General features: G+C 34.3%; 6 protein-coding genes and 2 pseudogenes across 6 annotated transcripts; 1 reads left to right on the forward strand and 7 right to left on the reverse strand.

Annotated features, from left to right (window-relative positions):
- Nucleotides 1-2,099: 2,099 nt before the first annotated feature.
- On the reverse strand, nucleotides 2,100-3,839 carry LOC131867201 (xyloglucan endotransglucosylase protein 1-like). Its single transcript, XM_059215504.1, has 4 exons — nucleotides 3,622-3,839; nucleotides 3,411-3,511; nucleotides 3,087-3,280; nucleotides 2,100-2,971 (listed from the first exon to the last, which is right to left on the reverse strand). Exons 1-4 carry the CDS (start codon nucleotides 3,782-3,784, stop codon nucleotides 2,593-2,595), a joined length of 837 nt encoding a protein of 278 aa, XP_059071487.1. The 5' UTR covers nucleotides 3,785-3,839; the 3' UTR covers nucleotides 2,100-2,592.
- Nucleotides 3,840-13,635: 9,796 nt separating this feature from the next.
- LOC131867214 (xyloglucan endotransglucosylase protein 1-like) lies at nucleotides 13,636-15,036 on the reverse strand. Its single transcript, XM_059215507.1, has 4 exons — nucleotides 14,803-15,036; nucleotides 14,603-14,703; nucleotides 14,294-14,487; nucleotides 13,636-14,171 (listed from the first exon to the last, which is right to left on the reverse strand). The coding sequence occupies exons 1-4, from the start codon at nucleotides 14,963-14,965 to the stop codon at nucleotides 13,805-13,807; spliced, it is 825 nt and encodes a 274-aa protein (XP_059071490.1). The 5' UTR covers nucleotides 14,966-15,036; the 3' UTR covers nucleotides 13,636-13,804.
- A 10,820-nt stretch (nucleotides 15,037-25,856) lies between these two features.
- Nucleotides 25,857-27,306, reverse strand: LOC131867209 (xyloglucan endotransglucosylase protein 1-like; annotated as a pseudogene).
- A 6,062-nt stretch (nucleotides 27,307-33,368) lies between these two features.
- LOC131867193 (xyloglucan endotransglucosylase/hydrolase 2-like) lies at nucleotides 33,369-34,417 on the reverse strand (the record flags this gene model as incomplete). Its single annotated transcript, XM_059215498.1, has 4 exons — nucleotides 33,369-33,716; nucleotides 33,833-34,026; nucleotides 34,139-34,239; nucleotides 34,336-34,417. Coding segments are annotated over 4 exons (558 nt in total), but the record flags the coding sequence as incomplete, so codon positions are not given.
- A 3,637-nt stretch (nucleotides 34,418-38,054) lies between these two features.
- LOC131867194 (xyloglucan endotransglucosylase protein 1-like) lies at nucleotides 38,055-38,546 on the reverse strand. Its single transcript, XM_059215499.1, has one exon. It carries the CDS (start codon nucleotides 38,544-38,546, stop codon nucleotides 38,055-38,057), a length of 492 nt encoding a protein of 163 aa, XP_059071482.1.
- Nucleotides 38,547-42,417: 3,871 nt separating this feature from the next.
- Nucleotides 42,418-43,799, forward strand: LOC131867208 (xyloglucan endotransglucosylase protein 1-like; annotated as a pseudogene).
- An 11,037-nt stretch (nucleotides 43,800-54,836) lies between these two features.
- On the reverse strand, nucleotides 54,837-56,576 carry LOC131867210 (xyloglucan endotransglucosylase protein 1-like). Its single transcript, XM_059215505.1, has 4 exons — nucleotides 56,359-56,576; nucleotides 56,148-56,248; nucleotides 55,824-56,017; nucleotides 54,837-55,708 (listed from the first exon to the last, which is right to left on the reverse strand). The coding sequence occupies exons 1-4, from the start codon at nucleotides 56,519-56,521 to the stop codon at nucleotides 55,330-55,332; spliced, it is 837 nt and encodes a 278-aa protein (XP_059071488.1). The 5' UTR covers nucleotides 56,522-56,576; the 3' UTR covers nucleotides 54,837-55,329.
- Nucleotides 56,577-66,329: 9,753 nt separating this feature from the next.
- LOC131867185 (xyloglucan endotransglucosylase protein 1-like) lies at nucleotides 66,330-67,731 on the reverse strand. The gene is made up of 4 exons (XM_059215488.1): nucleotides 67,497-67,731; nucleotides 67,297-67,397; nucleotides 66,988-67,181; nucleotides 66,330-66,865 (listed from the first exon to the last, which is right to left on the reverse strand). Exons 1-4 carry the CDS (start codon nucleotides 67,657-67,659, stop codon nucleotides 66,499-66,501), a joined length of 825 nt encoding a protein of 274 aa, XP_059071471.1. The 5' UTR covers nucleotides 67,660-67,731; the 3' UTR covers nucleotides 66,330-66,498.
- Nucleotides 67,732-72,089: the final 4,358 nt, after the last annotated feature.

The raw sequence follows: 72,089 nt of genomic DNA on the forward strand, positions 1-72,089 counted from the left end.
TGGTCTTCCTCACATTTTGTTTTTCGACAAACATCATTCTGATAACAATGATACTACTGGGCAGATATGCTATTGTAAATTCTTCGACTGGAGTAAATATATATGCTGCTAGCTTTCTAATCCCACTTTGTGTCATTGTTTACACACTTGCAGGAGGACTGAAGGCTAATTTCTTAGCTAGCTATATACATTCAGTTATTGGTATGCACTTCAAAATTTCAAATAGTTTGATTAAGCATTTTTAGCCATTATTTTTCATGTCTCACTTTACTCTTTTCTAAAATCCTTCTATCTCTAAGCAATTATTCTTTTTAAAAGAAATTTATTACTTACTAATCTACAAAATGCTAGGTGGGTATTGAGTGACCAAACTTGTTCATTTTTCTTCACTCCTCTTCTACAACATAAAGTGAGCTATCTTTCCCCTATCTTTCCCCTTAAAACGATATGAGGAAAAACAACAAATTCACCTTCAAGAGTAATGTGGCATTTCTTCCCACTAATATTAACACATCAATAAACCCTTAGTCCAACATCGAACATGTAAATGAATAATTGCAATAAAAATAATCATTACAATCAATAAATATAATTTCAATAACTTGTCTAATTTAGTATTTTAAAAACCCTGAGATCAGATTCAGATGACTAGATATGGATATATGACAAAAAAATCGAGGACTCAGTTTTATTTTTCATATCAAGTAATAATTCAAATAATTGGTTCATAAACACACCTTCCTTAATATTATTATGTAGAAAGCTTATAGACCTCTAATAATGTTGGTGTAAATTTAAAATAAGACCTATCCAAGAGAGACAAAACCAAAAAATAAAATAAATTTGTTACAATAGTTGAAAACTACACAACACTTGACCATCTCAAGATATGGATCCTAGGACATTTTCATTAGTATACTTTCTAGCAATGCATCTATTGTAACACAATTTCCAAGTTTAATAAATATTAAGGTAGATGATACAATATTCATAACAATTACGATTCAATTTGCAAGAGTTAAATTGAAGACAAAATGGAACACACTTTAGTTTTAAGTGGGCCACATACAAATGCATGGCTCAGGCATACTTGTTGACTCACCTTTCAATCAACTAAAGAAATATGGGTTTCTAGCGATATATTAACCATTAGAATAATCTCCTTTGTCGACAATGTTCTTTTGGTTCTATAAGTTAAGATGCCATGTTTATAATGGAATGGAGGCCTTGCACTTGTGTAAGCTGCTTAGGTACATTACAAGATGCCCTTATTTTGAGTCATATTGCATTGAGAAAATAGAGCAAAACAATAGTGCTCTATTTTATGCATTAATACAGTGTCACGTGATTTATTGATTCAAGTAGATGCCATAATCTTGTCCAGGATTTGATATATTTTCTTTAAAATGAATGAATTTTTTTCCTCAATAATATATATCCTAGGGCCTAGCCAATAGAGTACTTTCACCAGAAATTTTGTTGTGCAACTTATATTCTGTCTAGCTTCTCACCCTTGTCTCATAGACGTATATGTACTCTCAAAGAACCATACTCATTAGATTTGGACATTCTTATTGTTTTCACTTTCAATAAACACCTTGATATATTTGGTTACAAGTCTCCACCAAAAGATGTGTTTGAATATCTTTACATTCCTTAACTATGAAACCTATAAAAGATTTTGGGATTTGGTTTTTTATCATTTCTTCTCAAGCTATTCTGTTTAGAAACTTTTAATTTCTAGCCATATGCTTTTCTTTGAATTACCACAGTGTGGTTGTTAATTATATTAAGAGTATTCTAATAAAGAAAGCCAATGCTATTGCTATTTTTTCTTTAAAATATATAAAGACAATATTACAAGCTTGCATTCAAACAAAAACGCTTCCTTAAGAAAAAAGAAACTGCAGAGTATTAATTATTTTCCATGAAACCAATAATTCTACAATTCTACTAAAGGTAAGAAGCTCAAGAAAGTGACCACATGAATTGAATAAAAAGGATTTAGCTTTGATATTTGTAGGCCCCTTGGTTCTGACTCAAAATGACCCTTACAATTTATCTTTATTTTCTAAACTCAAACATTAATCTAGCTGAAATACAAAAACTTTGACTTTGAGGATTCTTTACAAAGTATGGCAGAAGGTAAGGTATTGGAATTAGCGTTGACTTCCAAATCCATCAATACCCTAGTTAGGAGAGATCTATCTTAACAACATAGACTTGATATAAACTCCTATCGGCCGTACACATTGCACCTTACCCAGGTGCAACCGCTAGTTATATTGAAGCAAATTGTGTGTATTAAGAGATTGGTCTTGTCTAGCATAATTTTTGCATCCCATTTAATTTTGCTAGTTTGATTATTGAATTATTATGTATTAATTTTGGTATTAGAGAATTTCACAGGAGGCGGTCCTCAGTCGGAAGAAATTGAAGCTCCTTAAATGCTAACAGTTGGATGTAATGTCTTTCTAAAATATATAATTAATTGGGTGGGATCGCAATCGTTTAAAGTATAGCCTCTTGGGCTTGTAAATCGGTACAAAAAATGGAGGAATAAAAGAATTTATGTAGGTTGCTTCTTTGAAATCAGTTGGATGCCTGGCGAGTGCCTTCAGCAGGAAAGCCCTGTGGAAACCTTTTACTGTCCGAACAGTAATCATAAATCATGTAGTTCTTCCGCACCCATTCAAGTTTCTCCTGCTCGCTCGCCTCCAACGCCTCTGCAGCGTACCATGAATTCACAGAGCAATCAGAAGAGGCGGAGCATGACTCTGCTTTGAAATTTCCATAGGAGGCAACAAAAGGGGATTTGGTCCAGTCGATCTTCACTGCACCGCCTCTGGTTGCCCAATCATCTGCGTTCCACAGGCTTGAATATATTCTCATCGCTTGATTCTTCGGATATGCAACGCCCAAATCCTCGCTGTTCTTGAACACTCTCACCGGAGTTCCATCCACAGAAAACCAGCAGGGAATCAGAAATACACATTAAACTACAATAATGATGTTAAAACTGGAGGGCAAGGCAAAAGAGGACATTCAGTAGCTGATTTGAAGTTGCAGGGACAACATTAACTTACATAATTTGTTGGGGATTCCAGAGCAGGGAGTAAGTGTGGAAGTCTGCCGTGGGGTCGAACCAGAGGTAGAATTGCTGCTCACGGTTGCCTTTGCCTTGTGAGAAAACATTGGTGTGCATAACATAGGGATCTCTAGATAGATTTCCCAGGAAATCGAAGTCTATTTCGTCGTGTTTATCCCCTTGTGAGGACAGCTGCACCAGACCATGAACATTTTATGACACCGTACTCATAGACAATAAATACTCAATTCCCTGCTGCTGCCCACTACTGATTTGGGGACTACAATAGAAATATGTATGGAAGAGTAAGAGAGAAACTCACATAGTAAGCAGTGACAGTGCCGGCCGAGTTACCAGCCACCAACTTGATTTGCATATCGATTTTTCCAAAGAGATATTCATTCTTAGATTGGAAACCTGAGCCTGTTTTAGTACAGCAGAGGAGGGGTTCAGGAATCGGCATACTGTTAAAATCATATATATGGAGTAAGAAAAAGAGATGAATATCTTAGCAAGCAAATGAGATGATATACCTGAGGACTGATCGAGAGTGAGCTGCAAGCGTTGGCCATTGTCGAGTATCTTAGCACGATCATTTCCCCATGTGATGTCAAAGTCGTTATAAAAATTTGCAGAAACAAGGTGGGAGGAGGAGAGTACAAGGCTTACCAGGAGGAAACATGGTAACAGATCCATTGGAATATCAGGACAAGAGTAGAAAACGTAGTAGTTGTAATAGTGATGGAGGTATGGAAATGTTGAATGGTGATAAGGAAATTCAAATGAGATTTATATATAGACAGGGTCAGGTAACAATGGAAAGTAGCGAGAAATTTCACAGAGAGTTGTTGAAGTGGATGATTTGGAGCGCGCTTTGTATTTATATTTTATGGTACTCGAGTTTCGCTCCACGCGGAATTCTAGCAAGAAGAAGAGCGTGTTTCTCGCATTGCATACGGCTGGCTTAGCTGTGTGCAATATAAAATAGGTGTATTTCATAATTTGGAAAGCCTAGTCAAAATGATTGTCTTGGATGTTGCCCTCCTGATGTAATGAGATGTTCGTGTGGGCAATGTTTATCCAGTTCCTACGATGCACCGACATCTTATGCATACAATACATGTTACACATCTTATGTATACAATACATGTTGAATATACATATAACTGCTTGCCGTGCATCATAGGATCCTATGCATACAATACATGTTACACATCCTATGCATATAATACATTTTACATAGACATATAATTGCATGCAGGTGCATAGTAGGGGTTGGGTAGACAGTACCATTTCCACGTCGGGTCCCTCCGTAGTAATCCAGGCCAAATTTATTTCTTCAGCTAAAAGTGAGGAAAAACAGGTAACATAACGTCAATTTCTTCCCTTATTGCCTCGCGATGATGATCAATGGAACTGTTACATGCCAAGAATAATCACCTAAGCTCTAAGGGTCTGAAACATAAAATTCATTATGACGATAAAGGTTCCAAGATCACGTTCACTACTATTCTCACATTGCTAAATAAATTAGCGAGGTAGTCATTAATTCTAGAAAATTTCTGTTCAATTTATCTTTTTTCAAAAAGACTTTTGATAAATGATGTCAGATTTTAGATTTTTATATGTTTAGTGTAATTATGAAATTAGGTTTTTTTTTATTGAAATTATAAAATTATTGTCACAATAAATAACTATTTTCATATTTTGTTCTTGCCTTAAATATGTCGGTACTCTCTTAAGTCACATTACTTGACATATATTGCTAGTATAGTTATTATGTATTTCACTTGTCTTGACAATAGTGACACAATTGATTGTTTTTTTAAACACCAAGAAATTGCACCTAATCAAGCCAAATTAAATGCACAACCTAGTGTTTGCTTCCTACAATCAAAGAATTAACCAACACAATGACATTTAGTTAGGTCTACTAGTTTATAAGATCCTTGTGATATCCTTTCTTGTCTAAAATTTCATTTGCATGTATGTTTATGAGTAGTAATTTCTTTGACATGCATGTGATCATTCTAGAATTCACACATGCCTTAAAGTAGGAGGAAAATGCAATTGTGAAATTTACATAACCCTACCATTTAGATTTACTTTTATCTCCATTTTGAGATAATGCCTTAATAGATTTACATATTGACAAACAATGTAATCTTATGTGAATTTGGGTTTCTTACATTTTGATTTTACCCATCTATTTGCACAAATTCCTTTTAACTTATCTCCCACCTTATCCACATAAACACATAAATCCTAAAATATTTGTCTAGACTCTACATTATGAATCTATTATGCCTATACATACAAATTTCCCTATCATTCTATTATCCATTTGATTTGACTATATCTATGTCCTAATACATTTCCCAAAAGATGAAGTTGACCCATCAATCATGGATATGACCCATAATTTTTTTAAATTCAATTTCAAAATTTGGCTGAATGTTGCCTATCTTTTCCCCACTATAACTTGAGTAAACAATTATGTACTTGTATTTAAACATATTTAATTGCGCTTATTTTATAAATCATCAAATAACATTGAATACCATTTACATGTATAAAAGAGACATGTTATAAACATTTTGATTAAAGTACCTAAACAGGCCTAGTTTTGCATCACATCACTCTAGAGCATGTACATGGCCAGGGTATATTATTTTTATCTTCTACTTAATCTTTCTCCAAATTGAACTAAGATAATATGTCTCTTAGAAATGCATTGTTATCCCTCCAAAGTTATTTTAGATACCAAGCCGATATTTCGAGTTAAATGGTATAGCACAAAAAGGTAAACCAATTCAAAGAGAAAATCTTCAAATTTAAAAAGATCAAACCCATAGAGAAAAATAAGTGGATATATAGAAGTCCCAAACCCACTGTTTCAACTTAATGTAGAGTGTAAATCTTGCATAGAGTTAAGGAGTTACATGTATAGGTAAAAGATAGGGGAATGAGCCCAATAATAAATAACATTGTGTCATCTATTAATATATACATGTATTAATATAGTCTACCATTTGAAATAGACACAAAAGTAAAGCAAAATCTCATAGGTGTCTAAACCACATTATTGTCTTTTACCTCCACTCTTATGTGCATGTGAATTCTTGAATGACCATGTATCTTAAAGTATATAGAACACAAACATGTGGGTAACCTATAGATAATAAAAAATCAAAGGATATCATAGGAATCCATATCAACTAATGGACCTTACTAATTCTTTATTATCTAGGTTCATCATTTGACATGCACTTTCCATAGCAAAATACAAAATAAAGGAAAATTATATGTTATGGGGAGCTCATACAAAATAATATGTGTGTGTGTGTGTGTGTGTGTGTGTGTGTGTGTGTGTGTGTGTGAGAGAGAGAGAGAGAGAGAGAGAGAGAGAGAGAGAGAGAGAGAGAGAGAGAGAGAGAGAGAGAGAGAGATCATGAAGAGCAATTATATGGAACATGAAAAAGAGAAAGCCTTGAAATAAGATAATGAATGCATCTTTTGAGGACATATTTTTTGTGATGGCACTAGAACAAAGTTTTGATGCAAGAGCATCCCTAGTTCTTGGCAATCTTGCATCAGCCAAAACCATTTTTTTTCAGTTTGTTTCCTGTTTTGCAGTTTCAACATTTCTTTTTGCATTTTCTTGTATTTGCTCACTAGATCTTGCGGAGCTGGTTTTTTCTTCTAGACATGATTATCTCCCTTACCCCACGTCTGTAGGACATTTGGATTTTTTTCCGACAAGTTATCGCTTTCGGATTTTGAGACAGTTTTTAAGCTTAGAACATCAGAACTGTTTGGACCTATTATGCTATTAGCGAATCTTGCAAATCCTTTCCGTAGCTTGTAGAGCTTTACTTCATTGTACCAACGTTCCTTGGCATGTGATTGACCTTGCCTTTGGTTTGCACTTCATTCTTTGGATTCTTCAAAGGATTTTCTTTGGTGGAGGTTGACCTGGTGGTTTTACACATTTCATTTTGTTCATTGGCATTTGATTCTTCTTGGGCCAACATGGATCCCTCTAGATCATATAAATCAATGTAATATAGCTTGTAGAATCAAGTCTTTAGAAATAGAAGATCTATCTTGAGATTAAGAGGTCCAGAGTTGGCCAATACTGTAATTGGAATATGCATGTGTTCAGGCTAGGGATCCAAATCTTGTAACCCACATGTCACCGATAAATTGTAATTGGTTTTCATGATACAATTCAAATAGTTATGCAGTGCGTCTATCATCTTATCTTGTTTCCATTGTGTTTTACTTCTGTTGCACAGTCCAGATTGATATCTTTGAGGTCCCTCCTAACCATGACTGCACCAAGTTTATATTAACAAAATTTTGGTGTCCTAATTTAATTAGATATTCTAATAAATATACACACAAATGTTATATTTGGTATAGAATTAGTAATCCAACTATAAAGGATGAAATACAATTTCAACTAATATTGAGTGTGTCCCCATTTGAAAAATGGGCCATTAATTTCATAGGAACAATTAATCCTCCTACTCAAAATACCTATACAATTTTCACTATAGCTGATATTTAATATATATTACCTAGTGGTTAAAAGTAGAATTGACAAATAATTGCACCATTTAATATTTATAACATTTATTAAATATGCAACCATCATTTCATGGTATAGATGTGTCACGAACCCTATTTTTCCATAATTATTTAATTAGGAAAATAATGTTTATTTTTCGCTAGAGAGAACACAAAGTAGAGGGTGCCAAGGGAGCAAACCATCATGGCTAGCGTGGCATATTGAGATGACTATGTTTTCAATTTGGCTAGCAAAATTCTTGATAAGGATTTGTATTTTTGACAATGGATGAACTACTGAAGGAATACTACCAATTGAACTAGAAGGACCTTGACCTCATGTAGGATAACTTTACTAGAGAGGACACAAAATAGAGTCAGCCATGGGAGCAAGCCATCGTGGCTAGGGTTTCAACCCTTAAATTTCAAACCGTTGAAGAACCCCACTATGGCCTTCATGAAATCCAATAAATTAAAACAAATTATGATTGCTCATGAGGGCAGCCTTCTTGTTTGATAGTGCCCTCTATCATCTGGTTTTTAAACAACCAGAGTGAAAGTAAGGCACCAATTCTTGCATAACAAAACCAATAATAGCTGTACCAGTACCTGTGTCCCTGCCCCCAGCTAGGCAAAAGTTGACTAAGGAAATCCTACCCCAAGAACTGACATGGAAAGTGTACTGTGTCTTTACTTTTAAGGTCAAAATGGAACAAGAAATGTGAATCTCTCCTTGTGGGCCTTTGAAGCAAGAAGCCTTTTATTGATCTTTAAACAGAAATCCTCTCAGGCAAATACAGATGAGCAAGAGGTGGTACTGGCAAAGGTAAAGACTATTGAAGAAGAGGTTGTCGAGGCAAAGCATACTTAATCAGCACAATGATGTACAAGAAGATATGGTGGTGGATTAACAGACGATGGACATTGAGGATGATGTGGCAACAGGGCCCAGCACAAACTTGGGCTGAAATCACCAGGATGACCTCAATGAAAACAAATGGTTGGCTTAAGGACCCACCTCATCATGGACTCCTCTTGTTTTGTTTTGTTTTGTTTTTAGTGCATAAGAAGTTTCTTTGTCTGTGCTTGGATTCGCTTTTGTATAATCTTGTTGTAAAAGTATATCTACCATTTTAAGTTCAGCTATCAAATAGTATAATATTTGACAGTTTGATTCCGGCATTGCAGCTCAAACACATGTCAAGGCTTTTAAAGCCATAGGTACACTTAAAGGTGAGGATCCCTGAAAAAGATCTTCAATTATCTATCCAAAAAAAAAAATTGAGTACAATAACCTAACAGAATAGTAACCTTCACTACGGGCCAAATGTTGAATTATGGATGTTGGAAGCCATAAAAGCAAAAAACTTTTATCAAAAAATTAAGTGACTCACCCAATACTGGGGTACAGTACTATTATTAACTATTTAGGTGTAAATTTTTATTTCCAAGTAAACCGGTTCAAGTACTAAGGGCAATTGGTATGGCATTTAAGCTTTAAGATTAAGAACGATTACCTAAAAACCCTAAAAACTGATTGAATGTTAAAGCATGAACTGTGGGTGCCTTAAAACCTTTAATCAAAAAAGTGTGAGTACCTAACCAAACACCATGGTTGGTATTTGATGTAAATCTAAATTTACAAAACAAAATCGAGTACCAAGGAAAATTGATATGACATTTGAGCTTTAAGATTAAGGACAATAAACAGTGGTGTCCATATACATGATATTATGCCTGACTGAGAAAATCTAAAATATATAATTAAGGACAAAAACTTTATAACCTTAACGTACTTATCAAATGTCATATCACAAACTATGGGAGCTTTAAAAAGTGCATCATCCAGCACTACAGTAATGGCATTTGGTGTAAACTTACAATTGCAATTAAACCAATTTGAGTCCTGAGGACAATTGATATGGCATCTAAACTTTAAGATTAAGGAGAATAACCTAATGACCTTAAATACTGACAAGATGTTACGTTATGGACCTTGGAAGCCACAAAAATCTTGATTCATAATATTCTAAGTGCCTCGCCCAATATTCTGGTGTAAATTTGCATTCTAAACCGATTGGAGTACTGGGCAACTGATATGTGACTTCAGCTTTAGGATTAAGAAAGATAACCTAATAGCCCTCAATTATAGACTTGGACAGCAAAAACTTATTCTTAAAATTGTAAGTGCCTCATGCAACTGTTGTATGCATTTTAGACTAAATCTTAAAATTGCAATCAAACTGACTTGATTACTAACAGCAACTGATATGACATTGGAGCATTCAGATAAGGGACAATAACCTAATAACCTTAGAATACTAACCAAATGGTAAATGATGGACTGTGGAAACCTTGAAATTCGTAATAAATAAAAAAATTGCAAGTGCTTCACCCCAACATGGTGTATGGTGTTTTAGTGTATGTTAAATTTACAAGCAGTTGCTATTTTGGTGTAAATTTCCATTTACAACTAACCCAAGTCTAGAACAGAGAACAAATGACGAGAAATTTGAACTCTAAGCTTAAGGACAATGACCTAAAACCCTTATATACCGATGAAATGTTGAATTATGGACTGTGGAAGCACTCTTAATCAAAGAACTCGTTAAATGTCTCACCCAAACATTGAACGGTATTTTGGTGTAAATTTCAATTTACAAGAAAACCGGTTCTAGAACCGACGACATTTGATACTTTGGTGTAGGTAAACAGATTCGAGTATCAAGGAAAACTGAAACAACATTTAAACTTTAAGATTGAGCTTGATAACCTAATAGCATTAAATACTAATCCAATGTGCCTGATGCACATGCGGGCTGAAATGGTAAAAACGAAACGATAAGAAAAACTTACTCCATGGAAAAGCAGGTCCATGAGGGGAGAATCATAAACCGACTGAATCTGTGGCCTTGTCCAGTCATATCTTGGGCCATTTGTGACGGCTTTCTCTGCCTCAATGCTAGCTGCAGATGAAAAATTTAACAATGGAGAAAAAGAAGAAGAAGTATTATTATTAGCGCATGCAATTGTTGATGTCTGAAGTCGTGGACTGGAACTTCAGAATTGCCTTTATCAGAGCCATTATCTTTTATTTTCTGCTGCAACTGCCGGCAGCCCCGAGGATCGATCCGTTGACCTGCAGAAAAAAAAGAGTAAAAGAGAAAACGAAGAGCTCCTGTTTTCCGGAGCTCCCGAAGTAGTGTAATGAGAGGCTAAATGTCATTAAATCCCTGTTCGGAGAGTTTGTAATTTGTTTGTACTGAGAGAAATCTGCATTTGTTGTTATTTGATTGTACCTTTTGTTTGTACTGAGAGAAATCTGCATTTGTTGTTATTTGATTGTACCTAGTGTTGTCGTGTTTTGTTTAGCTGCGAATTGTGTGGGGGTGGTAGATGAGCTTTCCCAATGACCATGAATTCAATTCCTTAATTTGTTGAGGGGTCGATGGAAAGGATGTGTCTGCATGGAGGTAGATTGACATTACATTATGGAATGTAAGATATATGAGAATATTCGGTATAATTATATAAATATGTTATAAGTTAGCTTTTTAATGATTTAGTTTGAATAGGAGAAAAGATGGAAAAACTTGATAAAGTTATGTGACAAAATTTACAATAGAAGAAGTAAAATCAACAAAAAGTTAGAAATCAACAAGAAATCAATGGTGGGGTTGTCATGTGTTTTGGATGGTTTCAATTTCAATCTTTGATTTCTATAGATTGGTTGGTTTCATGAATGTCAATAAAAACTTTCATGTCAATGTCTTTAAAGACGACAAATCTAATTGAGATCTATATCATGTCAATGTCCTTCAAGACAACAAAGGGAAAATAAATAACACTTTAGATTAATTAAATTAATTAATTTAGATATATTAAAATGAATATATGAAAATAAATAAGTGTATTTATTTGAAAATTTAATGTAGGTATGTTGTGATGGATGTTTAGAGGTGATTCGTTCATGTGAAGAAAAATTAAGCTTAATCAAATGAATGCCTTAGAATCTAGAGGATTATTATAAGTTTGTTTAGTTCACTTCTACAATTGTAGAAACAATCTTTGTGATTGTGCATTTTAACTTAGCCCACAACTTTCAACTTTAATATATAGATTTCAACTCTACCAACTTCTTATATATGTTTTTAAAGTTTGTTTTGGTGTTTGTGATTTGTGTATGTGTATGTGTATGTGTATGTGTATGTGTATGTGTATGTGTATGTGTATGTGTATGTGTATGTGTATGTGTATGTGTATGTGTGTGCGCATGTGTGTTCATGTGTGTTCATCATCATCATCATCATCATCATCATCATCATCATCATCATCATCATCATCATCATTGACTAAATTAGGGATTAGGGTTTTTGTCTTTAGCATGTTAAAATGAAGAACAATGATGCTCACAATGACAAGGCTAATGAGGTGAAGAGAGAGATTGAGGATTGGGGCTAATGCATTTGACATATCAAAACGATGAACACCAAATATTAAAAAAGAAACAAACAACAAGATTAAGAAAACAAAAACCAAAAAGGACCAAGACAAGAACAAACAAGAAAGGGGAATAAAAAATATGGGGAGTGGGGAACTCCCCCCCCCATCCCTCCACCCCACTTTGTCAAGGAAAGAACAAAATAATGTTTGGATGCAAGATACAACAATTATATTCTTCTCACATCACCATCCTCTAGCTTGGCTGAACACTTCTCTCTACACGTGTTTTTAAACATCCAATAATAACCTTACAAGGTGTTATAGAAGGAGACCTCACTTTTTATTTCCCTCTTTTGGGATCTTCCACTGACATTCCAATATAAGTGCTATTGAATAGAAACTATTCCCCAACACATATGCATTAAAAATATGTATTTTAAATCTACGTTTTCCTCCAATAAATGGCATTACAAATCCTCACAATGTCGTATCTTATTCACACTTGAATCTAGCATTAAAAACTTCTCTTCTAATAGCATTCTTTATTCTTTTAAAAACTTTATGTTTTCACGATTATTTTGGATTGGCAACACTATCTTATGTGATATTTCACCAAATTAGTTGACACTCATCTATTCCCCGCTTTCTTTTAATAACTGAAACTTTTATTTGATTTTTTTGAAATAGAATTTGATAATTAACAATAACAATTAAAAGGTTGGAGATTAAATACAAATTCTTCAATTACCCAACCAAGAAATTAAACAATCAAATTAGAGCTTGATTATGCGAAACTAAACGTCAAAAAGATTTTAAATTGCCTTCTATCATAGCTTTTGATCGAACGAACATCTTCTCATGAAAACTAATCACATTATATGAAAATTTTGTTATTTTTTTCAATTTTGACTTAATTGAAATCTATGAACACATACACACATACATATGCACATATACTTGTTGACATATATGTATATGTGCACATAACATATATTGTACACATATATGTAAAATGACATTTCATTAACTCTTGTCCAATATGAATGTTATTGAACTATTACCTAACACATATCGCATTAAAAAATTCTATTTTAAATTGACAATTTTCCTCTAATAAATGAGATTAGAAATCTTTATATATCATATCTTATTTACACTAAAAATCTTAACATTAAAAATTAAAAACTTCTAATGAATTATGAATTGTGTGTTCTTTTTAAGTAGGTAATAGTAGAAGAGAGAATCCAAATAGTTTTGGATCCTTTGTGCATCTCAATCTCCTAAGCTATCTCCTAATTAGCTTATTGAATGTTCACCGAAATTTTATCGTAAACAAGAGTATGAGTATCAAAGATGTAGATATAATAGTTACACTTTGCTGAACTGTCCAAAAGCACACTTAAAAAAGAACCGTTCAAAACTTAGGGTGATTGTTCTTTTGATGACTTAAAATTAAAGTTAAAAGGAAAAGATCATTACTAACTACAGGTATAAAAAAGCACGGTTGAAAGAAATTTGAAACTCTTTGGAAATGCTAAAAAATGAATATTGAGATACATATTCAATTGACCGGGATCTAATAGTTACAAGTATAGCCTCTTGGGCTTGAAAATCGCTACAAAAAATGAATGAATAAAAGAATTGAATTAATGGATTTGGTGAAACTAGTTGTATCTCAATCCTTCGAACTCAGTCGAATGCCTAGCGAGTGCATTCAGCAGGGAAGCCCTGTGGAAACCTTTTACTGTCCGAACAGTAATTGTAAATCATGTAGTTTTCGCGCACCCATTCAAGTTTCTGCTGCTCACTCGACTCCAACGCCTCTGCACCATACCATGAATTCACAGAGCAATCAGAGGAGGCAGAGCATGTCTCTGCTTTGAAATTTCCATAAGATGCCACAAATGGAGATTTGCTCCAGTCGATCTTCACTGCACCGCCTCTGGTTGCCCAATTGTCTGCGTTCCACAGGCTTGAGTATATTCTCATCGCTTGATTCTTCGGATATGCAACGCCCAAATCTTCGCTGTTCTTGAACACTCTCACTGGAGTTCCATCCACAGAAAACCTGCACAATATCAGAAATACACATTATCAACTACAAAAATGATCTTAAAAGTAGAGGGCCAGGCCCGAGAGGACATTCAATAGCTGATTTGAAGTTGCAGGGATTATATTAACGTTACTTACATAATTTGTTGGGGATTCCAGAGCAGGGAGTAAGTGTGGAAGTCTGCTGTTGGGTCGAACCAAAGGTAGAATTGCTGCTCCCGACCGCCTTTTCCTTGTGAGAAAACATTGGTGTGCATAATATAGGGATCTCCAGACAGATTTCCCAGGAACTCGAAGTCTATTTCATTGTGTTTATCCCCTTGTGACGAGAGCTGCAGCAGATCATCACCATTTTATTAGACCATACTCAACTTCCCACAACAATACTACTAGTACTACCCACTACTCATTTCAGGAGTGCAGAGTGAATCGAAGGGGCAAACTTCCATAGTATGCAGTAACAGTACCGGCGGAGTTACCAGGCACCAGCTTGATTTGCATATCAATCTTGCCAAATAGATATTCATTCTTGGATTGGAACCCTGAACCTGTTTTCATACAGCAGAGGCAGAGGAGATAAGGATCCATTCAACATACCGTAAAAATCATATATATATATATATGCAGTAAACATATGAGATAAATACCTGAGGACTGATCGAGAGTAAGCTGCAAGCGTTGGCCATTGTCAAGTATCTTAGCCTGATCATTTCCCCATGTGATATCGAAGTCATTGTAAAAATTTGCAGAGACAAGGTGGGAGAATGCAAGTGCAAGGCTTAAGAGGAGAGCACATAGAATGAGGTCCATTGAAACTGAAGACAAGAATGCAAACCGTATGAGTATTGATAGAGGTAAAGATGATGTGAATGTTGGATTGCAGAAGGAAATCGATGGAATTTATATACATAGGCAGGGTCAGGTAAGAAATGGAAAGTAGCAAGAAATTTCACCTAGAGTTGTTAAAGTGGATGAGTTAGTGCGCGCTTTGTATTTACAGCGAGTAAAGGTTTTGGGATTTGTTGCACTCGGAGATCCAGCTGGAAGAGTGTAGTGTTGAGTACAGGTAGCATAGCTGTGTACATTATGCAACAGCTGGCGTAGGTGTGCGGATTATGAAAGAGGAGTTGTATTCCATAAGTGTGGGTGCAGTTCCGAGGCTACTTAAAATGTAGTTTCTTGGATGTCGACATCTCACCTGTCCACAAAGCGGTCAAACGCCACATACCGCGTGTTTTTTTTAATATTCTTCAAACATGTGAGGAGGACGCTGGTATACTTATTGGAATAGTATTTAATTGTAACGGTAGATTTTGTATACCAATGTCTCTCTTTTTTTTTGAAGAATGGTTTAATAATTGATAGAATATTATATTTAGCTGATAGGTTCTCTGTTTGGGCTTTTGTCCATCAAAGTGTCAGTGTTCTGGTAATTATCGGACTTCCGACATCTTTCCGACCACTCTTCATTTTCAGAGAATGACATGTTTTTGTTTGGGTAGTCACTTGATTTTATGTGTTTTATCATTTATTATCTAGCAGTGAAACTGTACGACTCCAACAGTTTGACAGTGACATTTATGTCGATTGGTGGTGTTTGTTAATATCTTAGGGTTCAGTGAAAGAAATTATGTGATTGTGCAAATTCTTTAGTTACTACCTGAAATTTGTCGTCCTACTTGCTTGGGTGTGTCTTCCTGGCGACAAGTAGTTCAATCATAAGCAACTCAAACCCTAGATGTTTTGCCACGTTCAAGGGTTGTGTGGTTGTTTGTTGGAGAATGTATCTATGCAGACTGTCAGGTATGCCTGCTTCAAACCCTATCCCGAAGATTGTAGGTTATTGGGTTTCTTTTTATTTTGGTTTGGTGGTGTTTTTGAACTCTAAGTATTCTAGCATGTTGGCATTTTGTTAACGGAAATCGGATTTAGGGTGAACTATTTTAGCCCCTTTATCCATCGCCATGAGGAGAAACAACGAATGCAAGAGATAAAAAGAGAAGTCTGGGTTAAGAGTGACAAAAAACAAAAATTTTCACAAAGTGATTCTTCCAACTTTGAGCAGAGCCGTACATCAGGGGAACATGGGCACTTTTGGAGATTCGTATGTTTGCTTGAAACCCTACCTTGTAGATTTGTCGGTTGTTGGGTTTCTTTGTGTTTCATTTCTTTGTTGTTCTTGCAAGTAGGGTTTTATTTTCTAAATCAATGAAATATTCGATTTAAACATTGGTTTGCTTTCTCTATTTTGTCATTTTCCCCACGAAACAACTATATAGAAAAGGGTCGCAGAGATAGATCCAAGTGTGCATGGCTTGTTTTGGGTATGGTGATTTTAATCGTTGGATCGCCTTGAATAGAGAGGCCTCCAAGTTTGGTTGTTGTGTTGAACCTGTAGTCTCTTTTGTTTCTGTTAGAATAGTTGTCAAAGGAGCCTGCTCCCCTGAAATGGGGGCGCTTCCTTCTTTAATGTCTATCTGAATCGGTGATAAGTTGTCAGCTATAAGGGCTAGCATTCCAATATTGTGATTCCTATGAGCCAATAAAGGACTTGTGAGATGGGGAATTGGGATCCCCATTGATCCCTGGCGCGGTAGGATGTCCAACCCAGATAATGTGTCCAACTACAAGACCTAACAAGAATATTGCAAGCACTAACAATTATTTGCTTACCTAAAGCTTAAGCATTTGCATGCATGTAACAAATCCCAATGATATCTTCAAGAATGTCGTAAGTAAGAAATTTTGAGCATTGTTTAAACAGAGCATGCGATAATTAAATATTTAATTTGTGGTGTCTAAACTAAATATTTAATGTCTATCTAAATCGGTGATAAGTTGTCAGCTATAAGGTCTAGCATTCCAATATTGTGATTCCTATGAGCCAATAAAGGACTTGTGAGATGGGGAGTTGGGATCCCCATTGATCCCTGGCGCGGTAGGATGTCCAACCTAGATAATGTGTCCAACTACAAGACCTAACAAGAATATTGCAAGCACTAACAATTATTTGCTTACCTAAAGCTTAAGCATTTGCATGCATGTAACAAATCCCAATGATATCTTCAAGAATGTCGTAAGTAAGAAATTTTGAGCATTGTTTAAACAGAGCATGCGATAATTAAATATTTAATTTGTGGTGTCTAAACTATATGGTATGTGTTTAAATTTCAACTTTGCCCACCTAACTTGCTATCAATATACTAGCAAATCTTTGTTTCTACAAAAGGTGTTTCTTGTATCTTCAAGATACACACTAATTTCTTAGGTTGAATATTTTATCAGCTTTGAAAAAGAGAGGTATAATGGTTTCAATTGATTTCAACAAGTCACCCAACTGGAGAAGATCTCTTATTCTAGTTGAGAGTGCTGAAGAATTGGCTAAAACGTACCTTCAATAAGTTCCAGATAGATATGTGAAAAGTGATGAAGAGAGACGAGCAATCATTGAATTTGCATTTGATCTATTTGACTCAGAAAAATAATATTGTCATTGATATGTGTGAGATTGCACAAGAACACCATAGAGAAGAAGAGATCGGAAAAATGGCCAAGGCTTCTGAAGAATGGGGATTCTTTCACATATTATAATATAGATTTTCCATAAAATCAATAAGATTTCCTAGATATTCCATTTCTGTCTTTATTGACTAAAAATAAATCTATACTAAGAATTTGTTTCAGAAACAAGACTAAAGTTTTTGTTTCATGTTTTAACAATCTGTAATGTGAGATCTATTGCGAGGAGTCATTTCTAGACAGCTCTAATATCCTATCTTTTATTTTTATTATTATTTAACTATATTTAATATTATTAAACATTGATAGAGTTTTGAAAGGATTTAACAAACATTTTTTGCAAAGATAAGATCAATTAAATTTAGTCTAACAAATAATGGTGAAATTGTTACAAGAATCAACAACACAAATATTGAAAAGCAGTAGGTACCACCAAAAAAAATATTAAATAGTACAAGACCAAGCACTCGACAAAAAAAAATACATGACAATAGATATCTGGAGAACTTTGAACCCTAGAAGCAGTCCTTCACACTAAATTTATAAAAAAAATATTCTTCTTAACCATTCTTTCATAGAACTTCAAATCTGAAAAACCATGCCTCCAAATCTCTTTCAACCTTACACTAAAATGCTTTTCTCCAATAAACCCTTCATTCCATATACTGAAAACATACTCTCATTCTGTCGTGAGTCGAAATCATCTAAATCTGAAATGTTTATTACTAATATATTATTAATTTTAATTATATTAATAGTAAATAAAGTGAAGATGTATTGAGATAGTCAGAATCCTTATTTTGGTGAAATGTTTAGCAGTTCGTAATTAGTACAAACAAATTTCTATGCGTACAACACTATGTTGGCTACAACGTATTTGTCAAACACATGAAAATCAACTTGGATACAACCACTTCATTTCATCCTTTGCTATAATTTATCTTATTTTGTAATGTTGTTTGTTTGGTTTTCTAAGACCAATAATTTGATTTTCTCTGTCATCTCTTAGAATATGTGAACTAGGTGGAGAAAGCTATTATGAGAGGAGAGAGATATGTTGCTATCATGAGAGGAGCCATACAAGTTTATTCAAATATAAGTATTGGTGCCCCGGCATAATAAGTCATGCACTATTTTTCTCTTGCTATGTGTTTTGTAGTGTAGTATCAGACTTTTGCTAATGGTTTTTTTTTAAATTGAGGTAAAAGAGTGGTTTTTGAAAGAGTCTCAACTTGTTTATACAAAAAATTAGATTTAAAATATTAATTTAAAAAAAATAAATTCGTCATTATCATCATTACAATCAACCTTTCAGTAACAATTGACAATTTGAACACAACATACCTATAGTTTATGTGAGTGATACAATTGACAAGTTTTAATTATACATAGTCTTGTATTATGTTTGATGAATTCAACATAGTCAAATGGTTTTGATGATACAACTATTGTTATTCTAAAATGTTAGTCTGGTGTTTTGAAGTTCATGATGTTGTTAAGGCTACCAAAAAGCCAAAGAATCCACGCACCAATACCAGAAGTGGTTCACAACATGATAAAGTAGATTGGATGGATATTTTCTTTTTTTTTGATGAAATATATATACTAATAAATATTTTTTCTTGAAAAAAGTAAGCTTTTAGATTTGAAATCTTTATTTTTGTTGTTGCGCCAGTGGTATCCTTAAGGGGCGAGTTGAGATTTGAAATCTTAATAATTATTAATTAAAAATAAAAAATAAATCTATGGATCATTATCTTCATTATAGTCCATCTCTCATAAATAATTGAGAAATTGACCACAACATACCTGCAATTTAAGTGTGTGATACAATTGTGGAACTTCTATATCATTATTTTTTCTTTAGATAATCTTTTATTATGTTGTTTGATGAAATTAGCATTACCAAATGATTTTGATGATATAGCTAAGGACTATTATTCTAAAACTTTGGTTTGGTGTTTTGTGGTTCAGGCTTCTGTCAAGACTACCAAAGATCCATAGAGTCTAGACACAAATCTAGGAAGTGGATCACAACATAATAAAATAACCACAAAGAAAATAGGAGCATAAAGCAAATAGAAGCATAATAAGTCAATGCATACAACAAATAGGAGAGGTATGGTAAATTTATGCATAGATTAGGGTAGTGAAAGCTTTGTATTCTGATTGCCTCGGTGTTGGCACTCAGATGGGGAAAATAAAAGTTGTATTCATGGCTTGCTTCACTTGTATCACATGTTTTCCCTTATCATCTTTGGTAATAGATCAAGATATTAATATGAAAATATGGTCGCAATGTGTTTTGGACTTACAACAAACGAATGCAACTATAATTGCCATACACTAAAAGCTATTTGCTTTAAAAAATGTTTCTATGCTATTAGAAAGTGGGCAATAATAGTATAAAAGTTCGTAGTTCAATACATTGGTAGATGAAGTTTGAAATATGTTGTTGAGAGAATAAGAAATTTCAAGTAATCAGAGCATTCAATCTACACTCTGTTTCAAATTTTGAAATTCAAAACCAACTCTTTCAATTTAAATTTCAATTTAATCACCAAATTAAAATTTTGGAAAGGAAATCACATTGTGCGTCTATTGGCCACCTCAGTCCTCCCCGTGCCCATTACACTTACCATTCAAGGTCATCCTCAATGCCTGACTTGTGATGCATACACTCCTTTATGTCATGCAACTTGTCAAACTAACTTAAGATTAAAAACAAATGCAACAGACTAAAAAGTTTCAAAAGAATAAGGCAAAAGAACATACAAAACACAATAAATATCCGTTAAAAACCAAAGCAGTTATAGAGGATTTGATTTATATTGTAACAAGATAGGTTCATTGAGATTTTCCTTCTTGTCTAAATTCCTTTGCTTCTCCCCGGTCCACTCCTCATTTCCATCATTCCGTCTCAGTTATTGACCAATCGGAAAAAAGATTCAAAACTGTTGTCTGATATTGTTTTCAAACTTTGCCAAGCTCTTCTGGTTAATTATTGGATTCACTTCTATAACCGTTACCATATTGAAGTACTGCATATTGGGGAACATATAATTTCACTTTTCTTTCCCTTGTTTGTACTAATGCTAGAGGAACGTACTTCTAAAAAACTATATAAAAATTGAATGACAATGCACAATGGCTGCAAGGAATCAATTCAATTAACAATTTTCAATATTATACTAAATTATTAGATTAAACAACTTTTCCATTAATCCTAGTCTATTTAAGACTTTTAGTTTTCATCATTATGGATTTAGTATATATTTTCTCTATTTACTTTCAGCTTCTGATTTTTGGTTTACAAATACAAATGTTGATGGAATTGTTCATAGCTGTAGATTAAATGACTTTTTGCTAAAGTATAGTCTATGTAAGACTTTAAGTTATGGTATCATATAGAAACATTGAAACATTTAAATGTTGAAGGAATTGCTCACAACAATAGTCAAATCCAAATACAAACATTGAAAGAGTTGTTCACAATATCACAAACATTGTAGCCATCAGAACAACAACTGCTTGTACTCCACCTCAAAACCGTATGCCAATTCTTCACCCATCTCTTTGCCTCTAGGGTAAGTTCACAAAGATGGTGGTCAAAAAGGGGGGTATAAGTGGACACTTTTTTTTTTTTTTTTTTTTCTGAAATCAGGTGAACCTGAACTTGGAGGCAAAATTTGAAAGTCATCCACTCAAGATATGAAGATAATCAAAGAACAAATATTGTATTACTCTAAATCTAGTTTCCAAACTACTAAACGTTTTCAAAATTGGATAAGATTAAGGGGGTCAAATCCTTCTCACACGAAAAACTGACCCTGATTTTTTCTGAAAAACATAACATAGTGTCTGACGTGCGCATCAAAAAATTCATAGTTAGATTTAGTATTTTGACAAATCCTTTGGCATAAAGATAGTTAAGAGTGGGCACTAGAAGATGTGTGTTTTTTTGTAATTTTTTGTTGAGTATTTTTTTTTTTTAATGATTTTTCCAATCGAGCACATCCTGAAAATTAGGTACCTGTTTGTGCACAAAGCATAAGTTGCACTAAACAAATCGAAAATACAATTTTTTTTTTAAAATTGTAAAGAATAAAGTGCGCTACAACAATGTATAAAGTTTTTTAAATTTGGATAAGTATATCAAAAGTTATTCAAAAAATGGTGCACCTATGTCTGTGAGAACTATGGAGACACTAGTAAAAGAAATTCAATAATAATATGTTGTTGTTGTTCAAATTGAAAACAAATTATATGGTTAGAAAGCTCAAAAGATGGGTGAAAATATGGTGGCAATTTTAGAAATACCCACTTTATGAAGTGTAAACCTGATGATGACAAAGTCGATAAACCAAGTTGATAAAATAAAACACGTCAAAAATGAGAGAAATGGAGGGAAATCAAACTTCCAATCCATAGCTTTGTCATCCAGGCCAATTTCCAAGCCTAAACAGTCAAAAGCACGTACGGGGTACTTATGGTTTAAAAAGCGCGTACGGGGTACTTATAGTGTAAGCAGCGCGTATGTGCTTGTTTCCCTATAAACAGCGTGTACGCGCTACCTTTACTATAAACAGAATGTACACGCTATTTTATAATATGATATTCTGTGTATAATATGTGTATAATATGACATTGTATGTATAATATGTGTATATACATATAATATGTGTATAATATGACATTGTATATATAATATGTTTATATACATATAATATATGTATATATATAATATATTAAACATATATATACACATGTAAGTGTATCATCTCTCCCTCTCAAACGCATACAAGGTCTCTCTCTCTCTCTCTCTCTCTCTCTCTCTCTCTCTCTCTCTCTCTCTCTCTCTCTCTCTCTCTTCCTCCATACCCCATCCCTCTTTCTCTTCTTCTCTTCCTCCATACCCCACTGCAACTATGTTTGCACTTCTATAAAGTAAGTGAATTTATTTCTTGTCTGCAACTTCCTCTTTGATTTTTATCATGTATCCTCTCCTAAAAAAATTGACTGATGGATTTTTGTGTGTATATTGAATAGGAGGAATAGGGTTTGAAATTGAACCACGGGTGTATTACCGTGACAAACAAGGAAACCTGTAGCAATATTCTTCTCGAATGTGTTTTTAATGAGCAGAGCAGATGTGGAAAATAGTGTCAACAAAGCAACATGATGAGTCAGAGTACCTACAATATGTTTTTCAGAAGAAAACAACAGGTAGGAAAAGAAAGAGGGAGAGTAACACAGATGATGTCCTGTACAATGATAGTGGTGGGTATGCGAGAGTTCCCATGTTGTTACACAACGCCTGTCACCTAAAGAAATTAAAGTTTGTTGTGAGCATGGTAGTGGTAGTATATGATGATCATCATGATAAGTGTGAGATGACATCATGATAAGCATGGATAAAGTGTAATCATCATTGACATGTTAAAATAAGATATAACCATGGTTAGGATAAATATGTGGCAGTCATAAGATATAATCATAAGATAAACCATGGTTATCAAAAACATGTGATAGTCATAAGATATAACCGTAACAAGAATAAAGGAAAACATAATCATCACAAGAAAAGATCATGTGATTGAAAATATACAACCAAGCATACTAATTGGTAGATGCAATCATGAGAATTATGTAGATCATATAATGTGTAAACATACCATCATCAATATAGAAATATGTTGAATGCTATAGAGGATATATTCTCCAAGTGGGAGATATGCAATATAACATATGAAAATAAGTTAATGTATTTGGGTTGAGCATGGATAATCCAAGATTCAAATATGTGATTATCATCAATCAAATTATCTTCATCTTGATTATGTTCTTTGTAAACACCCTCTAGGAAGTGGCTTTCATTGTGATAGGAAAGTGTTCTCTTAGTAAAGATTGTTGAAATAGGTGCAATGTGTACTTTATCTTTCTTTACATAATGTTTTTGGATGTGACTCCATGGATGTAGTTTGTTTTTTATTATCAATGGAATTTTGTTTTGGAACACATGTAGTAGAATATTTAGAAGATGAAGCAATCAGGTTGTTAAATATTAGTTTATTTGCTTTCTGTGGAAGATAAGGATGAAATCTTCCTTGCTTTTCTTTTGTGATTAATGAGAAATGAAATATTCTTATTTGTCTTCATGTGAAGGGTAAGAATTAAATTTTTGTTTTTTTTCTTCTCTTGTAATTGTATGTGAGAAATAAGGACATCCATTGTCCTCAAGAGGCTCATCAATATCAAAATTTTCTCTCTTAGGAAGGGTTCCAAATGCAATTTATTTTAGGCCTCGCGTCTTTCTTTCATATAACTCATCATTGATTCTTCAATTCTCATCAAAATGTATAGTATTTAAATCATGTTTTTTTTTTTTTTGAGCACTTATAAATAAGCTTGTTAGAAGTCTCTATATGTGTATGTGTGTGTGGATGGGTGTGTGCATGTGTGTTCATGTGTGTGTGCGTGTGCGTGTGTATGTGTATGTGTACGTATGTATAATGACTTATTCATAGACATATATTTAATAAATAAAATGATATTTCATAAGCAAGGACATATGGTTCTCTCTCTACTTTGACAATATTATCCCAATGAACATATTTCAAACATTAGTGTACCATATAAGATACTTATTTTAACTATTCAAGCCATAGTATACCACATGACATAAATAATCTACTAAAAAAAGTGATAATTTGAATAAGATATTCGTCACTTTAAGACCCACTTGTATAGGAAAGATGATGTAACCCATAATAGGCATTGGTCATTTGAAATGAAATTCTATAATGTATATAGCTATATTGATGAAAATGATGGTCATGTAAAAAATCTATCATAAAATGTTATACGAATTTATTGGGTCAATAAAGATACTATCTGACCATACACGTACAATGATTCATATTATTTGTTATTTGGTATGTCATTATCATAAAAGGAAATCACCGAAGAAGAGGGAGGAGAAAATCTCTATCATGCGACATACCCACAAAAGAATTTATGTAACTAGATATGTTGAAAAATTAACATTATATCAGATCTTTCTTGTTTCTATTTATATGCATATGTGTCATATTAGCAGCGAGGCACTCAAACAACTAAAGAATATATCCATATTGTGAGATTGATTATACAAAGTAAAAGGATTTGTATACAAATATGTTTTGATTGGAAGTAGTTAACTTTAGGTTTTCCCATCATTAACACTTTCAAATTAATCATATTATTGTTAATTGAGTCATATATTATTTAATACCATATAAATTTGTGTATGATTTCCATTGACTCTAAGATAACTAATGGATGAATTATCATTATAATATCAAGTACAACCCTCTAGACAGATCTAATTGGAAAGTAGGAAGAAGATTAATCAAGTTAGAATTAAGTAAAGTCTATTAAAGAACATGATTAATAGGTCTAGTCAACTTGGTAAACTTTGTAGAAATTCAAGGCATGAAACAAATAACTTTATAGAAGTTGTGGCAATATAATGAGTACTTGGTTCACTCTCTTTCTTACTATACCCCTTTGAAAACTATTTGGATCTCTTTTTCTTACTATACCCCTTTGGAAACTATTTGGATTTTAAAATTTTGATGGATAGATAAGCATACCTTGGGCTATGCCATTTCAAACATATCTAGAATTTTCAAAAGAAAAAGGAAGATGAGAACGACGGGTAAATGAACCATGGGATGCAAATGACAAACAAACACATGCCACGAAGAGGAAATGAATTGATGAAACACATAACTGATGAGAACACTTAGAAAGGTAGGATCAAACGAGGTAGGGTTTTAAAGAGAATTTGTAGAGATAGGATTTATCATAATGTTAATTATGACTGAGTCCCTAAAAACCATGTTTAATTACCAATAGACCACAAACTCTTAAAAGCCAAATGCAATTAATGCTCAACAAGCATGATAAATGCATCATCGGATAGTGTTCATGTAGATATAATAGTTTAGACTCTGCTAAACTGTCCAAAAGAACACTTAAAAAAGAACCGTTCAAAAATTACAATAGTATCGCCCTATTAGTTACCATAGGGTGATTGTTCTTTTGATATGAATTAAAATTAAAGTTAAAAGAAAAGATCATTACTAACTATAGCCATAAAAAAGTCCACGGTTGAAAGAAATTTTAAACTCTTTGGAAATGCTAAAAAATGAATATTGAGATACATATTCAATTGACCGGGATCTAATAGTTACAAGTATAGCCTCTTGGGCTTGAAAATCGCTACAAAAAATGAATGAATAAAAGAATTGAATTAATGGATTTGGTGAAACTTGTTGTATCTCAATCCTTCGAACTCAGTCGAATGCCTAGCGAGTGCATTCAGCAGGTAAGCCCTGTGGAAACCTTTTACTGTCCGAACAGTAATTGTAAATCATGTAGTTTTCGCGCACCCATTCAAGTTTCTGCTGCTCACTCGACTCCAACGCCTCTGCACCATACCATGAATTCACAGAGCAATCAGAGGAGGCGGAGCATGTCTCTGCTTTGAAATTTCCATAAGATGCCACAAATGGAGATTTGCTCCAGTCGATCTTCACTGCACCGCCTCTGGTTGCCCAATTGTCTGCGTTCCACAGGCTTGAGTATAATCTCATCGCTTGATTCTTCGGATATGCAACGCCCAAATCTTCGCTGTTCTTGAACACTCGCACTGGAGTTCCATCCACAGAAAACCTGCACAATATCAGAAATACACATTATCAACTACAAAAATGATGTTAAAAGTAGAGGGCCAGGCCAGAGAGGACATTCAATAGTTGATTTGAAGTTGCAGGGATTATATAAAAATTACTTACATAATTTGTTGGGGATTCCAGAGCAGGGAGTAAGTGTGGAAGTCTGCTGTTGGGTCGAACCAAAGGTAGAATTGCTGCTCCCGACCGCCCTTTCCTTGTCAGAAAACATTGGTGTGCATAATATAGGGATCTCCAGACAGATTTCCCAGGAACTCGAAGTCTATTTCATCGTGTTTATCCCCTTGTGACGAGAGCTGCAGCAGATCATCACCATTTTATTAGACCATACTCGACTTCCCACAACAATACTACTAGTACTACCCACTACTCATTTCAGGAGTGCAGAGTGAATCGAAGGGGCAAACTTACATAGTATGCAGTAACAGTACCGGCGGAGTTACCAGGCACCAGCTTGATTTGCATATCAATCTTGCCAAATAGATATTCATTCTTGGATTGGAACCCTGAACCTGTTTTCATACAGCAGAGGCAGAGGAGATAAGGATCCATTCAACATACCCTAAAAATCATATATATATATATGCAGTAAACATATGAGATAAATACCTGAGGACTGATCGAGAGTAAGCTGCAAGCGTTGGCTATTGTCAAGTATCTTAGCCTGATCATTTCCCCATGTGATATCGAAGTCATTGTAAAAATTTGCAGATACAAGGTGGGAGAATGCAAGTGCAAGGCTTAAGAGGAGAGCACATAGAATGAGGTCCATTGACAACTGAAGACAAGAATGCAAACCGTATGAGTATTGATAGAGGTAAAGATGATGTGAATGTTGGATTGCAGAAGGAAATCGATGGAATTTATATACATAGGCAGGGTCAGGTAAGAAATGGAAAGTAGCAAGAAATTTCACCTAGAGTTGTTAAAGTGGATGAGTTAGTGCGCGCTTTGTATTTACAGCGAGTAAAGGTTTTGGGATTTGTTGCACTCGGAGATCCAGCTGGAAGAGTGTAGTGTTGAGTACAGGTAGCATAGCTGTGTACGTTATGCAACAGCTGGCGTAGGTGTGCGGATTATGAAAGAGGAGTTGTATTCCATAAGTGTGGGTGCAGTTCCGAGGCTACTTAAAATGTAGTTTCTTGGATGTCGACATCTCACCTGTCCACAAAGCGGTCAAACGCCACATACCGCGTGTTTTTTTTAATATTCTTCAAACATGTGAGGAGGACGCTGGTATACTTATTGGAATAGTATTTAATTGTAACCGTAGATTTTGTATACCAATGTCTCTCTTTTTTTTGAAGAATGGTTTAATAATTGATAGAATATTATATTTAGCTGATAGGTTCTCTGTTTGGGCTTTTGTCCATCAAAGTGTCAGCGCTCTGGTAATTATCGGACTTCTGACATCTTTCTGACCACTCTTCATTTTCAGACAATGCCATGTTTTTGTTTGGGTAGTCACTTGATTTTATGTGTTTCATCATTTATTATCTAGCAGTGAAATTGTATGACTCCAGTAGTTTGACAGTGGCATTTATGTCGATTGGTGGCGTTTGTTAATATCTTAGGGTTCAATGGAAGAAATTATGTGATTGTGCAAATTCTTCAGTTACTGCTTGAAATTTGTCATCCTACTTGCTTGGGTGTGTCTTCTCGACGACAAGTAGTTGAATCATAAGCGACTCAAACCCTAGACGTTTTGCCACGTTCAAGGGCTGTGCGGTTGTTTGTTGGAGAATGTATCTATGCAGACTGTGAGGTATACTTGCTTCAAACCCTATCCCGGAGATTATAGGTTATTGGGTTTCTTTTTATTTTGGTTTGGTGGTGTTTTTGAACTCAAAGGATTCTAGCATGGTGGATTTTTGTCAATGGAAATCAGATTTAGGGTGAACTATTCTAGCCCCTTTATCCATCTCCATGAAGAGAAACAACAAATGAAAGAGATAAAAAGAGAAGTCCGGGTCAAGAGTGGCAAAAACATTTTTTTTCACAAAGTGATTCTTCCAACTTTGAGCAGAGCCATACAATAGGGGAACATGGGCACTTTTGGAGATTCGTATGTTTGCTTGAAACCCTACCTTGTAGATTTGTCAGTTGTTGGGTTTCTTTGTGTTTCATTTCTTTGTTGTTCTTGCAAGTAGGGTTTTGTTTGCTAAATCAATGAAATATTCGATTTAAACATTTGTTTGCTTCCTCTATTTTGTCATTTTCCCCACGAAACAACTATATAAAAAAGGGTCGCAGAGGCAGATCCAAGTGTGCATGGCCTATTTTGGGTATGGTGATTTTAGTTGCTGGATCGCCTTGAATAGAGAGGCCTCCAGGTTTGGTTGTTGTGATGAACCTGCAGTCTCTTTTGTTTATGTTGGAATAGTTGTCGAAGGAGCCTGCTCCCCTGAAATGGGGGCACTTCCTTCTTTAATGTCTGGCTGAATCGATGTTAAGTTGTCAACTATAAGGGCTAGCATTCCAATATTATGATTCCTATGATCCAATAAAGGACTTGTGAGACGGGGAGTTGGGATCTCCATTGATCCCTAGCGCAGTAGGATGTCCAACCTAGATAATGTGTCCAACTACAAGACCTAACAAGAATATTGCAAGCACTAACAATTATTTGCTTACCTAAAGCTCAAGCATTTGCATGCATGCAACAAATCCCAATGATATCTTCAAGAATGTCGTAAGTAAGAAATTTTGAGCATTGTTTAAACAGAGCATGCGATAATTAAATATTTAATTTGTGGTGTCTAAACTACATGTTTTTTAGAATTCCTCATTGTTATGTGTTTAAATTTCAACTTTGCCCACCTAACTTGCTATAAATATACTAGCGAACCTCTGTTTCCACAAAAGGTGTTTCTTGTATCTTCAAGATACACACTAATTTCTTAGGTTGAATATTTTATCAGCTTTGAAAAAGAGAGGTATAATGGTTTCAATTGATTTGGGTAGCTCACCCAACTGGAGAAGATCTCTTATTCTAGTTGAGAGTGCTGAAGAATTGGCTAAAACGCACCTCCAATAAGTTCCAGATAGATATGTGAAAAGTGATGAAGAGAGAGAGAGAGAGAGAGAGAGAGAGAGAGAGAGAGAGAGAGAGAGAGAGAGAGAGAGAGAGAGAGAGAGAGAGAGAGAGAGAGAGAGAGAGAGAGTATAACCATATAATCCAGTCATTCAATCACAATACAATGAAAGAATTAAAAGGAGATAACATATGACTTTTATTGTGGAAATTATTCTATTTTTTAAGGATTGTGCATGTCCTCAAATTGGTAAAATTACACATGTTTTCATTTTCTTGAAAAAACATGATAGAAGAATTAATAGAATCTTATTATTTTTTGAGGAAACAATTTAAGATTTTATTATTATAGAAGCCCGCATGGCAACGTAGTTGGCTAAGGGCTTTAGGTTCTTCTCATATAGGTCCTGAGGTTGATTCTCGCTAGCCTGATTAAACCTATGTGTGTGATTTTTGGGCGACTACACACATCTCTAGGGGATTAGTCTTGTCTCCTCTCACCCCACTAACACCCCAACTTGACAAAAAGTAAGCCCAAGGCAAGGTTTGGTGGGAAATTCTGGGATGAGTCATGAGGATACCTCTACGGAAAACAAAAAAAAGATTATATTCTTATAGAAAATAAATTATGTGATTTTACATTTTGATTTCACAAGCTAGAATCTCCAATTTGGCTCAATTATCAGAATTATCTATTTATCTTTATCAAATTCTATTAATTATAACAATAAATTCACCATCTTTGATTCCAATGGAGATCTTCTCTTTAGAATGAACATACATTCTCTTGCTTCCAACCACCTTATTTTCCTATACAATAAGAGCATACCATTTCTCTTTTTATGTCACAAGGTGTAAACATCATTCACATATTTCGTTATGCATATTTTAATTATTTAATTGATCATATGTTTGCATACCTTCCTTTATAGCTTCTTGGGCTACACCAAAGATGGGAAGGCTATCTTGGAGATGATAAGATGGATCCATGATAAAAAACACTCCTCGCTATGTTATAGTCTTTGGTTTTACCAACAAAAGAGTACCTTACCTTTTCCCTTTCTTTATTGTTTTTGCCAAAAAAATATCTATTAAGAGGATTTTGTGTATGTGAAAAAAGAAGCGTTGATGCAAGAACATAGGGATATTTTCAACCTATGTAGTGAGCCCAGCTTCAATTAAGATTTAATGATGAAATTATATGTCATGCTTGAAAAAATTCCTTGGTGACACTGACCTTTCTTATGTGAGAGGATCACAAAGATGAGGAGACAACCACACCACCCTCCTCTATTGTCCTATACCAAAAAAGTGTGACACTTTTATTTGATTTTTTTGCAATTATGCTTGGCCTAATGATAGCTCAATTTTATAAAGATTTGCATAAACCCAAAATTTTCTTTCAATGTTTTTGTTGTCTCCAATTTCCTTCACATCACCAAATCTTTATTTCAGAGTTTTCTTGTTTGCTATCATCCTTTCTTGCAAGTTCTCGATCTTACTCTTGAGTTTGTATTTAGGTGTGAAAAAAAGTTTAGATTTTGTTATTTAAATCTTTTGTTTATGTGTTAGATTGAATTGCACACAATATTGATCAATGATTTGACAATTTAATGTTATATTAACTTCCTTCTCAACTTTAATATTCTTTGGTATTGTACTAACTTTGTTCTCAAATTTAATATTATTTAAAATATTGAAAGGATTATTTTAATTTTGTTTTTAAGTTATGACCCAAAGATTAAGATACCATTTTTGAGTATATTTCTTTAAATTAGCCATTTTATGTTACCATGCCAATCACAATATAAACATAATACAATATTTAGAGAGGTTTTTTGCACAAAGTGTCCCATCTATCTACACTTTAATTGAACATCATGCTTTTCAGTGGTCAATTGGTCAATAGCAATTTTACACTTCATCTCTACCAGAATGTGGTGATTAATGAAGTCCATTTCTCTCTTAAACATTGAATGGACTAACATTCACTCAAGGAGCTCAAATTACTAAACAATTTAAAGGTGTATATTTACTCCCAATTTTGGAGTGAATGTACATTGTCATGTAAACAATAGTTATTGGGACCCTTTTCAATGATAATGATTATATGTATTTCTACAAGGAAATATATGTGCATTAATGAGAATATTGAATGCCCTAACCGTCAAACTTAGAACTCACTCATGTGGCTGGTAAAATTATCCACCACCAAGCCACTTGTCCCTTCATGATGAAAAATTTCAAATTTTATCAACATGCATTTCAATTCCAACATAGACTTTAAGGTACATTCATGTTGAGATGAACCATGATACCGAATTTAAAATTATATAATTGATAAAATTGAATTCTAATAAATGTTATATGAGATAGAATTTTAGCTATGTTACATGATTTTAGTTCTAATTAGTTTTTTATTGTTCTGTAATAAAATTTATTTCATTTATTTCTATTCTATAATCAATTGAAGCATTTAATGGACTACATATATTTTGTATCAAGTTTTATATGCAATTAAGGATTTGACTATAAAAAAAATAATAATTTTTTATTATAATTATTTATTTTATCAACATGCATTTTTTCTATTGGTAATTGAAATATTTCATTCATAATATAAGTATAAAGATTACCAAAATTTTCAAAAAGAAAGACATTTTAACTCTTAACTATCTATCATGCTTACCTACCACCCGAAACCACCAATTTACTTGAACTACCATCATGATATGCAAATTTCACCACTACAATTACATACATAATTGATTTACAAACGTTTTCCATATATTACTAATTGACTTCCAAATTACTACTTAATAATACTTCTTCGTTAAGCAAATATTATTTTGTCTTTTTTAAAAAGACTTTCACCATCACAAAAATTATTGCAAATACCTCAAGTGCAACATACATAATATTTTACCATCATAAAACTTCTTTTCAATTGTAACATATAGAATTTCATATTACACCTATTAATAGCTAGTATATGTTTTTCTCTTTGAAATTAATAGCTCAACCTTTGGGTAATAGTAGGGAAGAGAATCAAATAGTTTTGCATCCTAACTTATCAATCTCCAATTAACTTATTTAATATTCACCAAATTTTTTTACATCTTTATATGTAACTTATGAGCTTAAAACTATTCTTTAAGATTATGTATATCAAAGATGTACATATATTAATTAAGCTTTGCTAAACTAACCAAATAAATACTTTAAAAAATAGTTCAAAAAATGTGTTACCATGACCGTATAAGTTAGGATAGGGGAAAGGACCCAGTAGTTGAGCATGTACCAATTGTTGTAAGGGTTGTTGATACCTTTTGTTCCAAAAATTGAACAAATAAAACCTATTGTTTGAAACAAATGTACCAATAGTTGTTAGGAAATGTACCAATAGTTGTTAAAAATGTACTAATATTGTAAAAAGTAACCGATTAGGTGATGCCATGTCAGCTGCACAACTATTGCGGTCTCTTTTGCAGCGTAGTGGTCTCACTTTTTTGGGGGGCTGTTTTGGGCACCTTGGCAAAAAGCATGCTGATGTGGCATCATATTTGATGATGTGGCCCTGAAACCTTAGTTATAAGCAAGGGACTTGCCAAGTAAGCTGCTGTAAAAAAATCAGAGTGATTTGAAATTTCCAAGTAAGATTTTGAGAAGCGCGAAGTTAGGGTGCACAACTAATGGATCCTTTCCCTTATATAGATTTTTCCTTAATCATAATTGACTTCAAGCAAACGTCATTACTCACGACAACAACAAAATTCAAAAAAAGAGGTCCATAGTAGAAAGAATTCTGAATCTCTTCAAATGCTAACAAAATGAATATTGAGCTACATATTCAATTGATTGGGATCCAATCGTTACATATATAGCTTCCTTGGCTTCAAAATCGCCACAAAATTTGAAAGAATAAAAGAATTTGAATTAATGAATTTGGTTAAAGTATTTGTCCTTTGAGCTCAGTTGGACGCCTGGCGACTGTAATCGTAAATCATATAATTTTTGTGCACCCATTCAAGTTTCTGCTGCTCACTTGACTCTAATGCCTCTGCAGCATACCATGAATTCACAGAGCAATTAGAGGAGGCAGAGCATGTCTCTGCTTTGAAATTTCCATAAGATGCCACAAATGGGGATTTGCTCCAATCGATCTTTACTGCACCGCCTCTGTTGCCCAATCGTCTGATTCTTCGGATATGCAACGCCCAGATCCTCACTGTTCTTGAACACTCTCACCGGAGTTCCATCCACAGAAAACCTGCACACTATCAGAAATGCACAATATAAGTACAACAATGATGTTAAAACTGGAGGGCTAGGCAAAAGAGGACATTCAGTAGCTGATTTGAAGTTGTAGGGAAAATACTAACTTACATAATTTGTTGGGGATTCCAGAGCAGAGAGTAACTGTGAAAGTCTGCAGTGGGGTCGAACCAGAGGTAGAATTGTTGCTCGCGGTTGCCTTCGCCTTGAGAGAAAATATTAGTGTGCATAATGTAGGGATCTCCAGACAGATTTCCCAGAAACTCAAAGTCTATTTCGTCGTGTGTATTCCCTTGTGAAGAGAGCTGCGACAGAACATCACCATTTTATTAGACCATGCTCAACTTCCCACAACAATACTAGTACTACCCAGTACTAATTTTAGGGCTACAAAATGAAATGGAGGGAGAGACTTACATAGTATGCAGTAACAGTACCAGCCGAGTTACCAGGAACCAGCTTGATTTGCATATCAATATTGCCAAAGAGATATTCATTCTTGGATTGGAACCCTGAACCTGTTTTCATACAGCAGAGGCAGGGGAGGAGATAAGCATCGGTTCAGCATACTATTAAAATCATATAAATGAAGTAGGCAAAAGAGATGAATATACCTGAGGACTGATCGAGAGTAAGCTGCAAACGTTGGCCATTGTCAAGTATCTTAGCACGATCATTTCCCCATGTGATGTCAAAGTATGGTTAGGGTTAGAATTATGTTTAATTTAAGGATCAGAATTGGGGATATAGTAAGGGTTAAGGTTAGAATTAGGATAAGGGTAAAGTTTAGGGTTAGAGGGTAAGAGTTGACTGGAGGGAAAGTCATGCGATGGATGACAAATTAAATAGGCACATCGAGATAAGAAATGTTGAAACACTAGAAAGGGCTTATAAGGGAAAAGTAGAGTTGCCTCAAACCAAGACAAGAAATTATAATATCCTGGATAAATTTGCATTCATTTGTATTTATATTTTTTATATTTTAAAATCGATTTGATTACATTAAATAAAAAATTATCATTAATAAATGCAATTTTAACATTATGTAATTTTGTACCCTCCAATTTATCATTGAAAGTATACATTGCTATCGGCGTAACCCTCGCACCTTGTTTTGGTGCAAGTGCTAGTGTTAGATTTTGTGTACCAATGTCTTTCTTTTTTCTAAAAGGAATGATTTAATAATGGATAAAATATTATATTATGTGAATGGGTGAGTATTACATACAATGCAATATTAATGTTAGAAATTTAAAAAAAGATTATTGTCAAATAAAAATTTTGCAATATAATTTGTATTAAATATATGATTGCGACGCGTAATTTTATCAGATAAATCTATGTTTGTGTGTAACAAATGCTATCCAAGACAATTTAATATATATCTCAAATTTGACTTGTTATCAGAGTTTCGAATTTCTTTTTTACTGTACACGGCTGCGTTAGTTTCCGTAAAATCTCGGGGAAGTCGGACTTGTTGAATTTTCTTGTCGTCCACGTCTGAGGTGTCATATTTTGGTCATTGAAGACACTCGTAATCATCATTCCATTAGAAAACAGAATTGCTTAATGACATTCGAATTTCCTGTTAGTGTTTTGTACGGGAGAGTCAATATTTACTCCAAACTGCCTGGAATGAATCTGCACCTTACACCTCTGTTAGTTTGAGCTCATTTAATGAACGCCAAAGGGAACTGGCTGTTAAATTTGTTCTTGATAATTTTATGCTACGGTGAAGAATACGAATATTGAAGAAGATTGCAGGTCTTAAATGTTTGACTTAATTCAGTTTCAGTTCTGTAATTTCTATATCCTAGTTATTATCAATTAATAAACTAAAGGGAACTCACAACACTTGCTGAAAGTTTATCAAATAGGATAGCAAGTTAAGTGCAATTAATTTTGGGAATTTCTATTGTTAAAAACATTTCAGTTGGAGTAGGAGTACATTTCAGATGGGTGACATCTTGGAAAAGATCCAATACTAAAATTTTATCTTAATGCAATAAGTGCTAAGTGTACCATTCATTCTCATGAGAGATGGGTTCTTGTGAACCACTACCCATGAAATATGGGTCAATGAGTTTGACTCGAAAAACTACACTTGAATTTTGATAAATATCTCAATTACACCAAAAACTACGACTTTATACTTTAATTGTGATTGTTGTTCTTTGCTAAGGATTGTTGCATTGTTTCAAGCATCTAGATAACTAATGCAACTAAATATTGATTACGTCAGAAATCCTTTAAATACTTTCAATGATAGTTGTATACATCATCGAGATAGTGAAAACTAGACTATAAACAATCCTCTAGGCTTTTAATAATCAAAGATCACCATAAAATTAATAGAAATTTTCAACAATAGGTTGTATAATCAAAGTAAAGGAAGTGTAAAAACTTAAAAAGTTTGCAAGATTTCTTGATTTATGAGAATGAATGGTTGACCTTCTAGACTAATTGATGCCTAATCTTGCAACATAGAGTCTACCCTAGGTGGATACCCTAATGATAGTGTAAGAAATTACTTTTCAAATGAAATTGATTTACTTGGCTTTACCTTACAAAGATCAAACTCGCAAATGCACCTTATCTTCATTAATGCAAATCTCTACTTAATAATCCCCGAATAATTTTAAAGATCCACATAATAGTTTGAATTTGGTGCAAGAGCACGTAAGTAGACAAGCAATCCACATTGACCAAAAACATTTTTTAATTTGTTGCGCTTAGTTTTGGTTTGTTTTGAATTGTCTTGGTATCTCTCCATGTTGATCTTTGCAAAGTTTCATTGTTGACTTTGGCCCATGAGAAGGATTGCAAGAGGTTATAGATTGGAGAAAAATATGAAGAAATCTCTATTCCTCTTGTTGAAGATTTTATTCACATTATCTAGACAAAGCTTACACAAAAGCTGGACTTTTGCACACAGAGATATCCATTCTTAGTAATTTGCAATGTTTTGCTAGCATTCCAACTCCTTATGTGTTTATGAGGAGATTTCTTAGGGTAGTTAGATCAGATAAAAATTAGGGGATGGTGTACTTCTTTCTCATGGAATTGTCCTTGATGGAGTACACTATGTTGAACTACCCACCTTCATTCTAGCAACTAAATTTGAACCATTGTAAATATCATAATGATCACCTTTGCAACCACACTTTGTAAAAAAGGCGCCACAAATTCACTTGCTCTAAGATAAGTCAAAATGTGATGTTATATACCATGTTAACTTTATTAAATTGACCATAAACTAAAGGAAACTACCAATGATCTTATTTAACTTTTTAATCTTAGGAGTATCCAACAACAAATGAGAAGAGAAATAAATGGCATAGGAAGAAAATATTCTTTGGCACACTTGAAATTACCATGTTAAAGAGAGAAGCATAGTTTACAATTTCAAAATAATAAAAAATAAAATTAGCCATCATCCAATTCTACAAGTAACTCAAGGAAGTGATTAAGAAAATTATATAACTAAATATCTCATTATACATTAGGGTTGAAGAATTTTGATCCTTTACTCACAATCAATCAAGAAAAGAACCATTCTAGTATTATGTAGTTAAGCAAGAACTTAAGCAAATAATCAAATTCTTTATATCTATTTTTCTCTGTCTCCCTATATCTCCCCCTTCCTCTATTTCTCTTGATCACACTGTCACATATGATCAATGCTTGATAAAATTGGGTGACTAATCTGTGAGTCAAAATTTGTTTCATAATTATTTCTAAGTTAAAATTTTATGCAACCCAAACATGATACATGACCTTTGTAAAGCACAGTATCCATGACCAATCTAAACACAAAATTGATATTGTATGTGGAATAAATTGGTGATGTCTAGATCACTAGGAAATATATCTGATTAAAGGAATATTTATATCTAACCTTGTTTATATGTATTGATAGATAAAGTGTTCTTGCAGGAATTTGGGACTTGCCTTGTAAACTTGATTGTTGATTTTGGAATTATGATTCTATTATCACCATGTGTAGAAGTATCATTGATTGATATTGTCTTGGAATGAGAGGGATTATAAAAGAAATAAATGAGAAATAAATCTAAGCATTCATGATTATGAAATAGAACCGAAATTACTGGACGGAATCAGGTGGGCACTCGTGTGCATTTGTTCATATAAGATTTTACATCCACATAATCTACCAAAGGTGTGAAGCCTTCTTTTATTCCATGTTGAAAGAAATAATACATTGAAATTGTGGGAAAGTTAAAAGAATGAAAGAGTGTGAATATTGTACAATTAAAGAGGAGGGAAAAATTTCCTGTTCGAAGGTAGAGTTGATTGACTCAGCGTTTGATGTCTAACGGGTGCATTCAGTAGGAAGGCCCAGTGGAAAACTTTTGGTGTCAGAACAGTAATCATATACCATATAGTTCTTGCGCACCCATTCAAGTTGCTGCTGCTCACCCGAATCCAATGCTGCTTGATTGTACCATGCATTTGCAGAGCAGTCAGAGGAAGAAGTACTGCACACCTGTGCATTAAAACTCTGGTATGAGGCGACGAAGAGGGCTTTGCTCCAGTCTATCTTCACAAGCCCACCTCTAGTTGCCCAATCGTCTGTGTTCCACAGACTCGAATATATTCTCATGCCTTGATTCTTTGGATACGCCACACCCACATTCTCGTTGTTCTTAAACACTCTCACGGGAGTTCCATCCAAAGAAAATCTGCTCAATACCATCACATCAAAATAATTTATGTTATTGAAACGGGCACGGTAATACTTCAGAGCCTTAGCCCGGAGGGATGTTAAGCACTTAAATTGAAGGGGTAAGGGTAAATTTAGCATTGCTTACAAAATTTGTAAATAACAATAATTCACAAAAATATTACATTGGATTTATCCATTCCAAATTATTTGTCAAATTAAGATTACAATTTATAAATTTTTTAAGTTAATGTAACCAAGAACTCTATTTTTGTTAGTTTTGTGTCCTCTCAATCGTCGAAAACTATAGAAGGGTTAAAATAGGAGCAATTAATTATTATTTTTTATCTAAGCAACTATAGAATGAGGGAAAGCTTCTAAATCAAGGAATGTATAGCCTTTTATTTAAAATAGAGGCAAAGTGGATAGATTTTCCACTGTGAAAGGGAATGAAATTGGGCTTTTAACACCCAAAGGAAAACCCCATTTCTAGAAATTGTAGTCTTCTTGCTTCTATGCTAAACCACATAGTGTAAACCTCCCCTTGTTTGATTGACAATCATAATGGAGTCAATATCTATCACATTGCAAATATATCTCTAAGTATGTGCTAAAAGTAGATTGGCTCAATGACAAGTTGGTGAATCAAATATTTTATAATCAAAATTTAATTCTCATCATTACAATGAAAAACATAATAGTATTTATAAGAAATGAACTAGTACACCAAGATTCAATGGAGCAAGGAGGAGCGAGGAGTGTTAGGGTTTCTAGAGGTGTAGGTTCTTCAGGGTACGATGTAGAGGATGGAGGTGAGGGCGACGATGAGGATGGTTAGGGGATTTAGGTGGCTAGTAGCTTGGTTTTTTCTTGGATAGTGGTTGTAGCTCTTTCAGTGCTCCTTGTTTGGTTTTCTGCTTGGAGAGACATTACGCCCCTTTCGCTTTCTGGGGTCTCGATATCTACTCATATCGTGCCTCCCTTATGCTTATTTCATGTTGGGTCATTGGTTAGGAAGTGGCCCCTAATAGATGATGGTTTTCTTCCCTATTGGATTGGGCCCTTGTTTTTCCTTTTCCTATAATCAGTGAATCTTTCTTGACAGTATGCAAGGAGAGTCGTTGGTGGGTGCAGGGTTTCTATTCATCTCTTTGCCTTGCTTCCTAAGTTTGGTGGGTGTCGAGAGTCTCTGGTGGTTGGGCCTACTTTGTAGGGTCTGTTTTTGGTGACAACCCTTCATTCTATGGTGTTTAATGTGTGCCCCTATGTGGTCTTCTCTTTGCTTTTGTTGATTGGGGATTTTAGATTCTATTCAGGGCTGAGTGTGCCTAATTTTCTCTCACTCATTGGTGGAGCAACTTCGTTTGGGGTTGGTTCTTGTTGGTGGGTTGCGTGCTGCATTGGGCTCCCCTGCTCAGTACTGATCGTATGGAGGTGGGATTTTGTGCTAGGATGGATGGTTTCCTGTGGTGTTGAGGTTCTCTGGAGTGGGGTAGCTTTTCCTTCCTCTCTCTAAGACTTCCTCTTGGGACTCCTCTCCTAGTTGGGAAGGGTAATTGACATGATGTTTACTCTACTTCTTTTAGTGTTCCTATGGAGATGGGCCTTGAAGGTGTTTTGTTATTTAAATATTATTTTGTTGATGGCTTTTTTTGGGGGTCGGATTTGGTATTTTTTGAGAATGATAGTGTTCTTCTTGGAGGCAATTCTTCCCATGTTGTGGCGGGTGGTTTCCAGAGGAGTGCTGAGGGTTGGTTACCCTATGGGAGTTTAACCAGAGAGGGCTCTATTTTTGTCATCCTCGCGATGGCACTAGACTCTTTCTTATTTCAGAAGATGTTATTTTTGACAATTTTTGCTTTTGTCTTCTACTACCCTCGTCATGTAGTGGGCATGTTTGGATCAATTAGCTTAGAACTTCTAGATTGGCGATTGAGTTGAGATCTTCTTGTCACTGGGTTGAAGGCTAGGGTCTCTACCCTATATTTTTTCTGTCTGGGGATTTGTCTGCCAATATTTTTGTTGACAGCTTGTCTATTGAGGTGACCCTTGATGTTTTGTTAGCAGGCTACTCATCATGAAAAAGGTTCTGGGGTGCCTTTCAAAACCCCTTGTGTTTGTTTGTGCTAGTCCATTCCATGATGTCTTTTCTTGTTACTGCTATAGAATGGCTAGGAGTTTCTATTTTTACTAGGTTCGTGGGTGTCTCCAGATCAGTGTTCTCTAGTATCCCTAATCATAAAAGGTTGTAGAATGTCTTTCAAATTTGCTTTTGATTTTTTTATCCCTTGGCTAGTTTGCTCTTAGTTTAAGGGGGTTTTTCAAGAGGATGGTTTGGGGCACACTCCTAACCCCCTCCATTTTCATTAGGTGATTTCCTGTGTTTGGGACATTGTTTCCACTAGTTGGGGTTATGGTCAAAAGCCTCTTTTCGAAAAAGGTTTTGCCTCTTTTGTGTTTTTGCTTGGTGTGCATGTCTCATGTGCCCTACGTAGCACTTTTAGCATTTATGTAATGGTGCAGGCCTATCTTGCTTTTTATTAATCAAAACATAATAATATTTTTTAGATGTAGAGTTAGGTTTTTGGTAGAGACATCATTGTGAGAAATTAATAATAGGAATATAGTCATCGATAGAATGCACTTCATTTTAATGTAATCCATACAGAATAAAATTGAAGGAGAACATAAAATCAAAATTAAAGGGACCACAAAAGACAAAAGTATTAAAAAAATGATCTATTTCTCAAAATGCAACCCTAATGTACACATGTTATTATTTTCATAATATGATATTTTTTATTAATTTTTAAATATTATTTATTTTAATTGGTAAACTAAGAAGTTTAGCATTAAAGAAGCACATTATAAATTAAATTGAACAAACATTATAAAAGTTCCAAACTCAGCCCATGCCTAATTATTTTTTTGTTTTACCTATAATATAATTATAATTTTTGATAGCTTAATTTAATATTACTTATTTAAAAGACTAAATATTAATATAAATACTATACTATATCACTACATAAGGTAATCATTAAGAATAGCACAACTTTTATAAGGTTTATTATTCTAATTAAAATTTGATAGCCTCTTGAAGAATTTTAGATTTTCTTAAAAATATATTATTTGACATTGTTGATTATAGCTATCAAAACAACATTTGATTTAAGTATAGTTAAAAATATTATAGTGGAAAGAAAAATCTTCAAAGTATTATCGAAAATGGATTAAAACTATTACTGTTTTTCACTTAATTTTTTTGTTATTGTTATGTTTTATTTTGAATTCTACTTTTTTACCCTAGAGTATAATCTTGTATCCATCCACCCCCTCTCTCTTTATATAAATAATTTTTAATTAATAAAATACTTACAGTTAAATTCATAAAATAGACTAGAATTAAATTGCTGGTAAAATTTTTAGATACCAACTTGCCACCTCAGAAAGAAGGAAAATAACTTTTAGTGTATAACGAAAACCCCAAGCCCCTTCCCCACCCTAGAGGGAAAAGAAACATAACTTTTAGTGTTGTAGGTATAACGAAAGCCCCATGCCCCTTCCCTTTCCCTTCTCAAATAGGAGCGTGTTGTTCAAAATAGACCTTTGACCAAATCAATTGCAACTTGTTTCTGATCGCTCAAATCTATTGCAAGTTGTTCTCCATTAATCAATTCTCGGTAATCATGAGACTACAACGTGCCATGGAGTTGTGTGTCTTTAACAACCTGAAATTTACATGAAGCAGCTAAAATACAGCTAGAAAACACTTTCTCTTACAATTATCATGGGATGTGAGCTCTGGTATCAAAACGTTGAAAAGATGAGGATAAAAGGGAGCTTCCAGACAAATGAGCCGGCCCCAGAAAAAAAATCCAGATTGTTATCCCTGTAAAGCCAAACCTTGCACGTACCCAAATAAACCCCAAGGCGTGACAACTCATTCATACTTTTGTACTATATATATACAAGCGATTGGTAGCTTTCAGCCATCACAAATCCACTATCTTCTTAACACCTTACCTAAATTCGACTTTCTCATTTCAACTCTGTTATCAATGGCCCTCCTCGTGCTTTTCCTCATATTTATGGTCTCAATCTCCCACCATGTTTCAGCAAATTTTTATAACGATTTTGATATCACATGGGGTAGTGATCGCGCTAATATACTCAACAAAGGGCAACAGTTGTAGCTTACTCTCGACCGATCCTCAGGTATAACGAAAAACCATATTTTTCTACTCATATCATCCTTTCCTTATTGTATATAATTCAAATTCTATGTCGAACCTTAATTTAGATGTTATATGATAGGCTCGGGATTTCAATCCAAGAAGGAATACCTGTTCGAAAACATCGATATGCAAATCAAGTTGGTTCCTGGTAACTCGGCAGGCACTATAACGACATACTATGTAAGTCCGCTTAATATATCATAGTATTCATATTAGTAATGACATAGGACATATTATCCTTCTTAGCTGAGCATGGCAGATAAATTCATGTGTTGAAATATTTGGTGCAGCTTTCGTCCCAAGGCAATAACCACGATGAAATTCACTTCGAGTTTTTGGGAAACCTGTCTGGAGATCCCTACGTTATGCACACAAATGTTTACTCTCAAGGCCAGGGCAATCGGGAACAACAATTTAACCTCTGGTTTGATCACACCGCCGATTTTCACACTTACTCTCTACTCTGGAATCCTCAACAAATTATTATGTATGTAATACAAGCATTACTCGTAATTTTATGGATATAATTATCTATAGTTCTAATATATCATGGTGGTCGTATTGTGCAGATTCTCCGTGGATGGAACACCGGTGAGAGTGTTCGAGAACAACAAGAAGTTGGGTGTTGCATATCCGAAGAATCAAGCAATGAGAATATATTCGAGCTCGTGGTACACAGACGATTGGGCAACCAGAGGCGGGGCAATGAAGACTGATTGGAGAAAAGCACCCTTCGATGCCTCTTTCCACAATTTTAATGCATAGGTGTGCACAAAGTCTTCTGTTTGCTCTGCAAATTCATGGTGGAGTCAGGCGGCCTTGGATTTCAGTCAGGAACAGAAACTGAAATGGGTGCTCAAGAATTACATGATTTATGATTACTGCTTGGACAGAAAAAGGTTTCTGTAGGGCCTTCCTGCAGAATGCACCATCCAGAGAGTTAATTGAACAAAAAAACTAAATAAAGTCTTAGTTGACAGAGCATAGCATTGAGATCTATCAAATATTCTTTAATTTTTCTATCATTGAATTCTATCAATTCGTTTGAGATTGCAATAACTAGACTGGGATATCACGAACTGCGATCACTTGAAATCAAATAAAACGTACCCACTTTGTGTAAGAATCCCATGTGTACTCATTACAAAGGAATGAATATTAAGGTTGCGACGTAGTTGTGATTGCTACTTAAAATTGTGTCGTCATCCCTATTTTTAGAGGAAGAGGTTACCTTTAAATTATAATTGGAAAAAAGTTGATAAAATGTCATTTTTATTTGTATATAAATGAGTGCGTGTAAAACAGTCACCAAAGTTGTTGGTTTGTGAGAGATTTAGGTTCGAATACCAATAGCTACTTTCCTCTAGGTTTATATAATAATTACATACGTTAATAATGATTCCAAAATTAAATATATATAATAATAACAAAAAGTTTATATCTTTAAATGACATGAAAGTGAATACATAAAAAATATATTATAGGAAATTTTCTTGATCTATTATATAAATATATTAAATAAATTTTTTGATCAGTTAAGGCAGTAAGATTTTAATGCTAGCCCCATTTCTAGGTGAGGTCACAAATGAGGGGCCTCAACCTTGACATTAACACGCCCACCTATGCCTTGGCCATCCATTTCTCCTCCTTGTTTCTCCTCCACCATCAACACTAGCCCTAGCTCTAGGTGGGGCCACAAATGAGGGGCCTCATCCTTGACATTAACACTTGATCGTCCACCTTTTCCCTAGCCGTCCATCTTTCCTCCTTGTCTCTCCTCCATCAATAGAATTGGCCCAAGCTCTAAGTGAGGCCACAAATGAGAGGCCTCATCCCTAACATTAACACTGACCGTCCATCTTTGCCCTAGCCATCCATTTCTCTGCCTTGTCTCTTCTCCACCACCAACACACACCTCCTCCTACACATCTACATTTGGCATTAATGGCTAGCTGATATACCTCCACATCCTCCATCTTGTTTCATGTCTACCTTAATTCTCCTATCACTAGCAAGACATCCACATTGATAGCCCATCAAAGGCATAAGTTGCACCATTAATAATGCAACCACTTAACCATCATACTATAGGATGGACCGCGAATGCTAATACATAAATTATTAGTATAATATTTATCTAATCAAATATGAAAAAAAGGGAGAATTCATATCTACAAGTGGTATTAAACTAGCAATTGCACCCTAGTGTGCAATGGGTACATCAAAAAGGTGTGGAAAGCTAATCATAAATTTTTTGGTCTATGTTTTGCATACTAAGATGGGAAGCATCTCAAAAGAGAGAGAGAGAGAGAGAGAGAGAGAGAGAGAGAGAGAGAGAGAGAGAGAGAGAGAGAGAGAGAGAGAGAGAGAGAGAGAGAGAGAGAGAGAGAGAGAGAGAGAGAGAGAGAGAGAGAGAGAGAGAGAGAGAGAGAGAGAGAGAGAGAGAGAGAGGTAAGGAGATAGAGATTGGGGATATAGATAGAGAGGGAGATAGAGATAAAGATAGGGGATAAAGAGAAAGAGGAGACATGGATATAGACAGATGGAAGAGATTGATATATAAATAGGGGTTTAGTGAGGGAGATGTAGAAAGATAAAGATAGGGACAGTAAGTGATATATATATAGAGAAATATAAGGGTATAGATAATGATATGGAGATAGGGGGAGAGATTAAAGAAGAAAAATGGAGAGACGGAGATAGAAGGGAAAATATATATAGATATAGAGATCTAGGAAGAGGGAGAGGGAGAGAGAGAGGGAGAGAGAGAGGGAGGGAGATGGATTTATAGATAGAGGGAGACATGTCTAGAGATAGAGGAGGGAATAGGAAGATAGAGGTAGCGATGAAGAGGGACATAAATAAATAGAGAGATAGAGAGGGTTGGAGAGATAAAGATAGATATAGGAAGATAGATTGGGTGAGATAAAGAGATATAGAGGAAGAGGGAGAGGTAGAGATATATATATAGATATGTCTATGATGAGATTGAGTGATTTAGAGGTCAAGATATAGGGAGATATAGAGGGGGGAAGGAAAGACAAAGAGACAAATAGAGAGACAAACAAATAGAGTGGGGAGATGGAGAGGGAGATGGAGATAAGGAAGCAAAAATAGGGAGTGCTCATGCATATGTGTGGGTGAGAGAGAGATATTGAGATAGAGATAGGAAGGAATAAATAGGGGGTATGTGTGTAAGAGTGTGCGAGAGAGATATGGAGATAGGGATATAGAGATCCAATGATGATTGAAACAAAATTTATAAATTACGAAATGTGGCTCGGAGAGGGAGAGACATTTAGCTAGAGAGAGATGGATAGATAATGCGATAGAGATAGAAGAAGACATGGACAAAGAAATAAGGAGATATAGAAGTAGAGAGGAAAGAGATGTAGATATAGAAGTCTAGGAAGAGGAGAGAGAAAAAGAGAAATAATGGGAGATAGAGAGAATGAGAGAGGAAAAGGGAGAGGCAGAGATAAATGGGAGGGTACAAAGAGAGATATATGGGAAGAGAAAAGTAGAGAGACAAAGAGATAGTTAGGGGATAGAGAGGGAGAGAAGAAGGGAGATGTGCGGAGAAATATAGCGATAAAGAAAGAGTGATAAGTAGAAGAGGGAGATAGAAGAGGTGGGAGAGAGGAAGAGAGATGGGTAGAGGAGAGCGAGAGGGAGAGAGAGATAGACGAAGGAGGGAGGGGGTGAGAAATGGGAAAGGAAGAGGGGGAGAGATGTAGATAGAGGATAATATATAGAGAAAGAGAGGGATAGGAAAAATATAAAGAGTAGTGAATGATATGGATAGTGAATATATAGAGTAGTGAGAGGGAGATAGAGAGAAATTGAGATATATAGATATAGAGTATGAGAGATGGACATAGAAATGGAGTAATGATAGAGGAAGAAAGGGAGGGAGAGAGATGAAGAGATGGAGAAATAGATATGGGTTTAGGGAGGGCGTAAGGAAGGGAGATATGGAGATAGATAAGAGATACATGGATATGGACATGCAAAAGAGGCAGAGAGAAGAGGAGAGAGAGAGGGAAGTGGGAGAGAGATGGGTAGAGAGAGAGAGATAGAGAAAGAAAAGGGGGAGAGAGGTAGAGAGAGAGAGAGTGAGAGAGAGAGGAATAGATGAAAAGATATAGATAGAGGGAAATGCATAGAGATAGAGAAGGATATAAAATGAGATAGTGAGATAGAGGTACAAAAGGATATAGATAGAAAGATATAGAGATGAGTGAGGGGAAGATAGATAGAATTAGCGATATAGAGATATAGAGATATAGAGTTTGAGAGATGGAGGGAAAAATAGAGTGATTGAGAGAGGAGGAGAGGGAGGGGGAGAGAGGAAAGGGGGAGAGAGGGAAAGATAGTTGAATAGATAGAATGGTAGAAATGACCCATAAAATGCCTATAAATTTATGTTTGTAGTCACAAGATTTATAGTTTGGAACTAAACTTGAATTATAGACATGTAGTTATTGATTGGATATATAGATAAAAAGGGAGAGGGAGAGATGGGAAGATAGAGATAGAGGGGGCAAGAATGAGAAATAAAGGAGGTGCATTAAATTTTGAAAATATAATCAAAAATTGAAATGCAAGAAAGAGCCTAAGTAAGTCCAACAATTGGAGAGTGAATTATCCAAATTATTATTAAAATAGAGTGTACACATCCTTAAAAGTAATAAGAAAATATTATATAATATATTAATATTACTATTATTCTATAAAATATGTAGATATTATATATATTATATTATATTTATGTTTAATTTTAATATCATTATTTAATAAAATATTATGTAATAATATTTTAAAGTAATGGCATGTATTATATTTCATATAATATGTAATAATGAACATAATTTTATTATATATTTCATTAGATTTAATAATATATTTAAAAATAAATATATGTTTGCAGCCCTTAGCATCACAGTTTCCATATATATTTAATAATATATTTCATTAGATTTATATATGTTTGCGGCTCTTTCTTAGCATAATGGTTTCCATCTTATTGTGGTTTCGGCTTCAAATGCCCTTGACCAATAGTGGGTTTGCATGGTTTTGACCTTTTGTGCCCTAGAGAGGCCATGGTTTTGCTCGTGGAGGTGGGGGGTTCCTCTCTATGCCCTTTCCCTGAGTTGGGATCTCTCTGTCAAATCTTTCGATGCTGATTGTGGGCATGACTTTCATGGTTCATTTTTGGACTATCTTGTCCGTCCTTGGAGGCAGGCCTGGAATTTGACAGGCTATATGGCCGTTTTTGCACTTTTAGACCGTATATTACAACTAATAAAATTAGTGGACCGTAAGTATCGACATGCTATTTTTTCCACAAACCGTATATATGACACATAAAATTATTAATAAGCCGTAAAATATTATAATAGGTAATATATATTGATATATATTATTTTACAATGTTTATTATAAATATATGAATTTATTTAGAATATTTTAAAATGGTATGATTAAGATATAATTATTTCTAATTTTATATTATTTTTATATGAATTTTTAGTATGTTTTTCTTATATAAATTTAGAAACTTTGTCAATTTAGTTTTTAATATTTTTTAAAGATTGTCTTAAATATCAATATAGAAACTTCTAACAATTGAAATGATAAGATATAATCATTTCTAATTTTTTTAAATATTGTAATAAAAAAATCTAAAATGGTTTCTATTTTTATAATACAAGACTTTTGGGTTGAATTTAGAAACTTACAAGTAAATTTAAAATTTTTTAAGTGCATTACTAATTTATCATTGTTTTTCAAAGTTTTACTTTTTTTTATGGAATTATTTCTTTTCACCTCAATTGAATTTTATTGGAACTTCAATTCTATGAAGCTTAAAGAATTTATATTAAACTATTCACAAATTAAAAAAAAATTGACACTTAACATTTTTTAAAAAACGTAAAATGAAAGGCATTAAAATTACTAAACCGTCATAAAAAATTATATGACAGGTAGGGGTGGCCGTCAAATTCCAGGCCTGCTTGGAGGTATATTTTGGAGGCTATGACCCCATTCTTCCTATCTTTTGTGTTTACCCTATCTTTTGTGGTATTCAATTTTAGAGGCTGGTTAGGAGATATTTGCCCCCTGTTTTTCTTTGTTTATTTTATTCGGGTGGTGTTGTCTCTATTTTTGTGAAAGGGTTTTTGTGTTTTCTCTTTTGGCTGAAAAATGTGGCCATTTTTAGTCTTGGCCTAGTTTTAGTTTTTCAATTTTTTGTTAGTGGTGAATATGGGGGAGTGAGATTCTTTGGCTCTTCTTTTAGCAACTTTCTCACGAACGAAATGATAATCAATCTCAATGTGCTTAGTCCGTGCATGAAAGACTGAATTAGCCGTGAGGTACGTAGCACCAAGATTGTCACACCATAGAATAGGGGGAGTAGGGGGAGAATATCCAAGTTCAGAGAGGAGGGATTGAATCCAAATTAGCTCAGCAGTGGCTATGGCAGCTCGTCTATATTCAGCTTCAGTACTAGACCTTGAGACAGTCTTTTGTTTTCGAGCACTCCATGAAATCAGATTTGGGCCAACGAAGATGCAGTAACCGCTAGTAGAACGACGGTCATCGGGGCAGCCAGCCCAATCTGAGTCAGAAAAGGCATTAAGAGTGAGAGGGCTAGACTTGCTGAGTTGCAGTCCATAAGAGAGAGTTTCCTTTAGGTACCGCAGGATACGCTTGACAGCATTCCAATGATCATCAGTGGGCTGTTGCATAAATTGGCATACCTTATTGACAGCGAAGGCAATATCTGGTCTCGTAAGGGTGAGATACTGAAGAGCACCAACAACACTCTTGTATAGAGTTGGATCGCTGAAGGCAGAGCCGATGAATTTAGACAACTTTTCTTAGCTGCAAATAGGAGTGCGAACCGGTTTTGCACCGTCCATCTTTGTCTTCTTGAGAAGATCAAGTGTATACTTCCGTTGAGATAAGAGATGTGAAGACAGAAAATACTTTACGTATTCTACTATATTCAGAACATTGGGTCAAGAGGTTTTAAATAACCATCGTTACAAAGAATAGAAACAGATGAGAATAGAATGCAGAAAATAGAAACAGCTCAAAGAGAACAGAGCGATCTGCAGAAAATGGAAACAGCTCCGGAGAATCAGGGATTTCTGTGATCAGCGCTGGATGTTTCCATATTAATAATGAGTAAAGCGTAGAATGATGGCTGATGAAGATCCCTGGGATAGATATAAATAGGTATGAAGCAGTCTCAGCTAAGGAAAAGAGGAAAGAAGGGAAAGTAACAGGAAAGTTGATGGGTCGGAGAACGCCTGTGTATTATAATAGTGACGGTAGATTTGGTGTTAGCAAAAAGAAACGAAGATTGCATGTGGCAGATTGGCACTTGAAGGTACAGCTAGAAGAGCGTGTTCCGCGTACAGCTGGCCAGGCTGTGAGCATTATAAAATAGTTTGTTTCTTGCAGTTTTTGAGGCTACTAAAAACTGGAGCCCTCATCGTCTCAGCACTTTCTACAAAGCTGGATCGTCAAAATATCATCTCACTTAGGCAGGTAACAATTGATAGTGGAAGCAACCATTCCATCGACGGGTCTAATGGTTTGAAACCATTTGTAAGCTAATAAAAACATCCTATAGTAAAGAAGTTAAAACATGTCCAGGAGAGAATGCAAAATGTTGATGTAATCGAGATTAAGATTTTTTAAATTGAAGTAATTATAGTTTACTGTGAGATGTATTATGATGTTAATTTTGAATGAAAAAAATGATTTCAGATGTTTTTAAGGTTTAGATATTAATATAAACAGTTTCAATGTCAATTGATTGTGATCATATTCTTGAAAATTTAGTATGAGAAGTGAGAAATTTGGATCAAATATGGTTTTATAGAAGTGATAGTAGTGTATACATGACCTAGTATAGTATGGTAAAATGTTATAAAAATTGATCAATTTTGTTTTATAATTGAAGACATAAAACAAATCTAGAGATGACTACAAATTTAGGTCAAATAGTGCACTTTTTGAAGTCAATTGAACATTGATACCATATATCCATGACATCAACACAAAGTGGCATGAAATAAGATGTCTTTTTAGTGCACGATATGCACTTTTATCTACTATAATATTTGATATAATAGCTGTAAATTTTGATCAAATTTATAGAATAATAATTTATTTATCGGGAAAGAGAGAAATATTTACATCATAGGTGAAACATTCCATAACAACAACAATATTATTTATCCATCATAAATATTGGAGCTATGTACACTTATACCCCTATTTAAGTAGATCATGTTTATTTTAATTCTATTATTAGCTCCACCTCTAAATTAACTAGGTTTGCTATTTGTTAATCGATTGCATATATTTAATGAGTTTATAATGAAAATCTATTAATTTTATTTAAATTTTTTTAACCTTATATTTTTAACATGACAAAGAATTTTCCCTTAAGGTTTCTTCCCCTTCATTAGGGTTTCAAGGTTAATGTTTCTAATTACTTACCTTGCATACAAGATTTTTTTATATTTTTATGTTTCTCATGTATGATCATTCATTTCTTTACTTCTTTTAGGGTTTTTTCTTATCATTACCTAATCTTAGATGTTTCACACCCTATCCACCTTTTCTTTGGTTTTTTACATTAGGTTTCATATATTTGATTGTTGAATAATTTATTTATTCTTTATTAGTCCTAGGTCATTCTTATATCACTATTTTGATCCTTTCTAGGGCCTTTTGTTGAACACGCAATAGGATTGAGGGGGGCAAGGTGAATTGATCTGGAACTTCAACAACAACTATTAATCAAATTATTCAACAACACTTTAACCATTATCACATCAAGCATAAACACATAACACATGAAAACCAAATTTACATGAAAAACCCAAACAGGGAAAAACCACGGAGAATATAACTCACAATATGGATAACAATGTTTACAACGTTTTAGGCTTGAAACCAAGGAGTACCAACACCTGAAGGACTTGCATAATGAAGGTGCACTACCTTAGGCAAGATACAAGAAGGACTTGTACAACTGAAGAACACTTCTTCAAGACAAAATACAAACTGCTACCAAAGGACCCACTATCAATCAACAACGATTGAAATAGCTGAACTAAAATTGAGAAGGATTCTCCTGATCATGAAATTGTTCTTGGACAATATTCTAGTGATCAATAACATGGAAAACATATGTAATAATCTTCACTGTCACAACATTATGTCTTGTAGAATATATGAAGTTCAAATCTCTTCTCAACTTGACTTTCTCATCACCACAAACTCAAATCTGTTTGTAAATCATTCACATACAATTATCACACAATTCACTTCTCATCCACACTTAGTTTATCCATCTACACATCTTAAATATGAGATGCAACATTGAAATCCGAATTAAGGCTCAACCAAAATAGAATAAGAAATATTACACAAAATAAGCCACCCTTACCTAAAATACTTAGATTGGTCCATTCTAAGAGAAAGAGGGAACCAGAACATATTATAATTTAGCATTCCATGAATGATTTGACAATCCACAAATGCTCACACATACTCCAGAGGACATTAAAAATGATAATATGTAGACATAATCAATTAGTCGGCCACATAACCAATTCCAATGCAAAATACTCCATGCAAATATCCACACACCAAGGTGAGACCCAAGTAAACATCTCAAGGCATCTTCCAACACATAGCCAGAACAAAGGAACATGATGTAATAAACTACAATGTAATTAACAACATATTTAGAGGGCACCAAATGCATTCCAAACCACCCTAAATACAGGATGATAAAACCAACACCAAAAGAGTATTCAAACCAACATCCATCCAGATAACTAAGATCCTCCTCTGTCATAATGAAAGATGATTGAAATCATGGCTATTGAAATAAAAAGAAAGGCTTCATATGCACACAATGTTTGTGAGATTGTACGTGCTAGGTATGTGAACTATTGGTGAATTATAATATTGTCAACTAACTTAAATGAACATGTAACTTGAATTGCCTATCTAATTGAAGCTTGCATTGGTAATGTATAGATGGGGATCTGCCGCAAACTTGGTCTTCCTCACATTTTGTTTTTCGACAAACATCATTCTGATAACAATGATACTACTGGGCAGATCTGCTATTGTAAATTCTTCGACTGGAGTAAATATATATGCTGCTAGCTTTCTAATCCCACTTTGTGTCATTGTTTACACACTTGCAGGAGGACTGAAGGCTAATTTCTTAGCTAGCTATATACATTCAGTTATTGGTATGCACTTCAAAATTTCAAATAGTTTGATTAAGCATTTTTAGCCATTATTTTTCATGTCTCACTTTACTCTTTTCTAAAATCCTTCTATCTCTAAGCAATTATTCTTTTTAAAAGAAATTTATTACTTACTAATCTACAAAATGCTAGGTGGGTATTGAGTGACCAAACTTGTTCATTTTTCTTCACTCCTCTTCTACAACATAAAGTGAGCTATCTTTCCCCTATCTTTCCCCTTAAAACGATATGAGGAAAAACAACAAATTCACCTTCAAGAGTAATGTGGCATTTCTTCCCACTAATATTAACACATCAATAAACCCTTAGTCCAACATCGAACATGTAAATGAATAATTGCAATAAAAATAATCATTACAATCAATAAATATAATTTCAATAACTTGTCTAATTTAGTATTTTAAAAACCCTGAGATCAGATTCAGATGACTAGATATGGATATATGACAAAAAAATCGAGGACTCAGTTTTATTTTTCATATCAAGTAATAATTCAAATAATTGGTTCATAAACACACCTTCCTTAATATTATTATGTAGAAAGCTTATAGACCTCTAATAATGTTGGTGTAAATTTAAAATAAGACCTATCCAAGAGAGACAAAACCAAAAAATAAAATAAATTTGTTACAATAGTTGAAAACTACACAACACTTGACCATCTCAAGATATGGATCCTAGGACATTTTCATTAGTATACTTTCTAGCAATGCATCTATTGTAACACAATTTCCAAGTTTAATAAATATTAAGGTAGATGATACAATATTCATAACAATTACGATTCAATTTGCAAGAGTTAAATTGAAGACAAAATGGAACACACTTTAGTTTTAAGTGGGCCACATACAAATGCATGGCTCAGGCATACTTGTTGACTCACCTTTCAATCAACTAAAGAAATATGGGTTTCTAGCGATATATTAACCATTAGAATAATCTCCTTTGTCGACAATGTTCTTTTGGTTCTATAAGTTAAGATGCCATGTTTATAATGGAATGGAGGCCTTGCACTTGTGTAAGCTGCTTAGGTACATTACAAGATGCCCTTATTTTGAGTCATATTGCATTGAGAAAATAGAGCAAAACAATAGTGCTCTATTTTATGCATTAATACAGTGTCACGTGATTTATTGATTCAAGTAGATGCCATAATCTTGTCCAGGATTTGATATATTTTCTTTAAAATGAATGAATTTTTTTCCTCAATAATATATATCCTAGGGCCTAGCCAATAGAGTACTTTCACCAGAAATTTTGTTGTGCAACTTATATTCTGTCTAGCTTCTCACCCTTGTCTCATAGACGTATATGTACTCTCAAAGAACCATACTCATTAGATTTGGACATTCTTATTGTTTTCACTTTCAATAAACACCTTGATATATTTGGTTACAAGTCTCCACCAAAAGATGTGTTTGAATATCTTTACATTCCTTAACTATGAAACCTATAAAAGATTTTGGGATTTGGTTTTTTATCATTTCTTCTCAAGCTATTCTGTTTAGAAACTTTTAATTTCTAGCCATATGCTTTTCTTTGAATTACCACAGTGTGGTTGTTAATTATATTAAGAGTATTCTAATAAAGAAAGCCAATGCTATTGCTATTTTTTCTTTAAAATATATAAAGACAATATTACAAGCTTGCATTCAAACAAAAACGCTTCCTTAAGAAAAAAGAAACTGCAGAGTATTAATTATTTTCCATGAAACCAATAATTCTACAATTCTACTAAAGGTAAGAAGCTCAAGAAAGTGACCACATGAATTGAATAAAAAGGATTTAGCTTTGATATTTGTAGGCCCCTTGGTTCTGACTCAAAATGACCCTTACAATTTATCTTTATTTTCTAAACTCAAACATTAATCTAGCTGAAATACAAAAACTTTGACTTTGAGGATTCTTTACAAAGTATGGCAGAAGGTAAGGTATTGGAATTAGCGTTGACTTCCAAATCCATCAATACCCTAGTTAGGAGAGATCTATCTTAACAACATAGACTTGATATAAACTCCTATCGGCCGTACACATTGCACCTTACCCAGGTGCAACCGCTAGTTATATTGAAGCAAATTGTGTGTATTAAGAGATTGGTCTTGTCTAGCATAATTTTTGCATCCCATTTAATTTTGCTAGTTTGATTATTGAATTATTATGTATTAATTTTGGTATTAGAGAATTTCACAGGAGGCGGTCCTCAGTCGGAAGAAATTGAAGCTCCTTAAATGCTAACAGTTGGATGTAATGTCTTTCTAAAATATATAATTAATTGGGTGGGATCGCAATCGTTTAAAGTATAGCCTCTTGGGCTTGTAAATCGGTACAAAAAATGGAGGAATAAAAGAATTTATGTAGGTTGCTTCTTTGAAATCAGTTGGATGCCTGGCGAGTGCCTTCAGCAGGAAAGCCCTGTGGAAACCTTTTACTGTCCGAACAGTAATCATAAATCATGTAGTTCTTCCGCACCCATTCAAGTTTCTCCTGCTCGCTCGCCTCCAACGCCTCTGCAGCGTACCATGAATTCACAGAGCAATCAGAAGAGGCGGAGCATGACTCTGCTTTGAAATTTCCATAGGAGGCAACAAAAGGGGATTTGGTCCAGTCGATCTTCACTGCACCGCCTCTGGTTGCCCAATCATCTGCGTTCCACAGGCTTGAATATATTCTCATCGCTTGATTCTTCGGATATGCAACGCCCAAATCCTCGCTGTTCTTGAACACTCTCACCGGAGTTCCATCCACAGAAAACCAGCAGGGAATCAGAAATACACATTAAACTACAATAATGATGTTAAAACTGGAGGGCAAGGCAAAAGAGGACATTCAGTAGCTGATTTGAAGTTGCAGGGACAACATTAACTTACATAATTTGTTGGGGATTCCAGAGCAGGGAGTAAGTGTGGAAGTCTGCCGTGGGGTCGAACCAGAGGTAGAATTGCTGCTCACGGTTGCCTTTGCCTTGTGAGAAAACATTGGTGTGCATAACATAGGGATCTCTAGATAGATTTCCCAGGAAATCGAAGTCTATTTCGTCGTGTTTATCCCCTTGTGAGGACAGCTGCACCAGACCATGAACATTTTATGACACCGTACTCATAGACAATAAATACTCAATTCCCTGCTGCTGCCCACTACTGATTTGGGGACTACAATAGAAATATGTATGGAAGAGTAAGAGAGAAACTCACATAGTAAGCAGTGACAGTGCCGGCCGAGTTACCAGCCACCAACTTGATTTGCATATCGATTTTTCCAAAGAGATATTCATTCTTAGATTGGAAACCTGAGCCTGTTTTAGTACAGCAGAGGAGGGGTTCAGGAATCGGCATACTGTTAAAATCATATATATGGAGTAAGAAAAAGAGATGAATATCTTAGCAAGCAAATGAGATGATATACCTGAGGACTGATCGAGAGTGAGCTGCAAGCGTTGGCCATTGTCGAGTATCTTAGCACGATCATTTCCCCATGTGATGTCAAAGTCGTTATAAAAATTTGCAGAAACAAGGTGGGAGGAGGAGAGTACAAGGCTTACCAGGAGGAAACATGGTAACAGATCCATTGGAATATCAGGACAAGAGTAGAAAACGTAGTAGTTGTAATAGTGATGGAGGTATGGAAATGTTGAATGGTGATAAGGAAATTCAAATGAGATTTATATATAGACAGGGTCAGGTAACAATGGAAAGTAGCGAGAAATTTCACAGAGAGTTGTTGAAGTGGATGATTTGGAGCGCGCTTTGTATTTATATTTTATGGTACTCGAGTTTCGCTCCACGCGGAATTCTAGCAAGAAGAAGAGCGTGTTTCTCGCATTGCATACGGCTGGCTTAGCTGTGTGCAATATAAAATAGGTGTATTTCATAATTTGGAAAGCCTAGTCAAAATGATTGTCTTGGATGTTGCCCTCCTGATGTAATGAGATGTTCGTGTGGGCAATGTTTATCCAGTTCCTACGATGCACCGACATCTTATGCATACAATACATGTTACACATCTTATGTATACAATACATGTTGAATATACATATAACTGCTTGCCGTGCATCATAGGATCCTATGCATACAATACATGTTACACATCCTATGCATATAATACATTTTACATAGACATATAATTGCATGCAGGTGCATAGTAGGGGTTGGGTAGACAGTACCATTTCCACGTCGGGTCCCTCCGTAGTAATCCAGGCCAAATTTATTTCTTCAGCTAAAAGTGAGGAAAAACAGGTAACATAACGTCAATTTCTTCCCTTATTGCCTCGCGATGATGATCAATGGAACTGTTACATACCAAGAATAATCACCTAAGCTCTAAGGGTCTGAAACATAAAATTCATTATGACGATAAAGGTTCCAAGATCACGTTCACTACTATTCTCACATTGCTAAATAAATTAGCGAGGTAGTCATTAATTCTAGAAAATTTCTGTTCAATTTATCTTTTTTCAAAAAGACTTTTGATAAATGATGTCAGATTTTAGATTTTTATATGTTTAGTGTAATTATGAAATTAGGTTTTTTTTTATTGAAATTATAAAATTATTGTCACAATAAATAACTATTTTCATATTTTGTTCTTGCCTTAAATATGTCGGTACTCTCTTAAGTCACATTACTTGACATATATTGCTAGTATAGTTATTATGTATTTCACTTGTCTTGACAATAGTGACACAATTGATTGTTTTTTTAAACACCAAGAAATTGCACCTAATCAAGCCAAATTAAATGCACAACCTAGTGTTTGCTTCCTACAATCAAAGAATTAACCAACACAATGACATTTAGTTAGGTCTACTAGTTTATAAGATCCTTGTGATATCCTTTCTTGTCTAAAATTTCATTTGCATGTATGTTTATGAGTAGTAATTTCTTTGACATGCATGTGATCATTCTAGAATTCACACATGCCTTAAAGTAGGAGGAAAATGCAATTGTGAAATTTACATAACCCTACCATTTAGATTTACTTTTATCTCCATTTTGAGATAATGCCTTAATAGATTTACATATTGACAAACAATGTAATCTTATGTGAATTTGGGTTTCTTACATTTTGATTTTACCCATCTATTTGCACAAATTCCTTTTAACTTATCTCCCACCTTATCCACATAAACACATAAATCCTAAAATATTTGTCTAGACTCTACATTATGAATCTATTATGCCTATACATACAAATTTCCCTATCATTCTATTATCCATTTGATTTGACTATATCTATGTCCTAATACATTTCCCAAAAGATGAAGTTGACCCATCAATCATGGATATGACCCATAATTTTTTTAAATTCAATTTCAAAATTTGGCTGAATGTTGCCTATCTTTTCCCCACTATAACTTGAGTAAACAATTATGTACTTGTATTTAAACATATTTAATTGCGCTTATTTTATAAATCATCAAATAACACTGAATACCATTTACATGTATAAAAGAGACATGTTATAAACATTTTGATTAAAGTACCTAAACAGGCCTAGTTTTGCATCACATCACTCTAGAGCATGTACATGGCCAGGGTATATTATTTTTATCTTCTACTTAATCTTTCTCCAAATTGAACTAAGATAATATGTCTCTTAGAAATGCATTGTTATCCCTCCAAAGTTATTTTAGATACCAAGCCGATATTTCGAGTTAAATGGTATAGCACAAAAAGGTAAACCAATTCAAAGAGAAAATCTTCAAATTTAAAAAGATCAAACCCATAGAGAAAAATAAGTGGATATATAGAAGTCCCAAACCCACTGTTTCAACTTAATGTAGAGTGTAAATCTTGCATAGAGTTAAGGAGTTACATGTATAGGTAAAAGATAGGGGAATGAGCCCAATAATAAATAACATTGTGTCATCTATTAATATATACATGTATTAATATAGTCTACCATTTGAAATAGACACAAAAGTAAAGCAAAATCTTATAGGTGTCTAAACCACATTATTGTCTTTTACCTCCACTCTTATGTGCATGTGAATTCTTGAATGACCATGTATCTTAAAGTATATAGAACACAAACATGTGGGTAACCTATAGATAATAAAAAATCAAAGGATATCATAGGAATCCATATCAACTAATGGACCTTACTAATTCTTTATTATCTAGGTTCATCATTTGACATGCACTTTCCATAGCAAAATACAAAATAAAGGAAAATTATATGTTATGGGGAGCTCATACAAAATAATATGTGTGTGTGTGTGTGTGTGTGTGTGTGTGAGTGAGAGAGAGAGAGAGAGAGAGAGAGAGAGAGAGAGAGAGAGAGAGAGAGAGAGAGAGAGAGAGAGATCATGAAGAGCAATTATATGGAACATGAAAAAGAGAAAGCCTTGAAATAAGATAATGAATGCATCTTTTGAGGACATATTTTTTGTGATGGCACTAGAACAAAGTTTTGATGCAAGAGCATCCCTAGTTCTTGGCAATCTTGCATCAGCCAAAACCATTTTTTTTCAGTTTGTTTCCTGTTTTGCAGTTTCAACATTTCTTTTTGCATTTTCTTGTATTTGCTCACTAGATCTTGCGGAGCTGGTTTTTTCTTCTAGACATGATTATCTCCCTTACCCCACGTCTGTAGGACATTTGGATTTTTTTCCGACAAGTTATCGCTTTCGGATTTTGAGACAGTTTTTAAGCTTAGAACATCAGAACTGTTTGGACCTATTATGCTATTAGCGAATCTTGCAAATCCTTTCCGTAGCTTGTAGAGCTTTACTTCATTGTACCAACGTTCCTTGGCATGTGATTGACCTTGCCTTTGGTTTGCACTTCATTCTTTGGATTCTTCAAAGGATTTTCTTTGGTGGAGGTTGACCTGGTGGTTTTACACATTTCATTTTGTTCATTGGCATTTGATTCTTCTTGGGCCAACATGGATCCCTCTAGATCATATAAATCAATGTAATATAGCTTGTAGAATCAAGTCTTTAGAAATAGAAGATCTATCTTGAGATTAAGAGGTCCAGAGTTGGCCAATACTGTAATTGGAATATGCATGTGTTCAGGCTAGGGATCCAAATCTTGTAACCCGCATGTCACCGATAAATTGTAATTGGTTTTCATGATACAATTCAAATAGTTATGCAGTGCGTCTATCATCTTATCTTGTTTCCATTGTGTTTTACTTCTGTTGCACAGTCCAGATTGATATCTTTGAGGTCCCTCCTAACCATGACTGCACCAAGTTTATATTAACAAAATTTTGGTGTCCTAATTTAATTAGATATTCTAATAAATATACACACAAATGTTATATTTGGTATAGAATTAGTAATCCAACTATAAAGGATGAAATACAATTTCAACTAATATTGAGTGTGTCCCCATTTGAAAAATGGGCCATTAATTTCATAGGAACAATTAATCCTCCTACTCAAAATACCTATACAATTTTCACTATAGCTGATATTTAATATATATTACCTAGTGGTTAAAAGTAGAATTGACAAATAATTGCACCATTTAATATTTATAACATTTATTAAATATGCAACCATCATTTCATGGTATAGATGTGTCACGAACCCTATTTTTCCATAATTATTTAATTAGGAAAATAATGTTTATTTTTCGCTAGAGAGAACACAAAGTAGAGGGTGCCAAGGGAGCAAACCATCATGGCTAGCGTGGCATATTGAGATGACTATGTTTTCAATTTGGCTAGCAAAATTCTTGATAAGGATTTGTATTTTTGACAATGGATGAACTACTGAAGGAATACTACCAATTGAACTAGAAGGACCTTGACCTCATGTAGGATAACTTTACTAGAGAGGACACAAAATAGAGTCAGCCATGGGAGCAAGCCATCGTGGCTAGGGTTTCAACCCTTAAATTTCAAACCGTTGAAGAACCCCACTATGGCCTTCATGAAATCCAATAAATTAAAACAAATTATGATTGCTCATGAGGGCAGCCTTCTTGTTTGATAGTGCCCTCTATCATCTGGTTTTTAAACAACCAGAGTGAAAGTAAGGCACCAATTCTTGCATAACAAAACCAATAATAGCTGTACCAGTACCTGTGTCCCTGCCCCCAGCTAGGCAAAAGTTGACTAAGGAAATCCTACCCCAAGAACTGACATGGAAAGTGTACTGTGTCTTTACTTTTAAGGTCAAAATGGAACAAGAAATGTGAATCTCTCCTTGTGGGCCTTTGAAGCAAGAAGCCTTTTATTGATCTTTAAACAGAAATCCTCTCAGGCAAATACAGATGAGCAAGAGGTGGTACTGGCAAAGGTAAAGACTATTGAAGAAGAGGTTGTCGAGGCAAAGCATACTTAATCAGCACAATGATGTACAAGAAGATATGGTGGTGGATTAACAGACGATGGACATTGAGGATGATGTGGCAACAGGGCCCAGCACAAACTTGGGCTGAAATCACCAGGATGACCTCAATGAAAACAAATGGTTGGCTTAAGGACCCACCTCATCATGGACTCCTCTTGTTTTGTTTTGTTTTGTTTTTAGTGCATAAGAAGTTTCTTTGTCTGTGCTTGGATTCGCTTTTGTATAATCTTGTTGTAAAAGTATATCTACCATTTTAAGTTCAGCTATCAAATAGTATAATATTTGACAGTTTGATTCCGGCATTGCAGCTCAAACACATGTCAAGGCTTTTAAAGCCATAGGTACACTTAAAGGTGAGGATCCCTGAAAAAGATCTTCAATTATCTATCCAAAAAAAAAAATTGAGTACAATAACCTAACAGAATAGTAACCTTCACTACGGGCCAAATGTTGAATTATGGATGTTGGAAGCCATAAAAGCAAAAAACTTTTATCAAAAAATTAAGTGACTCACCCAATACTGGGGTACAGTACTATTATTAACTATTTAGGTGTAAATTTTTATTTCCAAGTAAACCGGTTCAAGTACTAAGGGCAATTGGTATGGCATTTAAGCTTTAAGATTAAGAACGATTACCTAAAAACCCTAAAAACTGATTGAATGTTAAAGCATGAACTGTGGGTGCCTTAAAACCTTTAATCAAAAAAGTGTGAGTACCTAACCAAACACCATGGTTGGTATTTGATGTAAATCTAAATTTACAAAACAAAATCGAGTACCAAGGAAAATTGATATGACATTTGAGCTTTAAGATTAAGGACAATAAACAGTGGTGTCCATATACATGATATTATGCCTGACTGAGAAAATCTAAAATATATAATTAAGGACAAAAACTTTATAACCTTAACGTACTTATCAAATGTCATATCACAAACTATGGGAGCTTTAAAAAGTGCATCATCCAGCACTACAGTAATGGCATTTGGTGTAAACTTACAATTGCAATTAAACCAATTTGAGTCCTGAGGACAATTGATATGGCATCTAAACTTTAAGATTAAGGAGAATAACCTAATGACCTTAAATACTGACAAGATGTTACGTTATGGACCTTGGAAGCCACAAAAATCTTGATTCATAATATTCTAAGTGCCTCGCCCAATATTCTGGTGTAAATTTGCATTCTAAACCGATTGGAGTACTGGGCAACTGATATGTGACTTCAGCTTTAGGATTAAGAAAGATAACCTAATAGCCCTCAATTATAGACTTGGACAGCAAAAACTTATTCTTAAAATTGTAAGTGCCTCATGCAACTGTTGTATGCATTTTAGACTAAATCTTAAAATTGCAATCAAACTGACTTGATTACTAACAGCAACTGATATGACATTGGAGCATTCAGATAAGGGACAATAACCTAATAACCTTAGAATACTAACCAAATGGTAAATGATGGACTGTGGAAACCTTGAAATTCGTAATAAATAAAAAAATTGCAAGTGCTTCACCCCAACATGGTGTATGGTGTTTTAGTGTATGTTAAATTTACAAGCAGTTGCTATTTTGGTGTAAATTTCCATTTACAACTAACCCAAGTCTAGAACAGAGAACAAATGACGAGAAATTTGAACTCTAAGCTTAAGGACAATGACCTAAAACCCTTATATACCGATGAAATGTTGAATTATGGACTGTGGAAGCACTCTTAATCAAAGAACTCGTTAAATGTCTCACCCAAACATTGAACGGTATTTTGGTGTAAATTTCAATTTACAAGAAAACCGGTTCTAGAACCGACGACATTTGATACTTTGGTGTAGGTAAACAGATTCGAGTATCAAGGAAAACTGAAACAACATTTAAACTTTAAGATTGAGCTTGATAACCTAATAGCATTAAATACTAATCCAATGTGCCTGATGCACATGCGGGCTGAAATGGTAAAAACGAAACGATAAGAAAAACTTACTCCATGGAAAAGCAGGTCCATGAGGGGAGAATCATAAACCGACTGAATCTGTGGCCTTGTCCAGTCATATCTTGGGCCATTTGTGACGGCTTTCTCTGCCTCAATGCTAGCTGCAGATGAAAAATTTAACAATGGAGAAAAAGAAGAAGAAGTATTATTATTAGCGCATGCAATTGTTGATGTCTGAAGTCGTGGACTGGAACTTCAGAATTGCCTTTATCAGAGCCATTATCTTTTATTTTCTGCTGCAACTGCCGGCAGCCCCGAGGATCGATCCGTTGACCTGCAGAAAAAAAAGAGTAAAAGAGAAAACGAAGAGCTCCTGTTTTCCGGAGCTCCCGAAGTAGTGTAATGAGAGGCTAAATGTCATTAAATCCCTGTTCGGAGAGTTTGTAATTTGTTTGTACTGAGAGAAATCTGCATTTGTTGTTATTTGATTGTACCTTTTGTTTGTACTGAGAGAAATCTGCATTTGTTGTTATTTGATTGTACCTAGTGTTGTCGTGTTTTGTTTAGCTGCGAATTGTGTGGGGGTGGTAGATGAGCTTTCCCAATGACCATGAATTCAATTCCTTAATTTGTTGAGGGGTCGATGGAAAGGATGTGTCTGCATGGAGGTAGATTGACATTACATTATGGAATGTAAGATATATGAGAATATTCGGTATAATTATATAAATATGTTATAAGTTAGCTTTTTAATGATTTAGTTTGAATAGGAGAAAAGATGGAAAAACTTGATAAAGTTATGTGACAAAATTTACAATAGAAGAAGTAAAATCAACAAAAAGTTAGAAATCAACAAGAAATCAATGGTGGGGTTGTCATGTGTTTTGGATGGTTTCAATTTCAATCTTTGATTTCTATAGATTGGTTGGTTTCATGAATGTCAATAAAAACTTTCATGTCAATGTCTTTAAAGACGACAAATCTAATTGAGATCTATATCATGTCAATGTCCTTCAAGACAACAAAGGGAAAATAAATAACACTTTAGATTAATTAAATTAATTAATTTAGATATATTAAAATGAATATATGAAAATAAATAAGTGTATTTATTTGAAAATTTAATGTAGGTATGTTGTGATGGATGTTTAGAGGTGATTCGTTCATGTGAAGAAAAATTAAGCTTAATCAAATGAATGCCTTAGAATCTAGAGGATTATTATAAGTTTGTTTAGTTCACTTCTACAATTGTAGAAACAATCTTTGTGATTGTGCATTTTAACTTAGCCCACAACTTTCAACTTTAGTATATAGATTTCAACTCTACCAACTTCTTATATATGTTTTTAAAGTTTGTTTTGGTGTTTGTGATTTGTGTATGTGTATGTGTATGTGTATGTGTATGTGTATGTGTATGTGTATGTGTATGTGTATGTGTATGTGTGTGCGCATGTGTGTTCATGTGTGTTCATCATCATCATCATCATCATCATCATCATCATCATCATCATCATCATTGACTAAATTAGGGATTAGGGTTTTTGTCTTTAGCATGTTAAAATGAAGAACAATGATGCTCACAATGACAAGGCTAATGAGGTGAAGAGAGAGATTGAGGATTGGGGCTAATGCATTTGACATATCAAAACGATGAACACCAAATATTAAAAAAGAAACAAACAACAAGATTAAGAAAACAAAAACCAAAAAGGACCAAGACAAGAACAAACAAGAAAGGGGAATAAAAAATATGGGGAGTGGGGAACTCCCCCCCCCATCCCTCCACCCCACTTTGTCAAGGAAAGAACAAAATAATGTTTGGATGCAAGATACAACAATTATATTCTTCTCACATCACCATCCTCTAGCTTGGCTGAACACTTCTCTCTACACGTGTTTTTAAACATCCAATAATAACCTTACAAGGTGTTATAGAAGGAGACCTCACTTTTTATTTCCCTCTTTTGGGATCTTCCACTGACATTCCAATATAAGTGCTATTGAATAGAAACTATTCCCCAACACATATGCATTAAAAATATGTATTTTAAATCTACGTTTTCCTCCAATAAATGGCATTACAAATCCTCACAATGTCGTATCTTATTCACACTTGAATCTAGCATTAAAAACTTCTCTTCTAATAGCATTCTTTATTCTTTTAAAAACTTTATGTTTTCACGATTATTTTGGATTGGCAACACTATCTTATGTGATATTTCACCAAATTAGTTGACACTCATCTATTCCCCGCTTTCTTTTAATAACTGAAACTTTTATTTGATTTTTTTGAAATAGAATTTGATAATTAACAATAACAATTAAAAGGTTGGAGATTAAATACAAATTCTTCAATTACCCAACCAAGAAATTAAACAATCAAATTAGAGCTTGATTATGCGAAACTAAACGTCAAAAAGATTTTAAATTGCCTTCTATCATAGCTTTTGATCGAACGAACATCTTCTCATGAAAACTAATCACATTATATGAAAATTTTGTTATTTTTTTCAATTTTGACTTAATTGAAATCTATGAACACATACACACATACATATGCACATATACTTGTTGACATATATGTATATGTGCACATAACATATATTGTACACATATATGTAAAATGACATTTCATTAACTCTTGTCCAATATGAATGTTATTGAACTATTACCTAACACATATCGCATTAAAAAATTCTATTTTAAATTGACAATTTTCCTCTAATAAATGAGATTAGAAATCTTTATATATCATATCTTATTTACACTAAAAATCTTAACATTAAAAATTAAAAACTTCTAATGAATTATGAATTGTGTGTTCTTTTTAAGTAGGTAATAGTAGAAGAGAGAATCCAAATAGTTTTGGATCCTTTGTGCATCTCAATCTCCTAAGCTATCTCCTAATTAGCTTATTGAATGTTCACCGAAATTTTATCGTAAACAAGAGTATGAGTATCAAAGATGTAGATATAATAGTTACACTTTGCTGAACTGTCCAAAAGCACACTTAAAAAAGAACCGTTCAAAACTTAGGGTGATTGTTCTTTTGATGACTTAAAATTAAAGTTAAAAGGAAAAGATCATTACTAACTACAGGTATAAAAAAGCACGGTTGAAAGAAATTTGAAACTCTTTGGAAATGCTAAAAAATGAATATTGAGATACATATTCAATTGACCGGGATCTAATAGTTACAAGTATAGCCTCTTGGGCTTGAAAATCGCTACAAAAAATGAATGAATAAAAGAATTGAATTAATGGATTTGGTGAAACTAGTTGTATCTCAATCCTTCGAACTCAGTCGAATGCCTAGCGAGTGCATTCAGCAGGGAAGCCCTGTGGAAACCTTTTACTGTCCGAACAGTAATTGTAAATCATGTAGTTTTCGCGCACCCATTCAAGTTTCTGCTGCTCACTCGACTCCAACGCCTCTGCACCATACCATGAATTCACAGAGCAATCAGAGGAGGCAGAGCATGTCTCTGCTTTGAAATTTCCATAAGATGCCACAAATGGAGATTTGCTCCAGTCGATCTTCACTGCACCGCCTCTGGTTGCCCAATTGTCTGCGTTCCACAGGCTTGAGTATATTCTCATCACTTGATTCTTCGGATATGCAACGCCCAAATCTTCGCTGTTCTTGAACACTCTCACTGGAGTTCCATCCACAGAAAACCTGCACAATATCAGAAATACACATTATCAACTACAAAAATGATCTTAAAAGTAGAGGGCCAGGCCCGAGAGGACATTCAATAGCTGATTTGAAGTTGCAGGGATTATATTAACGTTACTTACATAATTTGTTGGGGATTCCAGAGCAGGGAGTAAGTGTGGAAGTCTGCTGTTGGGTCGAACCAAAGGTAGAATTGCTGCTCCCGACCGCCTTTTCCTTGTGAGAAAACATTGGTGTGCATAATATAGGGATCTCCAGACAGATTTCCCAGGAACTCGAAGTCTATTTCATTGTGTTTATCCCCTTGTGACGAGAGCTGCAGCAGATCATCACCATTTTATTAGACCATACTCAACTTCCCACAACAATACTACTAGTACTACCCACTACTCATTTCAGGAGTGCAGAGTGAATCGAAGGGGCAAACTTCCATAGTATGCAGTAACAGTACCGGCGGAGTTACCAGGCACCAGCTTGATTTGCATATCAATCTTGCCAAATAGATATTCATTCTTGGATTGGAACCCTGAACCTGTTTTCATACAGCAGAGGCAGAGGAGATAAGGATCCATTCAACATACCGTAAAAATCATATATATATATATATGCAGTAAACATATGAGATAAATACCTGAGGACTGATCGAGAGTAAGCTGCAAGCGTTGGCCATTGTCAAGTATCTTAGCCTGATCATTTCCCCATGTGATATCGAAGTCATTGTAAAAATTTGCAGAGACAAGGTGGGAGAATGCAAGTGCAAGGCTTAAGAGGAGAGCACATAGAATGAGGTCCATTGAAACTGAAGACAAGAATGCAAACCGTATGAGTATTGATAGAGGTAAAGATGATGTGAATGTTGGATTGCAGAAGGAAATCGATGGAATTTATATACATAGGCAGGGTCAGGTAAGAAATGGAAAGTAGCAAGAAATTTCACCTAGAGTTGTTAAAGTGGATGAGTTAGTGCGCGCTTTGTATTTACAGCGAGTAAAGGTTTTGGGATTTGTTGCACTCGGAGATCCAGCTGGAAGAGTGTAGTGTTGAGTACAGGTAGCATAGCTGTGTACATTATGCAACAGCTGGCGTAGGTGTGCGGATTATGAAAGAGGAGTTGTATTCCATAAGTGTGGGTGCAGTTCCGAGGCTACTTAAAATGTAGTTTCTTGGATGTCGACATCTCACCTGTCCACAAAGCGGTCAAACGCCACATACCGCGTGTTTTTTTTAATATTCTTCAAACATGTGAGGAGGACGCTGGTATACTTATTGGAATAGTATTTAATTGTAACGGTAGATTTTGTATACCAATGTCTCTCTTTTTTTTTGAAGAATGGTTTAATAATTGATAGAATATTATATTTAGCTGATAGGTTCTCTGTTTGGGCTTTTGTCCATCAAAGTGTCAGTGTTCTGGTAATTATCGGACTTCCGACATCTTTCCGACCACTCTTCATTTTCAGAGAATGACATGTTTTTGTTTGGGTAGTCACTTGATTTTATGTGTTTTATCATTTATTATCTAGCAGTGAAACTGTACGACTCCAACAGTTTGACAGTGACATTTATGTCGATTGGTGGTGTTTGTTAATATCTTAGGGTTCAGTGAAAGAAATTATGTGATTGTGCAAATTCTTTAGTTACTACCTGAAATTTGTCGTCCTACTTGCTTGGGTGTGTCTTCCTGGCGACAAGTAGTTCAATCATAAGCAACTCAAACCCTAGATGTTTTGCCACGTTCAAGGGTTGTGTGGTTGTTTGTTGGAGAATGTATCTATGCAGACTGTCAGGTATGCCTGCTTCAAACCCTATCCCGAAGATTGTAGGTTATTGGGTTTCTTTTTATTTTGGTTTGGTGGTGTTTTTGAACTCTAAGTATTCTAGCATGTTGGCATTTTGTTAACGGAAATCGGATTTAGGGTGAACTATTTTAGCCCCTTTATCCATCGCCATGAGGAGAAACAACGAATGCAAGAGATAAAAAGAGAAGTCTGGGTTAAGAGTGACAAAAAACAAAAATTTTCACAAAGTGATTCTTCCAACTTTGAGCAGAGCCGTACATCAGGGGAACATGGGCACTTTTGGAGATTCGTATGTTTGCTTGAAACCCTACCTTGTAGATTTGTCGGTTGTTGGGTTTCTTTGTGTTTCATTTCTTTGTTGTTCTTGCAAGTAGGGTTTTATTTTCTAAATCAATGAAATATTCGATTTAAACATTGGTTTGCTTTCTCTATTTTGTCATTTTCCCCACGAAACAACTATATAGAAAAGGGTCGCAGAGATAGATCCAAGTGTGCATGGCTTGTTTTGGGTATGGTGATTTTAATCGTTGGATCGCCTTGAATAGAGAGGCCTCCAAGTTTGGTTGTTGTGTTGAACCTGTAGTCTCTTTTGTTTCTGTTAGAATAGTTGTCAAAGGAGCCTGCTCCCCTGAAATGGGGGCGCTTCCTTCTTTAATGTCTATCTGAATCGGTGATAAGTTGTCAGCTATAAGGGCTAGCATTCCAATATTGTGATTCCTATGAGCCAATAAAGGACTTGTGAGATGGGGAATTGGGATCCCCATTGATCCCTGGCGCGGTAGGATGTCCAACCCAGATAATGTGTCCAACTACAAGACCTAACAAGAATATTGCAAGCACTAACAATTATTTGCTTACCTAAAGCTTAAGCATTTGCATGCATGTAACAAATCCCAATGATATCTTCAAGAATGTCGTAAGTAAGAAATTTTGAGCATTGTTTAAACAGAGCATGCGATAATTAAATATTTAATTTGTGGTGTCTAAACTAAATATTTAATGTCTATCTAAATCGGTGATAAGTTGTCAGCTATAAGGTCTAGCATTCCAATATTGTGATTCCTATGAGCCAATAAAGGACTTGTGAGATGGGGAGTTGGGATCCCCATTGATCCCTGGCGCGGTAGGATGTCCAACCTAGATAATGTGTCCAACTACAAGACCTAACAAGAATATTGCAAGCACTAACAATTATTTGCTTACCTAAAGCTTAAGCATTTGCATGCATGTAACAAATCCCAATGATATCTTCAAGAATGTCGTAAGTAAGAAATTTTGAGCATTGTTTAAACAGAGCATGCGATAATTAAATATTTAATTTGTGGTGTCTAAACTATATGGTATGTGTTTAAATTTCAACTTTGCCCACCTAACTTGCTATCAATATACTAGCAAATCTTTGTTTCTACAAAAGGTGTTTCTTGTATCTTCAAGATACACACTAATTTCTTAGGTTGAATATTTTATCAGCTTTGAAAAAGAGAGGTATAATGGTTTCAATTGATTTCAACAAGTCACCCAACTGGAGAAGATCTCTTATTCTAGTTGAGAGTGCTGAAGAATTGGCTAAAACGTACCTTCAATAAGTTCCAGATAGATATGTGAAAAGTGATGAAGAGAGACGAGCAATCATTGAATTTGCATTTGATCTATTTGACTCAGAAAAATAATATTGTCATTGATATGTGTGAGATTGCACAAGAACACCATAGAGAAGAAGAGATCGGAAAAATGGCCAAGGCTTCTGAAGAATGGGGATTCTTTCACATATTATAATATAGATTTTCCATAAAATCAATAAGATTTCCTAGATATTCCATTTCTGTCTTTATTGACTAAAAATAAATCTATACTAAGAATTTGTTTCAGAAACAAGACTAAAGTTTTTGTTTCATGTTTTAACAATCTGTAATGTGAGATCTATTGCGAGGAGTCATTTCTAGACAGCTCTAATATCCTATCTTTTATTTTTATTATTATTTAACTATATTTAATATTATTAAACATTGATAGAGTTTTGAAAGGATTTAACAAACATTTTTTGCAAAGATAAGATCAATTAAATTTAGTCTAACAAATAATGGTGAAATTGTTACAAGAATCAACAACACAAATATTGAAAAGCAGTAGGTACCACCAAAAAAAATATTAAATAGTACAAGACCAAGCACTCGACAAAAAAAAATACATGACAATAGATATCTGGAGAACTTTGAACCCTAGAAGCAGTCCTTCACACTAAATTTATAAAAAAAATATTCTTCTTAACCATTCTTTCATAGAACTTCAAATCTGAAAAACCATGCCTCCAAATCTCTTTCAACCTTACACTAAAATGCTTTTCTCCAATAAACCCTTCATTCCATATACTGAAAACATACTCTCATTCTGTCGTGAGTCGAAATCATCTAAATCTGAAATGTTTATTACTAATATATTATTAATTTTAATTATATTAATAGTAAATAAAGTGAAGATGTATTGAGATAGTCAGAATCCTTATTTTGGTGAAATGTTTAGCAGTTCGTAATTAGTACAAACAAATTTCTATGCGTACAACACTATGTTGGCTACAACGTATTTGTCAAACACATGAAAATCAACTTGGATACAACCACTTCATTTCATCCTTTGCTATAATTTATCTTATTTTGTAATGTTGTTTGTTTGGTTTTCTAAGACCAATAATTTGATTTTCTCTGTCATCTCTTAGAATATGTGAACTAGGTGGAGAAAGCTATTATGAGAGGAGAGAGATATGTTGCTATCATGAGAGGAGCCATACAAGTTTATTCAAATATAAGTATTGGTGCCCCGGCATAATAAGTCATGCACTATTTTTCTCTTGCTATGTGTTTTGTAGTGTAGTATCAGACTTTTGCTAATGGTTTTTTTTTAAATTGAGGTAAAAGAGTGGTTTTTGAAAGAGTCTCAACTTGTTTATACAAAAAATTAGATTTAAAATATTAATTTAAAAAAAATAAATTCGTCATTATCATCATTACAATCAACCTTTCAGTAACAATTGACAATTTGAACACAACATACCTATAGTTTATGTGAGTGATACAATTGACAAGTTTTAATTATACATAGTCTTGTATTATGTTTGATGAATTCAACATAGTCAAATGGTTTTGATGATACAACTATTGTTATTCTAAAATGTTAGTCTGGTGTTTTGAAGTTCATGATGTTGTTAAGGCTACCAAAAAGCCAAAGAATCCACGCACCAATACCAGAAGTGGTTCACAACATGATAAAGTAGATTGGATGGATATTTTCTTTTTTTTTGATGAAATATATATACTAATAAATATTTTTTCTTGAAAAAAGTAAGCTTTTAGATTTGAAATCTTTATTTTTGTTGTTGCGCCAGTGGTATCCTTAAGGGGCGAGTTGAGATTTGAAATCTTAATAATTAT

This window comes from Cryptomeria japonica, unplaced genomic scaffold (assembly GCF_030272615.1).
Source record: "Cryptomeria japonica unplaced genomic scaffold, Sugi_1.0 HiC_scaffold_165, whole genome shotgun sequence".
Classification (NCBI taxonomy): Eukaryota; Viridiplantae; Streptophyta; class Pinopsida; order Cupressales; family Cupressaceae; genus Cryptomeria; species Cryptomeria japonica.

Bases quoted from the DNA above. Each gene is read 5' to 3' on its own strand.
- LOC131867201 (XM_059215504.1), bottom strand. From the start codon at position 3,784: ATGGATCTGTTACCATGTTTCCTCCTGGTAAGCCTTGTACTCTCCTCC. The intron at 3,512-3,621 runs GTATATCATCTC...GTACTAAAACAG, and splicing joins CACTCTCGATCAGTCCTCAG to GCTCAGGTTTCCAATCTAAG. The intron at 2,972-3,086 runs GTAAGTTAATGT...GATTCCCTGCTG, and splicing joins TGGAATCCCCAACAAATTAT to GTTTTCTGTGGATGGAACTC.
- LOC131867214 (XM_059215507.1), bottom strand. From the start codon at position 14,965: ATGGACCTCATTCTATGTGCTCTCCTCTTAAGCCTTGCACTTGCATTC. The intron at 14,704-14,802 runs GTATTTATCTCA...GTATGAAAACAG, and splicing joins TACTCTCGATCAGTCCTCAG to GTTCAGGGTTCCAATCCAAG. The intron at 14,488-14,602 runs GGAAGTTTGCCC...GATCTGCTGCAG, and splicing joins GTACTGTTACTGCATACTAT to CTCTCGTCACAAGGGGATAA.
- LOC131867194 (XM_059215499.1), bottom strand. From the start codon at position 38,546: ATGCTAAATTTACCCTTACCCCTTCAATTTAAGTGCTTAACATCCCTC.
- LOC131867210 (XM_059215505.1), bottom strand. From the start codon at position 56,521: ATGGATCTGTTACCATGTTTCCTCCTGGTAAGCCTTGTACTCTCCTCC. The intron at 56,018-56,147 runs GTGAGTTTCTCT...GGTCTGGTGCAG, and splicing joins GCACTGTCACTGCTTACTAT to CTGTCCTCACAAGGGGATAA. The intron at 55,709-55,823 runs GTAAGTTAATGT...GATTCCCTGCTG, and splicing joins TGGAATCCCCAACAAATTAT to GTTTTCTGTGGATGGAACTC.
- LOC131867185 (XM_059215488.1), bottom strand. From the start codon at position 67,659: ATGGACCTCATTCTATGTGCTCTCCTCTTAAGCCTTGCACTTGCATTC. The intron at 67,398-67,496 runs GTATTTATCTCA...GTATGAAAACAG, and splicing joins TACTCTCGATCAGTCCTCAG to GTTCAGGGTTCCAATCCAAG. The intron at 67,182-67,296 runs GGAAGTTTGCCC...GATCTGCTGCAG, and splicing joins GTACTGTTACTGCATACTAT to CTCTCGTCACAAGGGGATAA.